The 72,089-nt window shown below is 41.7% G+C and overlaps 3 protein-coding genes across 5 annotated transcripts in view; all 3 read right to left on the bottom strand.

Moving 5' to 3' along the window:
• The window catches only part of LOC128620114 (dihydropyrimidinase-related protein 2), a 26,869-nt gene extending 24,825 nt beyond the window's left edge, over positions 1 to 2,044 (bottom strand). Inside the window, exon 1 of one of the 2 annotated variants that reach the window (XM_053644793.1) lies at positions 1,408 to 2,044. In XM_053644793.1, coding sequence (XP_053500768.1) covers positions 1,408 to 1,449 — 42 coding nt within the window. In that variant the 5' untranslated portion in view covers positions 1,450 to 2,044. The remainder of the gene's footprint in view (positions 1 to 1,407) is intronic. The other variant, XM_053644794.1, reaches the window with a different exon arrangement.
• A 10,262-nt stretch (positions 2,045 to 12,306) lies between these two features.
• On the bottom strand, positions 12,307 to 25,085 carry LOC128620116 (BCL2/adenovirus E1B 19 kDa protein-interacting protein 3-like). Its single transcript, XM_053644795.1, has 6 exons — positions 24,837 to 25,085; positions 18,537 to 18,756; positions 17,932 to 18,001; positions 16,551 to 16,645; positions 16,202 to 16,351; positions 12,307 to 16,012 (listed from the first exon to the last, which is right to left on the bottom strand). Exons 1-6 carry the CDS (start codon positions 24,886 to 24,888, stop codon positions 15,964 to 15,966), a joined length of 636 nt encoding a protein of 211 aa, XP_053500770.1. The 5' UTR covers positions 24,889 to 25,085; the 3' UTR covers positions 12,307 to 15,963.
• Positions 25,086 to 26,981: 1,896 nt separating this feature from the next.
• LOC128620588 (serine/threonine-protein phosphatase 2A 55 kDa regulatory subunit B alpha isoform-like) lies at positions 26,982 to 40,183 on the bottom strand. Of its 2 annotated transcripts, none has more exons than XM_053645764.1 (10): positions 39,982 to 40,183; positions 36,881 to 36,958; positions 34,422 to 34,519; positions 33,474 to 33,633; positions 32,830 to 32,942; positions 32,551 to 32,728; positions 31,393 to 31,557; positions 31,051 to 31,220; positions 29,661 to 29,752; positions 26,982 to 28,370 (listed from the first exon to the last, which is right to left on the bottom strand). In XM_053645764.1, the coding sequence occupies exons 1-10, from the start codon at positions 40,058 to 40,060 to the stop codon at positions 28,091 to 28,093; spliced, it is 1,413 nt and encodes a 470-aa protein (XP_053501739.1). In that variant the 5' UTR covers positions 40,061 to 40,183; the 3' UTR covers positions 26,982 to 28,090. The 2 variants fall into 2 exon arrangements, with proteins under 2 accessions (XP_053501739.1, XP_053501740.1); XM_053645765.1 differs by having other exon boundaries at positions 39,821 to 40,064.
• Between the last annotated feature and the right edge of the window lie 31,906 nt (positions 40,184 to 72,089).

The following is a 72,089-nucleotide window of genomic DNA, read 5'->3' as shown; positions in this document are numbered from 1 at the left end:
CTTTCCTTTCCTCCTCCTCTTCTTCTTCCTCTTCTTCTTCTTCGTCTTCTAAATCCCACCAAAAATGGCTTCCTTTGTAATGATGCAACCATGTCCCCCGACCACCGGCTGAGCCAGATTTGTGCGACCAGGGGTTGTGTAGATTATTGTGCATAAGTGCTCGTGAACACCTGTTTCGCTTCGTGGACCCGAACTGTAGAACACGGTTTCCAGAGCTCCTTCCAGTGTACTCACCTACATCACTGTACATGTTCATTAAGGTGGAGTCGGAAAAAAAAAACCCTCTGGAAGACGCGTACGAATGCTCGGGGTGGTACCGTGAAGACCGATAGACCTGGAAAAGGTGCGTGTGCTCCACTATTGATGTTAAATCGCACACATTTCCAAGTGAAGGTACTAAAGATTATTTGGGGTTCCACCCCAGACACACACACACACACACACACAAGCAAAGGTGCTTCCATAATAATACAGCTCTACATATCTCTCACTGCACTGCACTTTATCTCCACTAGTGCACTATTTTGATGACATTAGACCCTCTTTCCTGTCTCTCTCTCTCTCTCTCTTTTTGTTCCCCCCACAATCCTACCCTGCACCGCTCCCAGCTGGCCCTGGCTGCGGATGGGCGGATGCGACATTAAACACACACTGTAGCGCCGCGACAGCCGCAGGGTTGCCAGATTTCATCACCATTCATTCCATCATCTGCACACAAAACCCTTCCACGCTTCTCCTCAGATCATCCAAACCCTTTCATCACATCACATTCACCCGAAAGGCAATCTCACACTCCGAATCCTTTACATGATGCCAACGCTCCTAAAACACAGAGAGTACAAAATGTCAATCTGGCAACCCGGGGTCTGAAAAAACCCAGCCGCAGCAGCTCGAACAAAGAGCAGAAATGAAAGAGCTGGAGAGGAGATCGGACATGCTTCATCAGCTGCTCTGGGTCAAAGAAGCAAATAACAATGCACTAGTGTACACTCTGATCAATTATAGCATCCTGGATTAGATTTGAAGTTATTATTATTATTGCTATTATTATTTAAATGAACACTTGTGTTATTTTCATATGCAAAGCCGGTGCACGAGATCCTTTCAAGTGACAGCTCGACATTTGCATAAATTAATACATAATAAGTCAATATCAGAACACAGCTCTCGAACGAGTCATGTTTTTGCACATAACTGTCTAATCTGTTAAAGATTGCTGTATATATTTATAAACAAAACATCAGGATTGAAATGGTTCCAAAATATGAATGATGAAAAAAAAAATGATCTAGTGCATTAGGTCATTTTATTTTGTCATCTGTCCTGCAATGAAAAGCACCTTTTTTTTTTTTTTTTTTTTTTTTCCCCCTCCCTATAGAAATCAAATATTTTTCTCCATGAACTCACAGTGATGCGAGGGATGTTCTTCTTGCCCTGATATCCGGACATCTTCACCCTCTTTTGGATGAACCGTTATGGCTGAAATAGATGTCAAAAATTTAAAAAAAATTCTCCAACGCTTTTCAAGGAGAGGAAATCAGGCCGTGCTGTGCGACGGAAGTCGGAGACGATCGAGCCGAAGCGCAAAAAGAGAAAGAGAGAAATCACAGGGAAAGAAAGAAGAATGTCTATCTGCTCTCCTTTTCTCCGCTGATGCGCCAAGAAGGACAGAAAGAGCGCAGCGCGCATGCGCAAAGCCCCCGCCCTGTTCCATTCCGAATGGACAGACGTTTAGCCACGCCCATCTCCGAGTCCAAGAACTGGGTGGAGGAAAACATTGGATCCAGTGTGACCAAACGCTTCTGAATGCCAAGCGAGCCACGGATTTTTAATGAAACAGGGTTAAACAGGCCAGAACAAATTCGCACCGTGGTCACATGGGGGGCACAAGAGCACTGCTGCCACCCCGGAAGCACCCCAGCATGCCACCCCAGTCTAACCTCTGAGAGGTCTGTGCAGTTCATGCATTAAGCGTTAATGGATCATATCCAACTCATGTTGATTTATATGCAGTGTTGAAGGGCTTCTGACTCATTATTAAGAACCGCAGAGCAAAAATCTCCTGCTTTTATTCTTAAAAGTTATCAGATGTTCTACAAACAACCTTAACCTGTGCAAAGGTAGGTGGCGCTATCCCTCAATGACATCTCTGTGCAACTGAGGGAGATTTCCTTACTGAGATATAAAGAGAAATCAAGTACAATGATAATAATAATAATAATAATAATAATAATAATAATAATATACCATAAAATGGGTTAATTAAATGTTCAATCTAGGAATACGATTGAAAAACAGAATACATTTTCGTTGTTGTTTTTTTTCTTCACAGAACATTATATACACTCCTTACTGTACCGTACCCCACCCACAGTAAACACTACTATGAGACATGCTATCTTTAACGGAAGTGTGCATTAGTTACAGAAGGAGTGGCCGGTCGTTACGGATAGCGATCTGACCAAAGAAGATCCAGTCTGTCTCTCTGCTAAAAAAAAAAAAACAAAGGGGGAAAAAAGGGATTGATTCGGTCATATGTTGGAGCCTGGTTTCATCAACCTCACCGATTAATCTCTCCATTATTCACTCCTGGATTACGTTCCTGTCTCTGTGTATTAAATACAATAACTTTTCCTAAGAAAGAAAGAAAGATAGATAGATAGATAGATAGATAGATAGATAGATAGATAGATAGATGGATGGATGTAGACATAAATAACTAGACAAATAGATGGAGTAATGGCTGGATAACAGACAGAGATAAATATTACATGGTAGATAATTATATGGATGGATGAATGGACAGATAGACAGACAAAGAGAGAAAAAGAATTAGAGTGAATGGATGGATAGATTGATAACAGACAGAAGGAGATAAATAATTACAGGGATGGATGGATGGATGGACGGAGAACAGACAGACAAACATAAATAATTCAACAAATAGATAAATGCGTAAGAAAGACGGATAAATAATCACTGGGATGGGTGGATGGGTGGATGGATGGATGGATGGACTAAGAGAACAGACACAGAGATAAATGACCAGAACAATAGGCAGATGGATAGGCAGGCAGGCACAGAAATAAGGGTGGGTGGTTTTAAGATAGATAGATAGATAGATAGATAGATAGATAGATAGATAGAGTGCTCGGGTGTTACATTAGAGTGCATTAGTCCAGCTGCTTCACCACAGTTGTATATTGATCTGGTCGATGATTACAGGCTCTCGGTGAGGGAAAGAGCTGCAGCATCTCTCTCACATCCACACGGAATGAACGAGTGAAGCTCTGTGAGTGAGAGCAGCTCAGGGTCATGTTACTACGCCTTAAATCATGTGTTCCCCCCTTTTACTCTACTCTTCTTCTCGAGATCACATCAACTGCACTGATTTATGATTATTAAATGTGTTCTCCCCCCCCTCTCTCTCTCTCTCTCTCTCAAATGCAACAGGAAGAGAGAAGCAAATTCTCCTGAATCACTCCTCCGCCATTCCTCCGCTCCCGTTTTCCCTCCGTCGCTGTCGTTAGACGGGGCTGGGTAACTATGGTTACTGCATCCCAGATATCGAGAGCTCCCTGTAGTCTTAGCATGTCCTCAGAGGCAGCGGAACAGCACGCAAGCCAAGACTCAGAATTTATAAAGCTTTGTCTGATTTGTCTGAGAAACGGTTCATATAAATGCGCTCGTCCTAATATACTACTGTTTCTATAGTAACAGCTCAATCAAAGGGATTCGTATATCTGTTAATTGTTTTTTTTTTTTTTTTCTAAACGGATTAAAAACACTATTTAACAGAGGAAAATGTGTAATCGCTGATGTGCCGAGGTTTTCAGTAAGGACATGTTTATTTAACATTTATGGAAGGAGTCTCCAGTGTCAGTGCTTTGGAACAGTCAGAGGTAAAGCTGTGACTTTGCAGTTTCTTGGGGGTTTTTTTTGTCTACAAGAGAGAGAGAGAGAGAGAGAGAGAGAGAGAGGTTTGGTGAGGGAACGAATGTTTATAGCTGCAAAAGTTCGAAAGATCACCTACTGAAATCCCGCCCACTAAAATGCAATGATTTACATGCATTCGAATTTTCATTTCACATTGTCTTGCTTAGAGAACCACGTTTTATGCTGTTTAAACTATAAAAACATAATCTGTTGAATAATAAAGTGTTTCATGTCTTTTTAATACCCAGCAAACTACTACAACTGCTCTAGGAACGTGTGCTATACCTTTACTCTCATTAGAAATGTAAATGTCTATGAATATGCATTAATATGCAAATGATGAACACCACCCCCATTTCCTCCTGCCATTCCGACTCCTTCCTTTCCTTCCTCCATTAACCCTCCAACCCTCATTACGATATGCCAATACTTATGGCACAATATGGCTGTAATTATGGCTACAACATTTAGTCTAATCCAGAAAAAGATTTCACACAAAAAATATGTCATTTAACGTGAAATAATTTGTCCAATCCAGCATAATTTCTCTAATCTGGAACATTCTGTATGGCCGAGAATATTTTCGCTAATCTGGATTTTTTTTAAAATCTAATTCAGAATAATTTCTGTAATCCAGAGATATTTATCTAACCCAGAATATTTAGTCTAATCCAGAATAATTTCTCTTATCTGAAATATTTTGTCTAATCCAGAATATTTCATCTAATCTGGAATCTTTTGTCTAATCTGGATTTTTTTTATTTCAAAAAATCTAATTCCAAATCATTTCTCTAATCTGGAATATGTTGTGTAACCATGAATAATTTCTCTAATCCAGAATTATTTATCTAATCTGGAATATTTTGTCTAATCCAGAATATTTCATCTGACCTGGAATATTTTGTTTAATCTGGATTAAAAAAAAATCTCATTCTGAGTAATTTCAATAATCTGGAATCTTTTGTCTAACCCTGAATAATTTCTCTAATCCAGAATTATTTATCTAATCTGGAATATTTTGTCTAATCCAGAAAAACTTCTCTCATCTCAAATATTTTGTCTAATCCATGCTATTTTGACTAATCTGGAATATTATTTTTTTTAAATACACAATAATTTCTTCAAACCAGAATAGTTAATCTAATCTAGACTATTTCGCCTCTAATCCAGAATAGTTTCTCTAATCGGGAATAATTTGTCTAAGCCAGACTGATTTTTTCCAAACCTGAATATTTGATCTAATCGAGAATATTTCCTCTAATTTGGAATATTTTGTATAATCCAGGAAAACAAAATGTCTTTAATCTGGAATATTTGATCTAATCCTGAATATTTGGTCTGATTCTGTGAACAATTTGTCTAATCCACTTTGGCTAAAGAGTCTTAAGAGGAGACGTCTATTGTGCAAGATTGAAGGTCAGAATGATCTGGTCAGTAAAATGGTGAGTTTGAGCAGAATTTAGTACAGTGTAGGTAACAGCAGCAGACAGCTAGCCCATTAGCTGCTAGTAAACTAGCTTGCATCTGTCACAGGAGCTCAGTATTTGAATGTTGATTTGCTACATCAATTTCTCAGTGATGTCCAGAACAGTAGCCAAATCAGGGATGCTTAGAACACAGATTTAGAGAGACAGACAGTTGAATGGATGGATAATCACAGACAGACATAGACATGAATAATTATAGCAGTGGATGGATGGATGGATGGATAGATAGATAGATCGAGAGATAGATAGAGTTGCAATCAAAATGATTCGACCCCCACTGCAAATCAGGTTTATTGATTAAAATGTACAGACTTGCAGCGGTTTGCGATGAACAAATCAAATCAAAGCGATTGAAATAGTTCAACACGACGAATGATTCAAGTGGTTTCCCCAAATTCAACTGAAAATGCAACTTATAATGATTTCCCCAGTCTCAAAATTATTCACCCCCTTCATGACGAGCATCTTTAGTACTTAGTAGAGCACCTTTTGCTGTTATGACCTGCTGTAAACGAGATGCAGAGCTTCTGCAGCGTTCCTGAGGAATCTTAACCCGTTCCTCATGAGTCAATGATTCCCAAGCTTCAGCTTCCTCACAGATGGCATGAGGTTTTCTCCTAGGATTTCCTGATGCTTCAATGAATCCATCTCACCTTCCACACGCTGCAGGTTTCCAGTGCCAGAGGATGCAAAGCAGCCGCAGAGCATCACCGAGCCCCCACCATGCTCGACTGTGGACAGAGTGTTCTTTCTTCATTCTTCTTCCTCCAGACATACCGCTGATCCATCGTGCTGAAAAGGTCCAGTTTTGTTTCATCGCTCCACAGAACACAATCCCAAAACTTCTGTGGATTATTTATATGATTCTGAGCGACTTTTCTTGTGCTTTTGGGTCAGTAGTGCTGAACGTCTTGGAGTTCTGGCATGGAGACTTTCTGAGTTTAGTACGCGCCTTACTGTGCTCACTGAAACCTCAGTGTCTGTTACACCAGGTCTTGCTGCAGGTCTTTTACAGTCACTCGAGTGTCTTTCACAACCTGCCTTCTCACAAATCTGCTTGCAGCTGTTGATAGCTTCCTTTTTCTGCCCTGTCCAGGTATTTCATACATTTTCTGCCCCTAGCCAGTTCAGGTATTTCATGTGTTCCAGCTCAAGCACACCTGCTGCAGCTAATGAAGCCCTTGATTAGTTTAACATCAGGTGTGCTTGAGAAAACACCTGTTCTGCATATCTGTGCTGTTGTGAGGGATTCTATTCAGGGGGGTGAATAATTTTAAAACTGGAGAAATCATTATAAGTTGCATTTTCAGTTGAATTTGAGGAAACCATTTGAAGATGGAGGGATGGGTGGAGGGATGGACAGATGGAGGGATGGGTGGAGGGATGGACAGATGGCGGGATGGGTGGAGGGAGGGACAAATGGAGGGATGGGTGGAGGGATGGGTGGAGGGATGGGTGGATGGAGGGATGGACAGATGGAGGGATGGGTGGATGGATGGACAGAGGGAGTCTGGTACCTGGTCATTGAGGTTCTGCAGCAGCTCTTTGCCAGCGCTCCTGCGGATCTCCACCTTCCTGTTGTCCGTGTTCGTGCTCCTTTGCTGCCCCTCCATCTTCTTCCCGTCGGTCCACAGCGAGTCGAGCGGACACAGCACTCCACACAGCCTGGGGGTCGGGGAACTCCGGGACAAATCGGCTGTGTCTCTGTACATGGACATGGCTCAGACTGGAAGCTCAGGTGAAGTGAAGGCTCTGGTTCTCAGGACTGAAATGAAATGCACAGAGGAGTGGAGGAGTGGAGGAGTGACTCAGTGTTCAGGGTGGAATTAAACCGCACCACCACCACCACTGCTAACGCTACTGACAACCAGGATTAAACTTCTTTATTAAATAAATAAATAAATAAATAAAAACACTGCATGCGAATCTCATCCTCATATTCTGGTTATATGTTGCACGCGACTAAAGCCATATATATATATATATATATTTATATTCTCAGCTCGTGCACATGCACGGTTTAGTTTCGATCATAGGACAAGCACGCGCTTTAATGCAAACCCCGACGCAAATGTCACGCCTTAGGAGAAAATATAGGTGTGCGTTACCGTGCAGCAGATCTGATCAGGATGCGCCTGGGAGCTGCGGGAAGATGTCCACGCACAGCTTCTTATCCGGAAGTGCTGCGCTTTCACGCAGTCACGGACGCGTCCAAGCTTCTGATCTCTGATCCACTTCCTCCCGGATTGATTTATGGTGCAGCTCCTTTTGTTTTGCTCTGTCTGACCACCGTGGCCGTCCCCCCCGCACGCACGCACGCGCGCGCGATTGTGTGATTGCCTGACCGCGTGATCGATCTCCGGCGGATTACCGGCGCTCACACGCACCGCACATCTGGAGAGAATTATAACACACGGTGCAACTAAAATACAAGCATGAACGCGGGGAAAGTTTGCGTTAACTTGATGTCGGGGCTGCGTGTCCGCGGTGGCGCGCGCTGCCCCGCCCAGGGCGCTGTCCGTTCAGCACCGCGCGAGCCATTCCACACACCTACACCCACACCCACGCATTACTGCTTACATAGTCTACAAGCCATAACACACACACACACACACACACACACACACACACACACATTATTGCATACACAGTCTACAAGCCATAACACACACACACACACACACACACACACATTATTGCATACACAGTCTACAAGCCATAACACACACACACACACACACACACACACACACACACACATTATTGCATACACAGTCTACAAGCCATAACACACACACACACACACACACACACACACACACACACACATTATTGCATACACAGTCTACAAGCCATAACACACACACACACACACACACACACACACACACATTATTGCATACACAGTCTACAAGCCATAACACACACACACACACACACACACACACACACACACATTATTGCTTACATATTCTACAAGCCATAACACACACACACACACACACACACACACACACACACACACACACACACACACACAATCAGTTGGAATCATAAATGACCCGCAAATTAGTGGTCCCAGCACTAACTGCTGCACCCATGCTGTTTGTCCAGTGATCTTGTGATGGTGTGACGTGTTATTAGAAGCATGCTTTAAGTCTCCAGATAAACAAAACAAATGAATGAAGAAATCATTCTCTCTGCATCGTGCTGTGAAGGGAAAATAACCGACGACAGATTTCGCGTTGATTCCGAACCGTTTCATTCCACTCACACTACAACATTTGGCCATCCGTTCCATTATTCTATTACGTAATAACACTGCATACTTTCTCAAATCTTATTAATAATTACACTTAACATTGTGAAAGCGAGTTCCTGCATGTCCTCGCTTACGTTACGGCAGCTATAACACTCGCTCCTTCAGCAGCCTGTCTCGTTTCTCTTTTCCGAAGCTAACAAACTTGTCAAACATTTTCATTTATGTTTATACGTGTAGCGGACGCTTTTATTCGAAGCGTCTTCCAAATGCGGAAGTACAAGCGAAGCGATATATCAAGCGGAGAACGATACAAGTAGTGCTACCGTACAAGAGCTATAGAGTTCTAGAGAAGCAACGTGCACAGAGTAAGTTTATTTATTTATTTATTAAATAGTGTGGGGGTTGGCATTTTAGGGTTTGGTTAGGTGTTGACGGAAGAGCTGGGTCTTTAGTTGTTTTCTGAAGATGGTGAGAGATTCTGTGGTCCGGATTGAGGTTGGATTGAGGTTCATTCCACCACTGAGGGACAGTTAGTTTGAAGGTTCTTGAAAGGGACCTTGAGCCACGCTGAGTAGGTACTACTAAGCGTCGATCATGGATTGATCGCAGATTGCGTGAGGGAACGTAAACCTTCAGGAGAGAGTTGAGGTAGGGGGCGCTGTTCCAGACAAGGTCTTGTAGGTGAGCATCAAGGCCTTGAATTTGATACGAGCGGCTACAGGAAGCCAGTGGAGGGAGATGAAGAGGGGTGTGATGTGGGTTCTCTTGGGCTGGTTGAAGACGAGGCACGCTGCTGCATTCTGAATCATCTGAAGGGGTTTGATGGAGCTGGCTGGGAGACCCGAGAGTAGTGCGTTGCAGTAGTCCAGTATTGAGATGACAAGAGCTTGGACTAGTATCTGTGTAGCCTGTTCGGTGAGGTAGGGTCTGATTCTCTTGATGTTGTACAGGATGAACCTACAGAACCATGCAGTTGTTGAAATGTGGTCCGTGAAGGTCAAGCTGCCATCAAAAGGTTCCTGGCTGTCCTGGTTGGCTTAAACGCTTAAACTCCTCTGTCAGAAAAAAAGAAAGTTCTGTTATGTATGCAACCGTGGTTCTATGGACGTCAGGTAACCGCCAGGGTTCCTCAACGCTCCAAACTTTTAGGAACTTGTTTAGAAGTTTCCAGGGAATGATGTTAACGTTATATGACGGCCACACGAGTTTGTGCAAAGGTTCTTGTGTACGTGTGTTCACACGCACCACTGGTATGAGGTTATGAGAGGAGAAACTGAACTTACCTCTGACTGCGACAGAAGTGGCATTGGCACTGGAGACGTCTTCCGTAAACATGATAGAAAACGTCACCACGGCGACGAGTTTTTAATAAACCCGTTCACGTGGAGCGTCTGCCGTGCGGGTCCCTGAACACGAGCTGTTACTATAGAAACGATAACGTGTTCGAACGAGCGCATTAATACAAACCTGTAGAACTCTCAGAGCCGCTGTTACAGAGAATAAATCAACACCTTCTGAAGGAAACGCTAATTTATTTCCCACGTTCAAACTTATTACTGAAAACCAGGCAGAGCGCTGAGTTTCTTTATTAGAACGTGTATATTTTAACACACACCACATACCAATGAAGTATATCCTTACGACTGCAGTTATCATTACCAAGTAGCTCGGAAAAGCATACTGTGATGTCATACATCACAATTTCGATATTATCTCATCATACTGCCTCATAAATCCTGCTTATTACAACACGTCCCACACCGCCTTCCCTTAGAGAGCATCAGAACATGTGTTTCAGCCTATCAGGACGGAGCAACCCATGAGTTTAGCTCCTCCCACTCCTGCCGCTGATGTCATAGGTCACCGGGATCTGGCTGGATGATTGTATTAGTGTGTGATTAGATATTTCTGGGTGTGTCTCACTGGGCTTTCTTCCTAGATTATAAAATACATAATGGTGGTCAGTTTTTAAAAAAAATTTTATTTATGGAGGGAAACATCAGGAAATAATTCCAATGAAGAAGCAACGACTTATTGAGCTCTGAGAACATATCGTCGGTTTTATGCGGTTAGAACTCACTCCCGAGTAAGTGATCCGTGTTCCTGATGGATTCTTGCATGCGTGTTGTATTTCCAGCTCGGACAGAGCGTACTGACTCATCAGATTCATCAGCTTTTGTCTCTCTGCACTTCTCAGGTCTTAAAGCCAGACATGGACACACCTTTTACTTCTCATCTTACCCACTAGAGGGCAGAGTAGATCACTGAGAATGGAAAGCTAGTACTGATTGGGAATTCTGGTTTTATTGAAAAAAAAATTTGTCAGTGAGTCAAATCGTTTGACTCAGCTCAGCAATATGAGTCGACTCTTTCGGCTCCCAAACGACTCACTGGTTTTATTGGTTTCAGAACTAGACACACGATGATATTTGGGCTGAAATCATTTTACGAAGACCTCATATACTTTCTAAGAAACAGAATATCTTTACTTTACATTGCATTTCATATCAAATAATTTTCATCCATTTCAAATCGACTTCATTTCCATTTACCCTGAGAATAAAAATATATATATATATTCTAATTGCCTAATTTTATTTCAGGACTGTCAGGACTCGGTGGATTTAGATGTACATTCCTCTTCCTATTAACTCCATCCATTTTCCTTTTAGCTGTTACTTAAGAAGAAGGTTCTACCATACAATTTACACTCTACATTAAAATCATCTTGTAGACTGTAATACACTCTGTTAGTCCGCTAGGGGGCAAAATAGAGCAATAAACTCACAGCCATAAACTCAGCTACTGACCAAGTGTGTTGCATAAAGATGTGAACACAGGTGAAGTGTGAACACCTGACCGTGACACCCACACATGCTTCTTCAACAAAGCAGGAAGGTCAAAATTGTACAGAACACTGTAGCGTTAGAATTTACCTTCACGGGAACTAAGAAGCCCAGACACTGTTCCATCATGAAGGTGTCCCTGTGCAACAAAGCCAGCCCCATGATAGCTCCATGGTGTGTGACTGGAAGAACTCGAGGTGTCCTGAACTCAACCCTACTGAACACCTTCGGGATGAACTGGAACTGGAGCCTCCTCAAGTCAACATCAGCGCCTGACCTCGACCTCACTAACGCTCTTGTGGAACGTCTGAATGAACACAAATCCCCACGGCCACGCCCTCAAATCTAGCGTTAATCCTTCCTGGAAGAGTGGAGCGCATTATAACAGCAAAAGTGTGACTAAATCTGGAGGAAAAAAAAAAACACACATTAGTGTCTCAGTCAGGTGTCCAAAAACTTTTGCCTATACTGTGTAGTGTATATATTTTCAATTTCAATATTAGGGCTTGTTTTATATAGATTCATCGTATAAAATTCGGAATAAATCCATTTCAGTTCCAGGTACCGTATATGATAAAACCTTAACACTGAATTTTAATTTTATTTGACTTTTTTTTTTAAGGTAAGGAGTTGCAGACTTTTATTTATTTATTTATTTATTTATTTATTTATTAATTATTTTTAGAAAACAATGTGCATACTAAAGTAATAACTACCCCAACCCCACCCTCTCAAAATAAATAAATCAATCAATAAAAACAAACAAACAAACATGATTTCTTCTTTAAATTTAATGTCAAAACGATCCGAATTGTCCACGGACAGGGGTAATCTGTGAAAGAGGTTTCTCCACGCCCCAAAGCAACTCGCTGTAAGCTTTAGCTCGGCCACAATCTAAACAATCCGACAAATTCAACTCATTATCTCTAGCTACAAAAGCGGTAAAAAAGAAAGACAAAAAAAAAAAAAAAAAACAAGAAAAGAAAGAATCCCATCAACGGAAAGTAACAGGAACGTGGCGGTGCACACGGGGGCGTGAGCACTTACGCGAAATGGTGAAGGAGAGACCGAGTGATGAGGAGGTCTTATAGGAGGAATAAAACAAAACGGAGGACAATTGTGAAAAACGTCACAATGTTGCTTTAAGACACAATGTGTCGATCACGCAAACTATCTGAAAACGTGGCTACGTGCACTCAGAGGTTCTGAAAGGGTTTTTTTTTTAATCGAAGGAACATTATGGATCCTTAAAGAAGCTTTGAAGAACCCTAAACATGTACGAGGACTATGCTGAAATAAAAGTGAAATAGTTACAGAAATTACAGATGATAACGAGTCTTTATTGGTCACAGCAGAGTGAAATTCTTTTCTTCGTATACCCCAGCATGTCAGGAAGTTGGGGTCAGAGATGATACAGCGCCCCCCCTGGAGCAGAGAGGGTTAAGGGCCTTGCTTAAGGGCCCAACAGTGGCAGCTTGGCAGTGCTGGGGCTTGAACCCCCGACCTTCTGATCAGTAACCCCTGATACGAGTAAACTATCTACAGTACCTGAGAGCATGCTCCAAGACTTACTCGTTATTATGATCGACGACTGAAGGCTATGGAGGAAATACAGTCATCCTTGTACTGCTGCCCCATATCATGCCTGATATGGCATTTGATCGGATTGGAAGTGTAAATCTTGCCAAGCTGCGAGCTGAAGTGTGATCCGTACTCGCTTTAAACGTTCCGGTTTTTAGCTCACGTTTTGAATGAATCATTGTATATTCAGTAATCACGCTCCGCGAGACAGAGGAAGCGTTACTTACTAACTAACTGAATAGTTTCAGTCGAGAAATGCTGTTCGTCTGAGGAGAAATACGTTTCCGTTCCAGACCAAAAGACGGTCCATGATCAAACATTTCATTTTAACGTGGGACTGTATTATCATTCTAGTACAATTTCATCTCTAGTCTTTGGGGCGGAGCCTAGAGGGCGGAGTCGTATTAAATGCAGCTCAATTACAAGGCTGCTTTCACAAAAAGCGCTGACCAGAGTCTTCAGTTCTTATACGTTCAAATGCGTCACGCACGCCGTCGCCAGGACAACGCGCTTACCCGTCCTAGCTAGAATCAGCTAATTTTAGAATTTAGCTAACTAAAGCTATTCTCGGTAATGCGGATGAAATAGAAGACCGGTGTATCCTCTGGGGACGAGGAGCTTGTTTGTCGTCGTGCGGCGGAAAATGAAGAGAATTTGACCCGACTTGACTGTCTGCTACTACGGTTTCTCTCTGCCGTCTTTGTGATTGTCGTCATGATCTGCGTAAAACCCCTTATTGAACATCCAGAAATATTTACTAATCTAAAAAAAAAATCCTGAATCCTAGACTGGTACTCAAAATATCCCTTTGATATTTTTTTTTTAATTCAAACACTAACTGTAATAGGAAAACTCTTAGTACTGGATTATAACGGTCTGGATAAAGACACAAGCGTGCGATCTGGGACACGACGCTAGTTCGTTTATTCAGGTGCGGACCGCGTCACGTGGCGTTATACCTCAGGATACGTGCGGCAGCCGTCTCGCGTACACATACGCGTATTATACATCAGCCTTAACCGGACGTCGTGACATAAAGACAGTTAGTTCCAACCACGCGATCTGATTGGCTGAAACACATTCACGTTATATCTGATAAGGGCGTGGTTTACTCACTGGATTACTCCAGGGTTACTCCAAGATCATTCAAATTACTCACCATGGAAACAAAAATAATAATTTAATAAAAAAAACCCCCAATGGCTTATATCTTGAGCCCTGGTTCTAAAAGAGGGGTCTGAAGCGTAGACAGGGGGTCTGCACTTTTATTTTTTGTTTTATTATAAGTAGTGGACATGACAATCCACAAGTATGAAAGTTACTGCATCTGTAAATAACGTCGACTCTGATCTAATGACAATCTGATTAAAAATGGGTTCTATGGGTGGGAAGAAAAAAAATATATATATTAAAATAAATAAAAATAATAATCTGTACTCTGTATATGTATTTATTTTTAAATAACAAGGTCAAGAACCCTTGATTTAGACCCTTTTGTCTGCTTGATGTCAGGAACCCTGAAGGCCGAGTGTAAGGACTGGTCTGGAAAAGATATTTTTCCCCCTCACGATATCTTTAATCTTTAACGCTGAAGAACCGAATAACGAAACGTACGGATTAGCCGCTAATTTGCAGTCTCGACAAAATGTGTAGGGTTTTTTTCCCCACCCAAATAACACTACTTCACTGCTTCATTGCGACAAGCCACTTGCAAGTGGAGCTAGGTTTTGGAGCACAAGAAATGTCCGATAACGGAGAAGAGAAATGAAAACGGAAAGCGACAAAGAAAAAAAAAAAAAAAACAGTGAAGCGACACAAACACAACGGACACGACCGCAGACTTCGTCCCACTCCGATCTACTCGCACACAAATTTAAATACATCACGCGGTAACATTTACACACTTCACATGTAACAGGTCTCGCCCACGCCCAACATCTGGGTCTCACACACACGTACGGTCTTTTCCGGAAAAAAAAAATGCTCCGAATTGGAATAATAAAATTAAAAGGCCGCATCATAACGAATAAGTCGCATTCATTTCAATGTTTCATTTTGGACTGCATTTAAAAGCGGCACTTAGGTAGGCGCCCCCTACTGGTGCGGGGTCTAGTTTCGTTTCTGTCTCAGTAGTGTTGCTGGTTCGTGAGATTTTGTGCTGGTTTGATCAGGATAATTAAGGACATCGTTAATTACCAGAATTGCTGGATTAGCATGTGTGTGTGTGTGTGTGTATTATAATGAAAAATAAAAACGCAGAAGCGATAATGGTTTCACTCACTGCGCTGCGAAAGGAGTCCAGAGAATACACCGAGTTTAAAATGGTTTTTTTGTTTTTGTTTTTTTTTAAACGGCTAAATAAATCCAAAATACCTCAACGAGCTATAAAGCAATATCTACGAGACCTGCAAGCTGATGTACTTACTTTAATTGACCCCCGATTTAAAAATGATTATTATTAGTATTATTTTTTTACGGGTTTCGTGAGTGGAATATTTTAAGGTTCGGTGTTCGGTTTAAACTCTGCCCCCTCTGTATCCACGTCCACAACACTGAACACACGACACAACTGTAATCACAACTCCTGACAATACAGAATAGAGGGAAAGGAGGGGGAGGGGAGAGGATATAGAGCGTTTAACTTCCTCCTGGTCTCTTATGGCACTTTCCAGGCCGAGCGATGCAGAAATGGATTGTACCGATATAAAAGGAGAGAGGAGAACGGTGACTAAAAGTAAGTGATTATGGGGCGAGCGGGGGGGGGGGGGGGGGGGCTACGTTTCTTGTACAAAATGCGACATTCTCTCAAATCCACACGAGCCACGGCTGAGGAGCGTCTTCACGTCGACGCTTAAAATGAGCTGGCAGGGGGTGTCGTCAACCTCTTCCCGATGTACACCCTGTCAGAGAGAGAGAGAGAGAGCGAGAGAGAGAGCAACAAATGATCATCACAAACGACCGACATCTAGTTTTCCGAATTGCTCCAATATCCAGATGTTTCCCCTGTTACTGTTGTTGGTTGAACGTACAGGTGTACAGGTGTTCCTAATAAAGTGGACGGCGTGTCTGCGTATAATTTAAGTGCTCACCCGAGCCCCAGGACCAGTAAGTGTGAGAGCAGCAGCGAGGGGAGGAACACTCGGAGGAACTCGGCAGAGAAGATCCCTCCTTTCTTCATGGCTCCAGTTTTACGCATGCTGAGCGTGACGGCTCTCCGAGGGTGTCGGAAATGGAACTCCCTGCCACAGACACGCAACAAAACAAAACAAAAAAACAGTTTGTTTTTAGTCATTGTACGACATTAAAGCGATAAATCAACTGCACTTTTTAGATATAGATTTTTAGACATGTAATAAAAAAGGGAATTTTAATAATATTTTAATAAATAAATAAATAAATAAATAATTCTTTAAAAAAAAAAAAAGCAGAGTCACACACTTGGGAGGAACATTCTCAGGTCTGCTGGACCAGTCGGCCACCCAGTCCGAGTCCTTCATCAGAATTTCATCATCCCTCAGCTTCTCCAGTGCCTCCTACACACACACACACACACACACACACACACACACACAATTACAGATAATTCACACAAAACTAGATCACAGCTTTCTAAAATTATTCTATATGCTGTTTTTATTATAACTCTGGCGCATCTACAGATTTACAATGCACGTTATTCACTTTATATAAAATAATAATAATAATAATAATAATAATAATAATAATAATGTCTGTAATAATAATATCGGCTCCAATCCTGTCAGGTAACGATACCGAATAATGCCATAAATTGCATCATATCTGCAAATTGATATACACAACCGGTTAAAAGTTTGGAGAATGAAATGTTTCTCATGATCTTAAAAATCTTTTGACCTGAAGGTGTGTGATTAAATGTTCGAAATCGGTGTCGTAGAGAGCAATATCATCGTGCTGACGTATTCATTTCTTTCATTATTAAAAAATTTTTTTGTCTAATTTATTTACAAAAAAAAAAAAATTTTGTCTAATTTATTTACAAAAAAAATTTTTTGTCTAATTTATTTACAAAAAAAAAAAATTTGTCTAATTTATTTACAAAAAAAAAATTTTTGTCTAATTTATTTACAAAAAAAAAATTTTGTCTAATTTATTTACAAAAAAAAAGTTTTTTGGGTTTTTTTTTTTTTTTTTTTTTTTTTTTTTTTTTTTTTTTTTTATACGGACGACTCGGTGGGAAATATTTTCCGAAAAGCAGCTGATAAGAGTCCGGCGTCGGTGTGAACTCGTTTAATACTGTTTAAAAATCATCTCAGGGAAATTCCTCAAGAAATCTGTTGAGAAAATGCCAAGAATACATTTCTGGAAATTCTCGGCGAAGAGGGCGTCGACTTTGAAGATGCTAAAATATGAAATTATTCTGATTTATTTAGGATTTTACATAATTCCCATAGTTCCATTTGTGTTACTCCAGAGTTTTGATGACTTTATTATTATTATTCTAAAATGCGGAAAATAAAAATAAAGACCGAGTGTGTTTAAACCTTTGACCGGTAGCGTAGCAATTTTTTTACGAAAGCTTTTTTTTGCTACTCATTTTACACAACGTTCTCTCCGTCAGTGTTACTCTTACCATGTTCTGGACAATCTGCTAAATTTGTGCTGGTTGGGTTTTTTTGTGTGATTGTTGCAGCCAAAAACGCGAGTTTGAGTTTTTTGTGCGTATATTCGCAGAAAACAATACATTTTTATACCTGTTTGCTGGTAAACGAGACCTTTTTAGCTGTACTCATGGTCGACGCACGTGAATCGGAGAGAGGGAAATTCGGTCTAAGAGTACCTGGGTTTCTCCTCTGTCCACGTCGAAGCTGATCTGACCTTCATCCTGAGGACTGCGGGGACGTTGTGGACTGCGGGACGGAAACAACCGGGTTAATTTCGGAATTTCAGAGTACAAAAGGTGTCTGGCGTTCCACGTTTTCAGCACCTCATCCAAGTATTATTAATAATGCACTACATCTGTGAAAATGTGAACACATTGTTGTACCGGCTATCCCCAGTGGCTTGCTTTTCTCCCGTACACAGCTCTCTGGTCTTCATGTTGGTTTATCCTTTTTAACAACAAATACAGTCTTCACAGGTTAAACCCAGGGCTCAAACCAAGAGTAGATGTTCAGAGCTATTAATTATTTAAACTATCAGTCGAACAGGACACACCTGGGCAGCACGAAACCCCTATACACGTGTTCCAATATATTTGATCAAACGAAAGGCACCATTTAAGTTTTAAGTTGTTTAGCACGTCTATATTTAAATATGAGGAAATGAAAGCTAATGCGACTGCTTTTTCAGAGAGGGATATATGTGATGCTAATTCAAAATGGTCAATGCAGATAATCTGTTGTTGTTGTTGTTGTTTTCCCGAGCCCAGAACTGTTCCGCTACCTGTCGCAGGAGGAGTTGCTGCGGCTGGACTCGTGCTGTGCGTCCAGCAGGATCTTCTCCATGTCTCCGTTATGGATGGAGGATGAAGAAGGTACGTGTTCCAGCCCCCCGACTATCCCGTCATCCTCTTCAACAACCTGGGTCAAACCGGACGTGCCCAGGGAGGCGGACTGCGACGTCTCGGGGGAGTTCTTGTTCATCTCGAGCTCCACCCATGAGCCTGAGGACGGGAAAACGTGGAAAAACATCAGAACTGAAAGCAAAGAAACGTCGCGAACATCCTACACGGTACCGGGAAATAAACACGGACCAACGAAGGGCCATCGTTAGGATCTCAAAAGCGTGACAGAGTCCAGTTACTGAGTTTTATTTCTCCTTATTATTTAATAATGTCTGCAAAACAAGTTAGTTCCTGTTTTCCTGACACTGGAGACTCCTTCCTTAAACTTCACCATATCGACAATTATGCATCTTCACATCTCTTTGTTAAATAGCAACACGTTTTTACTCCGTGAATGAGCGGTTAATATACACGCTGGCTTGGAGAAGAAAAATCGAAACAAATATCTTTTGTTATGCATTTCACTTGTGCGACTTCCTTCCTCGTGAGTTCAGCAGAAGCTCGCACGCCAGCGCTGGGTTATTTTTAGACGTTGATTTCAACACTGTTTGCAAACCCGTGTTGTAACACTGATGTCAGTCCGCAGGCAGATATTTGTCTTCTTTTGTTCAGCTCCAGCTGTTAAAACTCACCTGCTGATTTAAGTGCTTAATCACTCCTGCACTAAAGGGATTGGGGCTGCACCAAGAAGGATTCTCGCTTACGATGCGTGGACCAGTACTTCTTTAAAGAAACGATCCGTATATACCCGAAAAGGGTACGGAGACAGACAGACACAAAGATGAACAGAGAGAGTTGGACAGAGACAGATGGAGATGGACAAACATAGCCGGAGACAAAGATGGACAGAGGCAAGGATGGACAGAGATAGAGGCAAAGATAGATGGAGACAGAGATGGACCGAGACAAAGACCAAGATGGACAGAGACAAAGACCAACATGGACAGAAACAGAGACAAAGATGGACAGAGAGAGACGGACAGAGACAAAGACCAACATGGACAGAGACCGAGATGGACAGAGATAAAGATGGTCAGAGACCGAGATGGACAGAGACAAAGACGAACATGGACAGAGACCGAGATGGACAGAGACAAAGACGAACATGGACAGAGACCGAGATGGACAGAGACAAAGATGGACAGACACCGAGATGGACAGAGACAAAGACCGAGATGGACAGACACCGAGATGGACAGAGACAAAGACCGAGATGGACAGAGAGAAAGATGGACAGAGAGAAAGACGAAGACGGATAGAGTCACAGATAGAGACAGATACGAACAGAGACAAAAATGGACGGAGACAGAAAGAGACGGACGGGGACAGGAGGATTTCCCATAAGCCCTGTGTTGGCTGAGCTGAACTCTATTTACAGCGTGGTGAAAGGAAGTTAAATGCCTCTCACTGCCTCCCTCTATAAACTCTCTGACATCTGAACCAAAGCCTTACGTGAGCCCAGTCAGGAACACACAACCCCCCTCTGGCTCCCCCACCCCTCCACCCCTCCACCCCTCCATCCCCCCCCCCCCCCCCCCCCCCCCCGGCTCCCTCCTCCACACACACACACTGTTGATTATCTGAGACACAACTGCAGCAATAAATCCAGTGTTCCTGGTGATTAAGAAATAAGCAGGAAAAACAATCACATGACTTCCTTTAACCAAGTAAACATGTGGGGGTCATGTGACTCCAGGGTGTGTTGACTTTGCTCTGGAACTGAGATCTGATGAGCTAAGCAGGAAGCTCGTATCCTCACACACTCTCACACACTCCGATTGGAAGGCTGAACACTCTGATATGGGATGTTACACTGATTTACATAGCGATGCAGCAGAACCTGATAGCGGCTGAGTCATAACATCCTGAAAAAAGACACAACAGTAATGTTGTGAATAATCAAACCTCTGTCCATCAAACCACAATCTGCATCAGGTTTCTGAAAGACAAAAATGCTCACCCACTACACACTGCTTACTTAATCATGGAACAACGTGTGGACGCAATTCCAGTGGCAGACACAAGCAACAGGGCAATAAGAGACAAATCAAACCAAGATTTTCCCAGACGAACGGAGACGGAGACAGAGACCCAGACGAACAGAGACAGAGACCCAGACGAACAGAGAGGAGACAGAGACCCAGACAAACAGAGACAGAGACCCAGACGAACAGAGACGGAGACAGAGACCCAGACGAACAGAGACAGAGACCCAGACGAACAGAGACAGAGACCCAGATGAACAGAGACGGAGACTCTCATAAACGGAGACTTTCGGAAACGCCGAAGACCCCGTTTTAGTTTGAAATCTCCGGGCTCATGTTTCAGGGTAAAACAGACCAGAACGTTTTGAAAACGAAGGCGTGGCTTCGCTCACATTCGCTCCCTGATTGGTTCTTCTGGATCACTGCGTATCCTTCCCTGATTCGTCAAGCCCCTACCACATGACCGTTACGCTACCTTAATCATATACACAACAACACGGAGACTGAACCGCGAGCTTTGCTGGCTTTCTCGTCATTCTTAGCCACCGTTGTGCGGTTCCACTCTGTATTATATAACACTGCAGCTGCTACACGCGCAAGAGGCGAGCTACGATTAGAGCGATCGCCAACAAATCTCATTTCGAGCGGCGTAAGCCCTACACGGAATCCCGGTTTGGACTAGCAACCGACTTCCTGTTTACACTCGTATGCGCATGCCCAGTCAGTTCACGACTGGTCACGTGACATGCTTTTACGGTCGTGTAGCATGGACGGAGATCGTTTCTGAAACGCGGCGGAAACGCCAGCGTGGGCGAGGAACGTTTTCATTTTAGAACGAAAAGGCACCAGTGTAAACAGGGCCTCGGGTTGCCTTGGTTTTATATTGTACTGCGTTTGAAGATATAAAACTATTTAGTATGAGAAGTACACAAAAACAGAAGAAATCAAGATGGCGCAAATACTTTTTCACAGCACGAAGTAATAATACTCGTGTATATTATTATTATTATTATTATTAACCATGTGCTACTGTGTGACGTAAGCCTTGTGTACGTTTTCCTGACATGAGAAAACATGATGATGATGATGACGATGATGAAGTGATGAATACACTGGCGCAGATGTTCGAACGCTTTGAGCAGAGAAAATGTCAGCCATGTGGACATCCGACAACCGATTACATCTAAAATGTGCTGTTTCAGGGGTTTGTGTTGTTTCTTACAGCACATTACTGTAAAAGCACCTCAAAACCCCACCATCTGCTCACCTAATAATAATAATACACCCCCTCCAATCTCCATCAACCTGAAATGGTGGAAATGCTCATTTCCCTTTTTGTTTGTTTGTTTGTACGCCATTGGTTCTGGACGATTACATCGTCTACCGCGATATCTTCAAAATCGCCAGCTTGGGAAAAGGAAATCAATATCAAGTCTGCTCGAAACAAAGCAGACTGCAAACTGTGCTCTGTGAAAATATCGACAGGAGGAACTCCGACGTCTTCTTTACAACACAAGTCACCTGATAAACCGCTTTTATGGTGTTTACGCGGGTTAAAAACGGCCGAACCTGAGGGCGTGGAGAACTGTCGGCCAGTGAGGTCGTTAAAAAACACAAACGCTGGCACTGAAGAGAAAAGAGGCTCTGAAGTGCTGGAAACTCGAGCGCGCGGTTAGGTAAGAGGGCTGAGCACTGGAGCGCAGCCTAATCCTCTTCCACAGGGCACGTAACGCATGTACACAGAGAGAGAGCGAGAGAGAGAGAGACAGACAGAAAGAGACAGACAGGATAATTCCAAAACTGTGAGTCCTGCATCCCGGGTCGTACGTGTGGCTCTATTTCTGGAAGCGAGTGGAATAAAACCGAATCTCGGTTAAACTAAACACTTCGGGGAAAGAAAATAAAAACACATGATTAACGTCTCACGGGAATGATGAAACTCTGCGCGCTTTTCCGAGCACAGCGGCGTCTTTATTCTGCACGAAGATGCGAATTTTACTGCGAAACTCTGATACCTTTTTCTCTCCTCTCAACTATCTCAATTATGGTGTTTAAAAAATCAAAAAAAAATCGTTGACATTTATGGTATTTTGGCAGACGCTCTAATCCAGAGCGATTTACGTACATCTCATTTATACATCTGAGCAGCTGAGGGTTAAGGGCCTCGCTCAGGGGCCCAGTGGTGGCAGCTCGCTGGTGCTGGGATTTGAACTCATGACCTTCTGATCAGACGTCTAATGTCTTAAGCACTGAGCTGCCAGTGCCACTGAGTAGGAGGGGCATACGCTCTCTCACCTGCCAATCACAGCGTCACTAGCCAACCACGGGTATCTGTGAGGTCGTGTATGCAGAAGAGGGCGGATAGCACGGATTATTATTATTATTATCATCTATTAAATATGACATGAAAAAATCCTGACAAACGTGTAAAGAGACAATAGTACAGTGTATGTTGGATGGAGGAAAGGCGTACGGTGATACGGTGATAATTTCAGCTTTATGATGGAAGATAATGTCAAAATCGAAATAGATTTAAATGATTACAATTTCAAAAATAGATGTACTTTTTTTTTTATGTCATCTTACATTTTTTATTAAAAGAATCTGAGGAAAAAAAACTGTCATGGCTTATTATTATTATTATTATTATTTAAGCACACAGCAAGGCCGAGGCGTGACAGATTTCCATTTCTCGGAGAACGTTCGGCACGTCCCGCACGTTTAAAGCTTTCCAGCTCTGGAGCCAGAGCGATCTACAAACCTCGCGTCTCTCCGACGCCAGGTTTGTGCTCAGCTAGCGGGAGCATGACGACTGGCTCTCCGCCTCGCGCTAAACGCTTCCAGGTCTTACTGTATACCAGCTGTATTAGGACTCGGACACAGAATTCATTCACGTCAACATAATAAAATAAGGATAATTACGTCTCTACGATTACAAACATACACCGGGATTTCATTACAACTTTATTATTATTATTGTGTTATACAGTACGTCTAAATATGAAGAGTGTTCAGTAGTTTTTGTTTTTTGCCCCCCCTTTAGACGTCTCTAAAGATTACAGACGGCGATGTTTCTGGTTTTCAGACAAAACAAGATCGTATGTGGACTATTCTGTCCTCGATTACGTGCAAACAAATACACACACGTGGTAAGGGCAAGACGACAATATGATATCAATATTGTGATGAATTATGCCACGATATAAATCGAAATATAGTGTATTATAGAAATATTTTCAGAACATCACGATGACATTTTTTTCCTCATATCATACACACACAACCGTGTATTTTTTCCCTCTCTCTTACTTCTTTACATTCTTTTTTTTTTTGGTCTTGTAATTTCATTTGCAATATTGTTGCACTATTTTTCCCCCCCCCCTTAAATGTAGCTCAAGTGACATTTTACAATTTACACTGCAAAAACATTTGAGAATTTGTTGCAGATCACTAATATACACATACTACAATGCCTACTACTGTATATTATGTAGTACACCTGTATGCTTACAGGCGAAATCTCGCGAGACAACACGAGATTTTGACTGAAAATCTAGATGTCGCGATATCAACACGTTTTAAATTAGAAAGATGAAACTACTGATGGAAGCAGCTGCTGTAAAGATTTTAAAAGCCTTTCAGACCTGAAAAGTAACTGTAATTTATATATATATTTAGAAATAATGCGAAAATAGAGCTGACATTATGTTTACTAAAGGAATATATCTCATTTTATATAAAGCTGGCTAAATTGGAAATTAGGCTTTTCTCAAGCACTGGGATTTTTATTTGTTTATTAATTATACTAATAAAAAAGGTTTCAAAACTATAAAGGTTTTTTTTTCATGTAGAGTATAAATCTTCATGTTTTCAGTCGTCTTGTTGACATGAAGCTCAGCAGAGCCACGTCACAGCGTTCACCGTCATGATTCGTTCGGAGACTGTCAATCTTTCCTATTGTCCCGCCTCGTTAACACTCCGCGCATTATTATTGGTCACGACAGGTGTCAATCATGTCGGGACCGCTATAGGGAATGCTTGGGTTAAGTTGTTTTGAACTCAGCAAACGTCGTTTTGTACATTAAGCGACGCTTGAAAAGTCCTAAAAAACACAAAGTGTGGTACGATAAAGTCTTATCTTTCGCACTACCTGGATGACGGGGTAATACGAGTCAAACAGGCGACGGTACATACCGTTTAATCCCGACTCTCCTGTGTTTCGTGTAGCAGCAGCGTCCGACATCATGTCTCTGAAAGGAAGGCTCGGGTAAAACTGCCAGCGAACACGCGCGCGCGCACGCACGCACGCTGTGTTCCTATTGGAGGATTTGTGTATATGATGATCCCTGCGAAAATAAGGATATAAACGTGTCTTTCTAAAAATAATAATAATAAATAAATGTGATGTATATACTTGGGTGATACTTAGTCTATAAGTATTTTTTTAAAACGTAATTTGTCAATTCACGACATGTCAACATTTCAATATGGGAAGTCCAAATAGTTGAATTCGTGAGCTCACTGTTGCTAGGCAACTGAAAATATATGGTCCGAGGTAGCACGTAGCTGTTCCAAGTCTTTATAATAAGAAAACAAACAAACATTGTAAAGACCGAATAACAATGGAAATTGGGCAAAACAATCAGAAAGATCAACTTTTACCTCAGACGTCTTAGCAAATTGCTAATAAAATACTCAGTATGAGTAAAATTGTGGTTTGATTCCATATGGAGTGAATTAAGTCGTTAATAGAAACACTGGCCTTACACCTATCAAGAGGTTTACCAGTCCATTGCCTTTTCTACAAATTAATCAATAAAAAAAAACCATATGAATCGATATGAAAGAAACTACTATTGTACAACTCATGAATATGTGCTTGTAGACCTGTGCTAAGCATGGACACCAATGTTATGCTAGCTAATGACTGAGGCAAACAATTCAGCTAGCTAGCATGACCTTATGACCTTATATAAAGTGACAACTAAGCTAGAAATAAGACAAAACTGTTGGTAATATCAATGTTTATCTATAATACCTTGGTGAATTGCTAAGAAAAGATCCAGTACGACTAAAATTACACTTCGCATCAAGTGTATCCAACTTCTATAGCCTATAGGTCGCCATATTGAGAAACTACTCAGCAACACGGACCTCCTGAATAAATAAAAAAATAAAATAATTGAAACACTCATAGAATTTGTAATGGTTTAATGTCTATAATTGAAACTGTATTGGATGTAATGGAAGTGTAACGGTCCTTGTGGGTCTCTTCTGGTAATTTGTTGCCTTCTAGTGGTGGTATGTGGATACCATTCAGGACCATAAATGATAATGGTTTAATTGTTCGCAGATGGTTTGTAGTGGAAACCATTTGAATTTCTGACTGTTTCTATTGTCTCCGCCAGCAGGTATTAAACTACCAGATTTGGAGCCGTTCGAAAATCTCGACTTTGGAAGTGAATAGCGCAAGACTGGGGCATTTCTCTCAAACACGATCCCATTTCAACTGGTGTTCTCGATCTCATTAAGCTTCTTCCTTTAGCGGATTCTTTGCCATACCATTCCACACACAAACTTTTCCATCTTTCCATCCATGTTTTGCTCATTGAGGGAGAGTACAAAAGGTCACACGGGACACTTACTGCACTTCTAACACCTGTAATTCCATCTAAGTAGTTGCTAGAGTTTAGTAAACACGAGCGCACATAATTGCAGGTTTAGAGTACAGTAATACGAAGCCATAAGACGGCAACACAAAGGTTTCATTAGGAAAATACCAGCCCAGTGCTCAACAACATTAACGCCGTCACACAGGTGGGCAGAACGACGGACTGCACCTTTTCGCTCTAGTTTTTCCAGCTGAAGAAAATGCTTACAGCATAATTCCCCAGAGACGAGGCCAAAAAAGCCTAGGGTCAGAAGGAGCGTCATGAAAACGAAAAGTGGTTTGTCAGGAGCGGAGAAGGATTTGAGGTGTGAATTTTGTGCTAAATTGATAGACCTATACATTCAAAAATTCGCCTCATAAACGTTAATTAAATAAAGCACGCGTGTCTTTCACACCCCGTGCCCTTTCCCCTTCGGTTAATTGTTTTATTTTATTTTATTTTTTTTTCTTTTCTTATTTTATTCGTGTTTGGTCGACTTTATCTGAAAAAGCAGAAAAGTGTCGTTTTCAGGTAACGTATCGCTGCAGCAATGGGTCAAAAATCGTTTTAAAAAAATAAAAAAACAACAACAAAAAAAAAAAAAACGCTAAAATAAAAATACGGTTAAATCAGTACTCCAGATTTCAGTTCAGTCTCAGGGGAAAAAAAAGAGACACGACTCTGAATGTAATGTTTGTTCAGTTTATAAATACCATTATTTCCATTGTCATAATATCTATAATCTTTCTCAGCTTGCAACGAGAGACAGACAGAGAGGTGGGAACAGAAAAAAAATAAAATAAAAATACAAACAAGAGTTCATCAGTCTGTTGGAGCATGTCGAGGTCAAACAAACGGTGGCAAACAAATCATACGACTACAATACTGCCACGGGCTCGTCTGCACCGAGACCGGCCTTCTTTGTTCTTTACTTGCGAGTATGTACGTGTGAATGCATATTAAAAAGTACTGTGGGTATTTTGGGAATGAATGGCTGAATGGAACCATGTGGTTTGAGTACAGTATTGAGGAGAATTTATTGAGCAAAAGAAAGACAAAATTCTTTAAACAGAATTAAAACAACCTAAACAACTTGGCAATTTCACTGAGAAGATTAAAAAAGAAAAAGAAAAAACTTTAATGGCACCAAAAAGAGCTGAGGTGTAAAGAATACAGGGACTCATTCGAATTAGGCATGTGCTTGATATTAAATATTTATATCACAATACAATATCGTATTGCGGAGGCAGCCGGAATCCTCGTCCGCTGCACGGAATTATGGACTTTCTCGTTTGTGTTTGAAAAGTACACGTTAAGAATATTAATATATGCAAATATTGCGATGTATTGCGTAATTGATTATCGGCACATTCCTAGTTCGAAGGTTTCGACAAGTACAAAAAAAAAAAAGACAATAACAAAATGACTGACATTTCAGAACCTGTGGCCAACGTGGCCCTGTAGCCAGGCCTGATGGGTAAGAGGAGAGGATTGTGGGTACACAGAGTGGACGGCGTGTGTCACGGCTGTCTCGGTACAGCGTCATGGCGGCAGTTTGCCCCGCCCCGTCCTGTTCGTGATGATAAAGATGACGACAGTAGTGGTGATGGTTGTCACAGAAACTATTTTCTCTAGTTCCTCTTTAACTTTTTCTCCACGTACGTGCACGCACACACACACACACACACACACACACACACACACACACACACACACACACACACACACACAGTCACACACTCGCACGCACGTACGCAGACGGAGGTGTGGGAGGTGTGTGAGGTTGGTCGTTCGCTCCTAGTTGCCCTTCTCCTGGAAGATGTAGAGGTTGTTGGTGGTCGCCACGGCGATGATGTTGGCGTGCGGGTGCCAGGCCGTGTGCAGGATCTTCTTGTTGAAGTCCAGGCTGTCCACGCTGATCTCGTCCTTCTTCCTCTTCCCGCCAGCGCACACGCGCCGCGGCTTCAGCACCTGCCGGGGCTTACAGCTCTCACGGCACGCCTCCAGGGTGACGTCTCGCCGCTGCGTGCGCTCCAGCATGCGGAAGAAGTTGTTGTATGAGCCCGTCATCACCACGCTGAGTGGGGGGAGAGAAAATAAATAAATAACAGAAAAATAAAAGAATAAATAAATAAATAAATAATTAAAAAAAAAAAACAATTATGCTGCTAGCTTGTCACTAAGCAACAACATGAACATAGTGGACAAAAGTTTTAATGAGACTTAATGCCGCATACAAAAAAGCGCGTGTGTGTGTGTGGAGATGTTCCAAGTTCTCTGTGTATCTAGAGTACAGTTTGAGCTGTGTGTGTGTGTGTGTGTGTGTGTGTGTATGCATGGGCATGCTGACATTTTTAAGGTCTCTGTTTGTATTTGCAGGTATTTTCAGGGGGTGTGTGTGTTTGTAAGTGAGTCAGAGAACGAATGTGTGCGTGTGTGTGTGTGTGTGTGTGTGGGCTTTTCGAGCACTCTGTGCGTGTGAACATTTCTATCTCTTTGTCTGTGTGTGTGAAGGTGTTTCAAACTTCCCCCTTTCTCCGACCAGCTGTGTTCTCATCACTAGTTACGTATGTAACATTTCCAGCTGTGTGTGTAGTCATCACTACTTATGTGTAAACTTTGCCAGCTGTGTGTGTGTAAAACATTACCAGCTGTGTGTAAAAGCTGTGTGTGTAAATGCTGCCAGCTGTGTATGTGTGTTGTGTGTAAACATTACCAGCTGTGTGTGTATTTAGTGAGCACCAGCAGAGTGAGTGAGTGCCTGAGTGAGTGTGTGTGTGTGTATAAGGAAAAATATAGAACAGGCGTTCCAACACCAAGAGTGAACTGTCTGAATAGAAGAGGTTTAAAGTGTCGCTTCTTGCTCCAGTTCGCTCCGGGCCGCATCACACCACCCTGTCGCTGGTTACGTTCCTTTAACAGCGAGCGCTCTCGCGGTTTCATATCGTTTAAATTAGTGCCGATTATGAGAACGCTGGTTATTTCATCAGAACTATATGAGCAAATCTGACTGAATATCCAGTGCAACAGTCAGTGATGCGTCGAGTCCTCTAAACCTGCAGCGTGTGAGAAGAGTGGCTCGTCTCGATAAGAGGACCCCACCCTCGCGCCGTCGACTCGCGCTGCACGAGTCCCTGCGAGTGAGCCGTTACCATAGAAACGAGGGTGTTAATATAAACCTGTGATTAGCCTTTTTTTTTTTTTTTTTTTTTTTAACCTGGAGAAAACATGTCAGGTAGAAATATATATATATATATATAGAAGAAATAACTAACAATTTGGCTAAATGATCTTCTCATCTGCTTGGTCGCTGGACGCGAACGTAACGCGTAAACATAACGGATCTCCGTTCCGATCTCCTCCTCACCTGTCGTTCCCGCTCCAGCAGCACTCGAACTTGTCGAAGATGCAGTCGTTTTCATAGAGCGAGCACAGCTTACTCCTGAGGTATTCGTGAACCTGTGGAGACCAGAAGGGTTGTGAGGTCAGAGTCGGCTAGCGCAGTGGTTCTCAACCTTGGGGTTAGGGTTAGATCGGAAGGGGGGCGCAAATTGTTTTCAAGAAATAATAATAATAAAAAAAAAAAAACAGGGCATCATTTGGGTCCTCGGTGTATTTCAATGCTTTTCAAATAGAATGTGCATAAATGGAAAAAGCCCACGTTCCCTCTCCCTCTGTATAAGGCAGAGCTTAGCCTGCCTTTTATAGCGGACAAATCGAGGGACTTGTCGGACCAACCGTAACAACTTTCCAAATGTGTCCAGTACTGTCCTGCGACCGCGAGGTCTCGCTTTCCTGCTACACTCACACCTCTCTCTACGTCTGCTACACCTTCAGATCAAAAGCTTTTTAAGATCATGAGAAACATTTCAGTCGAGTGTCCACAAACTTTTACCGGCAGTGTATACACACACACACGTCCCAAAAGTCTCAATTATACATACATACATACATACATACATACATACACATATATATATATATATGAATGAATGAGACTTTTGGGACACCCTGTAATATGAAATGTGCTGTGACGTCGCCCTCTAGTGGTTTACATGCTGCATAATCACCCTGTTGAAGCATTAAGAACATTACAATAGGATAAATATTATAATTCATTTTGTGTGCTAAAATTAACACATTTATTATTATTATTATTATTATTAAATATAATTTTTTAGTTATGGACATATTTTAGTCATGGACATATTTTAGTCATTTGATTACTGTCGTCTCGATTTACTCCATGATGACGCAGAACAGTTTTTTCAACAAAAAATTATTATTATTATTTTTTTTTCCATTCAAAAGTTTTACTTCCTCCCCCTGCACATTAGCTCATTAAAGCCTTTCTCTTTCTCCGATGTGCTTCGGTTAAATGAACATGGGTGAAATTCTAACATGGCCCTGACAGCAGCTGCTTCGTCCTAGCTCTAATCGAAAAGGTCGCTTAACGAGGATAATGAAGCTACCAAACCTGTTGAGGTACAATCTCCCGTCTCCTGTCAATCACAGTGACACCAGCGCTTTTAACTCTAGCCGTCGTGTGATGTGGGAGAGCTGACTGGTGGGAATTAGGGAGAAAAGGGGGAGCACGTACTGTAGGCGAAATCATGTGCTATTTCGTTTGGATTTACACTTTACACTGCGCGCCCTCAAATATCTAAAACAACAACAACGGACATGAATACGTTAAACCACAACCAATCAACCAACCAACCGGTCAATCTCCAGTAAAACACCGTACATGACCCCACCTGATACGTCTCCACTGGCCGGCTCTCCATGTTCAGGTCCCAGATCTTGATGGACAGATAATCTCGGGTCATCATGTAGCGGCCGCTGTGGCTGAACTTAACGTCCGAGATGGAAGAGATGATTTCTGAGAAGAAAGAGCGGTTGCTGGGGTCTTCTGGCTCCTCGAACACTGACCACACACACACACACACACACACACACACACACACACACACACACAAAATCGCTTTTAATGAAAAACATTTAAGCAATCAGGTTATATTAACTCCATCGTACGTTCCACGGTATTAAACGTAAGACCCTGTGAGTAATCCCGCCTTCGGCGCGGCGGTGAGACTCACGTTTGGAGTGTTTGTCGCAGAGGGCGGAGGCGCGCATGTCGCACATGCGGATGGTGCCTTTGCTGCTGCTGTAGACGAAGGTGTTGCACTGGTGCGGGTGGAACTCGGCCGCCGTGATCACCTCCGTCAGCTCCTCCATGTTGGCCGGCTTGATGTCCACGATGTCTGACAGCGAGTTAAGGAGTACGTGCAGCGCTCTGAGACAGTGCACTCTCTCTCTCGCACCCTCTCTCTCACGTGTGCACTCCTCCGTTTACTCAAATCTGAGCCAATATAGCTTTTAGCTAAATACGTGGATCTATTATCTCATTTATTATCCAAGTATCTTATTTATTTATTAAGACTGATCTAATTTTAAAACCTATCATCTCAAATAAGATTGTAGCGAGAGGATTTAGACACCGTTTAGAATTGTTGTGCCATCAAATCTATAATCAGTGTAAATTTTAAGAGTGTTTTTGTTTTAAAGAATTAAAACTATCATATATGTACCCAATAATTAAATCAAGTGTGTTCAGATCATGTTTAGAGACCACTGAGTAATTAATACATGACCAATAATTAAATGCTATTAATAAAATACTAAATAATGACTATTGAGGAACAAATAATAGTGACTATGATGGAAGTCATGATTTATATTATTATTATTATTATTATTATTATTATGCGCTATGCAGGATGTGAATTCGCTTGCGTTTTATTTACGTTTATTTCAGAAATATATTCATAGATCCCTCCTAATTAATTCTTTATTAGAATTATTTATTAATTATTATTAATTATTATTCTGTCTCACTACGTTTTAATTAGAAGGATTTGCTTTGGAGTTTTACGCTCCCATGTAAAGTTATGATAGAGGTTTAAAAAAAAAAAAAAAAAAAAAAATTACATATTCAAATACAAAGTCAAACGGGTATCTTTGTAAATCTGTAAATTCATATAGTCTTTTGGAATTTTCAGGGATTTTTATTTATTTAAAAAAAAAACAAAAAAACATTTACTCATTTATTTTTGAATGTGTAACACTTGTGCACCAATCATTCGTCACTTCAACTCTTGTGCTTGAGAGAAATTTACTTTAACTTACACACACACGCACGCACGCACGCGCGTGCACCCTCTGCCCGAGCCTGACCTTTGCCCTGTGCAGGATACTGAAGCTGCGGTCGGTGATCTCCAGGTGCCACAGGTTGATGCGCAGGTCGTCGGCGGACAGGTACGTCTCGTTGTCGCTGTTTACCGAGATGGAGTTGATGTGGTAAGTGTGAGCGTTTGCGAACACACGCCGAGGGCTCGCCTCCACCATCAGGTCCATGGGCCTGAACACGGGTACCTGACGCACCACACAGAGCACGCAGGTAAGACTCGGGAGGGATATGAGCGCGCGTACACGTGTACATGTGCGTGTGTGTGTGTGTGTGTGTGTGTACGTACCCGTAGAGTAGTAATGGTGGTCGAATCTCTGCAGCGGCCATCCTCCTCTTTCAGATTGTAACCCTCTGGTCTCTTATCGCGTTCACTTATCTTCCACAACTTTATAGTTTTATCTGTCGATCAAAAACAAAAAAACAAAACAACAGGAATGAAGCGCTTTATGAGACTTAAAGGTGGACTATAACGGATGAGCTCCACATTCAGAGAGATATATATATATAATATTCCTGTGTTGATTCTTTTGATTCGTTTGCCTGTTGGGTTTTCCATAACCGAGTCGATTCAGAATCGAATCATTTTCCTACTAGAGTTCAACTGGAAGCGGTTCGATACCACGTCGCGCAGACGCTCCCGGACCTTATTATACCGATCTGAACAAATGCGATTTTAACGTTGTACAAACGGCAGGACGTCATTCTGCTCATGTTTTACGCACGTCTTTACTGAGAAAAACATCTGTGATTAACTAGGCCAAAGTAAACAGTCGGTCAATACCCGGGTGCGAGATCATCGATCTCGGACACGCAGCCTCTCCTGCGGATATAGAGCGCGCTCGCTTCAGTAATGCGTGAAACGTGAGCTTCTACCTGTAAGTGTGTGAGGTTTCGCGTGCTTTCGCTGCATCCTGCCTCGGAAACACTCACCGTTTGTGGACAACAGGAACTGTGCGGCGTTTTTCTGTGGCAGCCAGCGGATCTTGTTGATCTTCTCCTCGATCTCCAGACTCTTCAGGTAGTCGAACTCGGGCTCGTGGCTCTGGAACGTGCTGTAAACGTTGTAGTCGCTGCGGCACTGTGCCTTGTTCTGGAGCGTTAAATAATAATAATAATAATGATAAAAAAAATAAATAAAGGACAGAGACCGATTTTGTTAGATGCAGGACAAAATATGGCTCACAAATCATTTTTCTTACGCATTATATTTCGCACCGTTTCCTCCGAGACCCTCTACGGATGAAAACGCGTTACTGTTCGCGTCACTATCGAACCGCTTCTTCATCAAGGAGACACGCCACCTCTCCATCTGCCGGTCTTGTAGGCTGCATGCGTTGCATATTAATGTTTATTTTCCCCTGTTATTATAACTACATCTGTCCTAATACATTGTAACGTCAACAATCGTCACAAAACAGCTTCGATCTCGGGGGCTTTTTTGTGTCTGTTTGTGTTGCAGGCAAAAAAAAAAAAAAGCTAGATTATTTTTTTTTTGCAGAATCGCAACTGCGCGAAATTGTTTTGCGCGCTCTTTCGCAGCGACGTTTGTTGGTAAATGAGACCTTTCAGCCGTACTCGCACGCGACTTGAAGACGGTTTCGGCTGAACGAGCGGCGTGACGACGTCACGTGATGCGTCTCGGCCGATAATTCTGAAAAATTTGCATGCGCCTTCAAAATATAATTATAATCACAAATAGTTCAAATCACCGAGGCAACTATCAATCACTTCGGAGTTCCACGTCCGTTTCCACGTGTGCTTTGGGCGTATTTCTGAGAGAGAACTCGTACCGGTGTTCGCCGATGTTAAAACGCGTGACTGATCGAATGGCGAATATGCAGCGTGGAGCGATGCATGATGGGAAACGTGTGCTGATACCTCAGTGTCTTGCTGGAAGATGACGACGCGTCCGCCTTTGTCTCCGGTGGCTAACAGCTCCCCTGAGTGGTTGAACTCCACGGTAGAGATGATATCAGCTGTCGGAAACACACACACACACACACACACACACTCAATAACCCGGTACACTATACAGCAGGATGTTGACGCACATTATGTCATCGTGAACATTTTAAAAGCACAGCTTGTTATCATGCACACATTTTGAGGACACGTCGCTGCTGTTAAAACCAGACGACCGACACGCCGGCGTTAAACCAGCAGTTACGGTGAAATGAGAGATGAATATCAGCACACGGCGAACACACTCCCACGCTGCTCTAAAATAGGTGTGTGGCCGTCTGAGTCTCGCTCGCCTGAGACTGATTCACGCTTTAACCCTCGGCTGTTCGCTGCTGCACAACAACAAAACGAGCGAGCGCGCGAGAGAGAGAGAGAGAGAGAGAGAGAAGAAGGAGGCTTTTGTGTGAGCTCGGGCTCCCTGAGGCCTCTCTCTAAGTGTGTGCGAGAGAGCGAGAGAGTTAGTTCATATAGTACAAAAGGACGTCCATCTTTTCAAAGCAGGAATAATACCCCCGGGACGAACCAAAGGGGTGCAGGGACGGGGGGATGGGGGGACGGCTTGGGTCTGCAGAATGAAATGAAGGACCGTGAAAATGAGAGCAAGCTTCTGGAAAGCTTAAATAAATAAATAAACAAACCATCTTTTTAAAAATTCCATGCTGTAAATACATACACGAATACAAAACGAAGTATACGCCGTTTATCTATTAGTTCCTGGCTTTTCAGACACTCGGTACAGTTCACTGAAGAATCCTGGGAGATTTCGAGGGCGTCCGCGTGAAGACCACGGATCCCGGCGACGAGTCCGAGCATGTGGGGCGGCGTTGGTGCCGTTAGTGAGAGTTACGCAAGACGGAGGACGTCATGAACAGCTGATTGTACGGAGTCTAAACGCCGCGTTTCGGACGACTGGGAATGTTTTCTAACCGGCTCGGACCCTCCTGCTTCAAAGCGTTCGAGTCGGAAATAAAGACGAACACACGCTTTAAACCGGCAACGCAAACCGGAAGGAACGAGTTGTTTGGTTAGCGCTTCAGGTTATTTTTTTAAAAAGCGGAGGTGATACATCGGTGTGAAACGAGCAGCATTAGAGAAGTGTAATCAGCTCGTTTGCATATTACATGAATATGCAAAACAACACATTTGTTTAAAAGTTTTACCGGAATACAATCCGGATACAAGGCGCGGTTTAAAGGGATTCGATTTAAATCGGACAAAAAGGAGAAGAAAAAAAAAACAAAAACACACACACGCGCATCCGAAAGCGTCTATGCCGTATTTCGGAGTGGAGTGGGCGGGGCCTCGGTTTGATCGGCGCCTCGTTCTAACCCGCGACCGATCATTTCCGACTCCTGCGACGACGTAGACCTAAAAAAAATCCTTCTGGTGCAAGAGGATAAACGTTTCCATGCAGCTGGGAATAGAGGCGATGACTCGAAAGTTTGTGCCCCCTCATGAAATAACGTCTAAGGTGTGCCGTGGTTGTTATTTAACAACCTCTCGGTCTCCGTCCCACACGACGAGGAAAAAACGCACTCGCCCGTCACGATCTATTTGTATCCTTCGGATCGCTTTAAAAAAAAAAAAAAATAAATAAAGTGAAGTCGTTGTGGTTAGAGTTAAAGTTATGTGGGACCATGACGAGGCAGGATTCACGTCTTCCTTCTTTCACAATCAGATTCCAGCGTTCTGTAAGCTGAACAGAATACACACACTTCCTTATTAGTGCAGAGCGAACATTGTGCATCGAATACCAGGTATTGTAGGAGCCACTTATCCAGAGCGACGTATACTATAGAAGAGTACCACCGAGAACATTATGTTATTAAAGAATAGAAAAAGTAAAAAGACAGAACGAAAGCGAGTCAAAACAAACCTATAAAAAACGAAGACAAATAAAACGGATCATTACAGAAACGTCGCCGGATGAAAACGCCGTAAACAAACGCCTCAGCTGACGGGAGATGTAGCGCTCGTTTATTATTAATACGTTTATAGATTATGAAGTCTTTTTAACGGCATAGAAGGGAGTGAAAATAACCCTGACTTCTGATTTTCCGTCTTTACTCCGATTGCTCATTTCTTGCTCCTAGCTGTCGGTGCTCTTATACCTTATATGGAGTTTTGTGGGCGTCACAAAATGCAAATGAGCCGTGTCGGGATTCGCATTTTACGTCTGATCGACGTACGCACGCGTGTAAGAAGAAAAATCTGCGAAACTGTCGTTTAATCCTGTGAAAAATGTTAGTGCGGCGTTTACGCACAACTTTACGAAAAGACTGTAAACATCGTGCTGAAATTTACTTTCTTTAAAAAAAAAAAAAAAAAAATTACTTCTACACATTTAAAGGTTAAAAAAGAAAGCAAGCACTTACCTTCGGCTACGTCATCATCGATTGCTCCTTTGACCTGCGAGAAGCACCACTGCACGTCGTTGCCCCCGCCTCCGGCACCTGCGGCGAACAAAACGCACGGCTTAAACTCCGCCCACAACCACAAACGGACCGATCTGATCGCAGAGGAGAGATCAAACCCCACGGACGTGTGGAGGGGTTCGTCCTAACATCCTGACTCCTCGGCTTAAAACGGACACGCCAGCTCGCATACAATCTGCGTCCACTTTATTAGGAACGTCTTCGCCTCGCCTCGCGGCCAATCGTGTCACGACGAGAAGCACGCCCTGGCTGAGCGACACACTTACAGCTCATAGGACTGTCCTAGGAAAATGTAAAGTCACGGACATAAGACGCAGTGGAAAAGCAGGATGTGCGGCCGTGCTATTAAAAGCCGCCTGGAGGGAAGCGACGCAGACGAGGACGAGGAGAGTGGCGTTCAAGTGTGTTTAGAAAAATGAGTAAAGACGCTTCATTACAGAAATAAAAGCGTTAAAAAAAAAAAGCACGAGTTAAAGAGAAGAAACAGGATGGGCTAGTCATCAAAACCGAACGTCAGATTACACAATAAACCGGTTCACCGTGATCACTGAGCATCCATCCAAAGCGTCGTTTTACTCGAGTGTGAGAAAAGAAAAAAAAATCACGACGATTAGCTCGTCACGCCAGTACGAAGGTGCGCCAACTGACCAGTAGCACGTCTCATCCGATTTATATCACTTTAGACGCCGCTATTTTACAAACTTAATCGCCTACAAAAAGCGTCACTGAGATTTCCGCACGCAGACGGTACTGTTATTTTTAATGAAACTGTTTAAAAAAAAGAATATTATAACGGATATTCACTAGAACAGAATAATATCTGCACGATCTGATCTCTTGTAACATTTTTAAACAGACATTCATCAAAACTTGATCAGCCATAGGGATATAAAGACGGCTGAGCCGTTATTCCTTCCTGAACGTGTTCCGCGTATAAGCAAATACATGCAAATTAAATTGAAATAAAACAACAATAGGAACGCTATAGTGGAAATATTACAAGACCGCTTCACTTTCCAAAGTAAAGAAAATCACAAGGAAGAAACATCATGACTTTATTACAAACCTTAACGATTAGGTTTTATTCACTTAAAGGAACATTTTTAATTAAACGTACAGTTACGGTGGATCGCAAAGGCATCCTATAGACAACTACACCATAACCATAATAATAATAATAAGAAGAAGAAGAAGAATTAAAAAAATAAAAAAATAAAAAAAAAATTCAAGATGCATGAAGAGAAACATTTCAATAATCACAATCAGGGCAGAATAAATCGTAAACAAAACAAAACTTAAGGTCGGTAGCGATTCCCACACGCCTATACAGTCGAGTGCAAAAGTTTGCGCACCCTTCCCAGGTGAAATGAAACCACGATTCGAGATTTTATTGGTCACGTACACGGTTATATACGTACAAATTTAAGGCACGTTAAATATTTAAGTCACCGGACACATCGGGGTGCTCGGGTCTTAATTACGTGGGTCTAATTTGAAGAAGAAAATAAATAAATAAATAAATAAATTGTGAATCGCGCCAGATAATTAACTTTTAAAAACTTAAGCTTGAATGAGTTTGTGAGTGGGGTGCGTAAATATAAATATGTTCAATTAAAATAATAATAATAATAAATAAATAAATAAATAAATAAAAGCTTAAATATGTTCTGGACTGGATGTAGAGTTTATTTGAGGAGCTTTTGGATCCAGCGGTCCCCCTTCAATCCCAATTCAGTAAACACGGGGGGTGCAAACTTTTGCACACAGAGTTACAGTGAGCAGATTTTCTCCCGAATGATTATGATGGAAATTGTGTGTGCATTGGTTGCTCCGGTCCTGAATGAATGAACTTTAGAAACCAGGAAATAAGTGACCTTGAACCTGAGGAAGGTGCTGGATATAACCTAAATATGAGATGTTATTACTACTATTATTATTATTATTATTATTATTATTAAGCACAATCTTTATCATCCCTGGGTGCACAAACGCAAGGACGAACACCTTCACAGATATTCCTCTGGAAGAATTTATGGGTTGAAAATGATTTTTTGCAGCTGAAAAATTATTATTTCCTCCCCACACATTCTCACTGCACATGACTCTGCAAATACTCATTAAAGTTCATCAGCTAGTTAGTTGAAATCCCTACAAACCTATTCCAGATGAGTAAGTGACAATATATTTAATATAAACTCACCAAAATACAGTGATCACTAAACATATATAAAGAAATAAAAGTCAATCAATCAATAATGCGCCTGCTTTACTGGCAGCAAGTTGAGCTAGCAAAGCCGCGCTATTCATCCCCACCCATTTTCCGAAACATCCCGCCTCCTCAGATATGATTGGCTAACACGTTCCATTCGCTAACAGCCATTCAATAACAACAAGCCAATCATACCACAGGAGGCGGGATGGGATTAACCAATCAAGTCCGCGTGTCTGATCATATCGGAAAACAGGTAGAGCGGGGGAAAAACACGCTAGCAAACCAAGTAAATTTGCTCCCTTCCCATCCCTTTGCGTACTCAACGTACAGAGGTTCAACGTAAAGAGCTAGACACAATAAATGCAATAAAATGGTTTAATTAACACACACAAGATTAAATTAAAAAAAAGTTTGGGCGGAGTTGCTGACGAACCGGGAGGGAGAAGCAGGATGCTAGCATGCTAAGATAAAATAAGCTAAGCTAAAGGCACGAGCACTGTTTCCGTTTCATGGGATCATTCCCATGTGATGATAGGAAACAGTCGCTGCAATACAGAGTTGTTAATAACGCGGTCAGATTTTAAGCACGCTGCAATCATACAGGAACCGATGCATTAACTAGCTATCATGACGTTCATGCAGGCTAGCAGTTAGCTTAGCAAAGTTACCTGCCATGGCGAGAGAGAGAGAGAGAGAGAGGGAGGGAGGGAATCTCAGCGGCTGATAACTTTCCCGAGGTTTGTGTTATTGCACCAACGAAATAATTAATTAAAATCTGTGCTGGATAATAAATCTCGGATGTGTTCTGGCCGCTTTATTTTCTCTCCACCTTTCGCAAGCTGAAGTCCCTCTGAACCAGTCCAACAATCCTCCTTCAGCCTTTTCCTCCCACACTCCACTATCCACATTCAAAATGGCGCAACCCCGCCCTGCCGTGACGCCATCAACACGCGCCGACATCTTTCGGGGAACCTTCCCTGACATGACGCCTTTCATGTGCGTCAATATGTGTGTGTCTTATATCGGCGCATATCTATCTCGTTTTAAATTTTTTACTCTTAATTAACTAAAAACAATACAATACAATACAATCCAGAGTGCTTGTTTTTTTTGCAAACAAGAGCAGGGGTATATATATATTACAAAATAAAAAAAACTTTTTATTTTTTTTTAAAAAAAAAGCGTAAATAAATAAAAAAAAAATAAAGTGTATTTTGAATTTTTACATTATGAAATAGTCTGCAATGTAGAAAGCCATTTATAGGCTATATTCATTTTAAAATTTCATTAGTTGATTATAACCATTTCATGACATGATTATAATAACATATTGCATCATAATTAAACAATATAACTGAAATCAATCTGTTTCTTCAAAGAAAATATTATTATTGACCATTGACCTCTTTTTTTAAATATATCTGCAAGTTGCTGTTGCCCCCCCCCCCCCCCCCCCTTTCCTGGAATATGACCAAAATAATTGCTAAATATTTTCAGGGCTAATTTTATTGAAAACACATTTATCATCAATATTAATTTGGAATGTTCATACAGCAAGGGTCTTTCATCCATCCATTTTCCATACCGCACAGGGTCATGGTGAGCCTGGAGCCTATCCCAGGAGACTCGGAGCACAAGGCAGGGGTCACCCTGGACGGGTTGCCAACCCATCGCAGGGCGCAATCACACACACATTCACACACTACAGACAATTTGGAAATGCCAATCAGCCTACAGCACATGTTGAACTGGGAGAGGAAACCGGAGTACCCGGAGGAAACCCCCGAAGCACAGGAAGAACATGCAAGCACTGTGCATACATGGGATTCGAACCCCCAACCCCAGAGGTGCAAGGCAAATGACTTAATCTCCTTAGCCTTATTAATGATACAATATTACTTGGGCATGAGCCACTTTTCTTTCCAATTAATCCATTTTCCAAATGAAGAATTCAACATCGTAACACCAAGGACATCGTCTTCTTGAAGCATCTGTGCATATCCCCATATAAACTTTTTCTTTCTTTTTTTTAATTGAAAAACCTGTTTGTGTGATCACAATTGTTGTGGTTAAGTGCTTTGAGGGAAGCAACCAAGAGTCCAAGGTTAATTCTGAAGGCGCAGGAGAGATTCTCAGCTCAGGTGGGAGAAACTGTTCACAGGAAAACCATGTGAATTTATGAAAGAGTAGCAAACAAGACGAAATCTTATTTGAAGTAAATATTGAGGGGAAAAAAAGCTTCTTTGGTTTGATTTCTTTGGGTCAAAATTGAATATTTGTGGCCTTGGAACAAAGCTCTACTTTTGGCAAAAACCCAACACTGCTCATCACCTTGAGAATAAAAATCACAATTAAGTCCATTTCAGTTCCAGGTTGTAGCACTTACAAAATGTGGGAGAAAAAAATGCAAGGGGGTGAATACTTATGCAAGGCTCAATGTATATTCCTTTCTTTACTCAACACGCGGCTGTGATGTGAAAGAATGACAATAAGGCTTGATTTGACTTGTCTTGAGAAACACCCTCATTCCACTGAGTGTGTGTGTGTGTGTGTGTGTGTGTGTTCAAATGTTGATGTTTTTCATGTTGTTACTTGTTTAAACTCGGATTTTAAAGGTTGACGAGCCCAGCTGTCACGTCGTTATGGTTTTATATATCGTTCTAACACCGATGTCATTGAAATGTGATTAAAATAACGATTCTAATCTAGCACAATGAGCACATGTTCCACGCACAGTAAAGCCATGTGTACATAATCGCACGATTCACATCCGAAACGTGCGCATGTCGTGTTTAACCTCTTCCCACGATTCGTTTCTTTTCACCTGTGCTTTTATTGCAGGGTGAATACTACATTACATATTGGGCCGAGTGTAACGTGGCACCCCGAATTTAAATAAAACCATCCAGCGTATGAATAAATGGAAAAGTAAATGATCATGTACCGTGACCATCTCCAGCTGAATAAGAAGTTAGGGGGGGAAAAACTTATGTCTTATGTTGCTGTATGAATATATTCCTGTCTTTTTCTTAGCAGGAAATCCATTTTGTGTCATTTAAAGAGAACAGCACACAGACTTCAGCGTAGGAGCTGAAGCCAACCTACAGTATCTCAGCTGCTGAATCAGAAAGTGCTGTAATTCTCTGTAGGAACACACACACACACACACACACACACACACACAAACACACACACTGCACCAGGGATCAGCAGTGGAGGTGATGCTAATAGGCGAGAGCAGAGCCTGAGTCATCACATAAGCATTGGGAGCTGAACAAGTGAGCGAGCTCTTACTGACTTTCGTGCCACCAAATGCAGCACCACACACACACACACACACACACACACACACACACACACACACACACACAGCACTGTGCTTGGAACATGAGATAAAAATAGCTACAGAGTATGCCCATTGTTACAGAAGGAGGACATGCTAGGAAACCAACTCCATTTGCTCCGTATGTGACATTTCAGATAAGCATTTCTGATGTTTGTAAAATTGTCCGTTTGTAAAAAGTTAAACTTTTTTAAGAGTACGCCTACACTCTCTAGAACATCTTAACGCTAGAGGAAAATGCTATACGAAACACTTCTCGAGGCAAGGATTTGATATTTGACCACGGGTACTCCGGCACTATGTGTCAATCAACATGATTGACAGGTAAGAAATAGTACCTCCATTTTCTAATTGGTTGGAGGTTGGTGGCCCTGTTTCTTTTTCTTTTTTTTTTTCTTCATTACACAGAGACTAGAGTTTTCCTTGATCGATAACTGACAAGATGAAGCTATGAGTCGTCAGGACAGAGGAGTTTACACTCCACGACGTCAAATGTAACTATAAACGGATAAAAAGTCATACACAACACGGCGCAGAGTGTTTTTTTTTCATTTTTAAATTCCTTTCATAATGCTTGGCGTACTGTAAGTCTGTATTTATAGTCATGAGTAACACTTCGTAAAGTATGAATTTATGACTTGAGGTATAAGGATCATTATACACTCCTCACTGAGCACTTTATTAGGAACACTATACTAGTATTGGGTAGGGCCTCCCTTTGCTTTGCTCTCAATTCTTCATGGCATGGATTATGCTTTGCACCGCTGCAACACGATTGGCTGATTAGATAATTGCATGAATGACTAGGTGTACAGGTGTTTTAATAATAATAATCGTAATAATAAAGTGTTTGTTCGGTGTGTCTGTACATAAAGAGATTGCAGACTCGCAGATGTTTCCGAGCGACCGCCTAGAAAAATTCTAGGCGGTCGCTTTACCTCTGACCGTTCCAAAGCGCTGACACTGGAGACTCCTTCCGTAAACGTTAAATAAACATCTCCTTCAAACAATACACATAGTTACACATTTTTCAGTCCATTTATGTAGCACATCTGCCACACAAGTCCCTGTGAACGAACTGTTAGTACTGTACAGAAATGATGGAATGTGATTTGCGGCTGCATTACCGTCTGAGCCGCTGTTATAGAAAACGAATCAACGCCTTCTGACCAATCAGAATCGAGCATCCGAGAGCACTTCACGGACATTATAAGGTATTATGTGTTAGACGCAGTACAACATGATATGATTGATAGCATGTGTTATCGTCTCTTTCATTTCTTTCTTTTCCTCCCCTCTCTCAGGTTACGGCGTGTGCACACAAAACAAATTGAGTCTTCTATTTCCGCAAGCGTTCTTTTTCTTTCTCCCCACGTCTGAAACGTAACTAGGAATAAGGCGGCAGATGGTTGTGTTTCCATTCTAGACTGCACGGCTCTCGGGAGCTCCTAATGTGAGCACTTTATCACGAAGAGAGCTGGGATTGAAACCGACACCAACAGGTGGCAGTGTTGCATCATGGGAACGTGGACGGCCGCTCCGATCGGAGCAGGCCGATCCTGAAATCGATCGGCAAAGCGTTACGTTTAAGTAAACGGTTTATCGAGTTTGTGCCATTTCCATAAAATGTGGGTTCGGGTTAAAGTCCGGGTGACGGTTTGGGAAATTTCGTTTCGTCCTCTGTGTTTGAATGGAAATGAATGAGAACGAGGGAGAGGAAAAGGGAAGGAAAGCTTCTAGTCGGCACATGATGGCAGCCTTTCTACATCCAACATCTCTCTCTATGGACAGGTGAGTAAAGAGAGAGAGAGAGAGAGAGAGGGATGAGAAGAAACAGAGGGATAAGAGGGAGGTGGAGGTTCTTGAAACATATCAATTGGTGTGAAAGGGTCACTGTGGAGAGCCGAATCTCTGGCTCGAGTTTTTTTTTTTCCTCTCTCCCTCTATCGATCGCTTTGAGCGACAGCCATTTAATTAGCCTATGAAAGTCATGCTAATGTGTGCCAGCTCTCCAGGCCGTATCGTTCCTCACGATCACTCCATCCTCTCCTCTCACAATCGCTGTATCCATCCTGGCAGGGGAGGACAAAGAGCCGTGCCAGTTCTGTGCTCACGGCCCGACAGCGTATTACAGTAGAACTCGGAAGCAAAATAAATAAATAAATAAATAAATAAATAAATAAATCACGTTTTTTTTGTGTGTGTGTGTGTGTGTGTGTGTGTGTGTGTTTTCTTTACCGATCGCTGCAGATGAATCATTTATGAATCATTGATTTCGATCTGAACCCCTAAACCGGTGATTCGTTTGTAAAACGTGAGGAAAAAGTCCCGGAACGGCAGCGCTCGGAGCGGTCGTGTGCTGTCGTATCGAGCTAGGGATAATAGCGTGTTTATAATGACTTCGGTACGACGGGGGATTTCGCGATGCCGTGGGAGGACTGGCGGAGTCGACTACGCGTTTCCTTCACGAGACGTGCTCAAGCTCGCGACAAACACTTTGAGTCATATCTCTACGGGTCTTACAAAAGTACACTTAGCGCTTTAAACGACGTGAACACCGATATAACAACTTGAATGACGATATCAATGGAAATACAAGACTATCTGAGCAGGCCTAATTATGCAAATTGCTCCGCGCTTACAGTACGGTCGTGATCGGCTCTGCTCATCCGTGGCGCTCTGGCTTTGTTATGAACGCATAATGTGACCCTTTGGATAACGGTGTCTGGAAAATGCCATAAATATAAACGTGAATGTAAATAAAACGTGCAATTTAAAAGCAGCGCAGACTGACTATTATAACAGCACGACCTGAAGAGTTTTATTCGTCTCACAGCACTGCGACGTCCCAGCGATAACGTTACAAAAAATCTCAGCCATTTTTATTGGTTCCTGGTGATTTTCTAATAGTTTTAAACCCCAATGTTGGGTTCTTATGTGCATTCGTATTACACGTGGTTCAGGTGACCTGTGCTACGCACGTTTGACGCTTTTCTAATAGCACTTAGAAGTCCTACAGGAGTCTGATGGTCTCTAACGGTCAACTTTTCTCTTGTGATTATAACTCACCAGGCAGGAGTTCGTGTGCCATCCGGGTCACGGCACCGAGTTGTTAGAAATTCAGCAGGCAGAAGACTGCTTTGATCTCCAGATTCACGCGACGGAGCCAGACAGTGCGTCACGTCCGACTGTGGTGTGTTCTGAGATGATAGCGAGACACAAGGAATGAGAAACACAACATAACGAGCATATTTAACACAGAGAGTCAGAGAAAGGTTAGCAAATGGTCATGGAGCCAAAGGAAAATAATTAGAAGCAAATAGGTCGGATATTTCCTTCGCTACTCACTGTAGAGCATCGATCCAGGACGTAAACCTCTAAGCATAACATCTCTCGGATAATGTGTATTGTGCATAGCATTTCTTTGAAAACACAAATAAAATCTGATCTTTAATGGCGTTCTGAAAGATAACACTTACAGATTCACTTAGATGAGTTTGTTTCTGTGTGTGTGTGTGTGTGTGTGTGTAACCACCATGTGAGTTTGTGTATGTAGGGGTGTTTATAATAGCCTTCATTAATTCTCATTAAGCACTGTCATTAAGGGCCATTAAGCACACAATGGGATAATCACCTCTCTGGAGCTCTGACCTGTATACGCTGCTGTTTGGGGTTAAGCAGCAACACAAAACCTCACATGTAGAGCCTGAGCGCTGCACACGTTCCCCTCGCTTTATCACTCACACCTCTGAACCGTCATTAATCTTATCAGATCTCCGAGCAGTACGGAGAACGCTCTCGCCGTCTGCTGACAGTCAGATACATTACAGCGTATTTATCAAACGTCAGACGAACTACCGGTCCAGGATCGGGCTCTTATACACTCTTACACGCCAAGCATTTGTTGAGAAACGATAAATAGAATCATGCAGACAGAATACCTGGACAAGATTAGAGATTTTTAAGCGATGTAAGGAATAAAATAAAGCCGTACGTAACTGTGATAAAGTTTCTCTTATAAATTAGGCGCAATAAGACATTAAGAACGATAACTACTAATAACATAGAACAATTATCATAGGAAAAGTTACGTGAATGTGGTCACTCTCTCTCTCTCTCTCTCTCGTGTCTCTTTCTCTCGATCTCTAAAATATTAATTGTACTGTACTCATCCTTGTTCGTCTTCATTCTTCTTCTCTGCTGGACAAAGGATGATTAACGTCCCAGGTGGAACCGCAGAAGATTTCATCACGTTATTCAGAACAGCGTGCAATTTAAATGATGAATGATGAATTATTTCGGGACCTTTCTATTTAAAGGGGTCATATGATGCTTTGTAATGTTTTCCTTTTCTTTTAGTGTGGAATGTATCTGTTTGTGCAAAGCTACAAAGCTCATAGACTGATGGATTCTGGGAGGCTGCGGTTCAGGTGGTAGAGCGGGTCGTCCACCGATCGTAGGGTTGGAGGTTCGATTCCCGGCCCACGTGACTCCACATACCGAAGTGTCCTCGGGCAAGACACTGAACACCAAGTTGCTCCCGATGGCAAGTTAGTGCCTTGCTACCATTGGTGTGTGAGAGTGTGTGTGTGAGAGAACGGGTGAATCAGAACCAGTGTAAAGCGCTTTGCAGAACCGCTAAGGTTAAAAAAAATGTAGCATTTATCTAACAGAGAGCACTCCTCCAGAAAACGCCTCAACGCCTCGATCGAATGTCTACGTCACAATTTGACTAACATACAGTGAGGGAAAAAAGTATTTGATCCCCTGCTGATTTTGTACGTTTGCCCACTGACAAAGAAATGATCAGTCTATAATTTTAATGGTAGTTGTATTTGAACAGTGAGAGACAGAATAACAACAAAAAAATCCAGAAAAACGCATGTCAAAAATTTTATAAATTAATTTGCATTTTAATGAGGGGAAAAAAGTATTTGACCCCCTCTCAATCAGAAAGATTTCTGGCTCCCAGGTGTCTTTTATACAGGTAACGAGCTGAGATTAGGAGCACACTCTTACAGGGAGTGCTCCTAATATCAGTTTGTTACCTGTATAAAAGACACCTGTCCACAGAAGCAATCAATCAGTCATATTCCAAACTCTCCACCATGGCCAAGACCAAAGAGCTCTCCAAGGATGTCAGGGACAAGATTGTAGACCTACACAAGTCTGGAATGGGCTACAAGACCATTGCCAAGCAGCTTGGTGAGAAGGGGACAACAGTTGGTGCGATTATTCGGAAATGGAAGAAGCACAAAAGAACTGTCAATCTCCCTCGGCCTGGGGCTCCATGCAAGATCTCACCTCGTGGAGTTGCATTGATCATGAGAACAGTGAGGAATCAGCCCAGAACTACACGGGAGGATCTTGTCAATGATCTCAAGGCAGCTGGGACCATAGTCACCAAGAAAACAATTGGTAACACACTACGCCGTGAAGGACTGAAATCCTGCAGCGCGCGCAAGGTCCGCTGCTCAAGAAAACACATATACATGCCCGTCTGAAGTTTGCCAGTGAACATCTGAATGATTCAGAGGACAACTGGGTGAAAGCGTTGAGGTCAGATGAGACCAAAATGGAGCTCTTTGGCATCAACTCAACTCGCCGTGTTTGGAGGAGGAGGAATGCTGCCTATGACCCCTGGAACACCATCCCCACCATCAAACATGGAGGTGGAAACATTATGCTTTGGGGTTTTTTTTCTGCTAAGGGGACAGGACAACTTCACCGCATCAAAGGGACGATGGACGGGGCCATGTACCGTCAAATCTTGGGTGAAAACCTCCTTCCCTCAGACAGGGCATTGAAAATGGGTCGTGGATGGATATTCCAGCATGACAATGACCCAAAACACATGGCCAAGGCAACAAAGGAGTGGCTCAAGAAGAAGCACATTAAGGTCCTGGAGTGACCTAGGCAGTCTCCAGACCTTAATCCCATAGAAAATCTGTGGAGAGAGCTGAAGGTTCGAGTTGCCAAACGTCAGCCTCGAAACCTTAATGATTTGGAGAAGATCTGCAAAGAGGAGTGGGAAAAAATCCCACCTGAGATGTGTGCAAACCTGGTGGCCAACTACAAGAAACGTCTGACCTCTGTGATTGCCAACAAGGGTTTATAAACCAAGTACTAAGTCATTTTTTGCAGAGGGGTCAAATACTTATTTCCCTCATTAAAATGCAAATCAATTTATAACATTTTTGATGTGCGTTTTTCTGGATTTTTTTGTTGTTATTCTGTCTCTCACTGTTCAAATAAATCTACCATTAAAATTATAGACTGATCATTTCTTTGTCAGTGGGTAAACATACAAAATCAGCAGGGGATCAAATACTTTTTTCCCTCACTGTAGATGCGCTACGTGCCTTCGAACCAGAACCATCTGAAAGGTAAGAGAGTTACAAAATGATGATAATGATAATGAGTCTTTATTGGTCACATATACATATGCACAGTGAAATTCTTTTCTTCACATACCCCAGCATGTTATGAAGTTAGGGTTAGAGAGCAGGGTCAGCCATGATAGAGCGCCCCCTGGAGCCGAGAGGGTTAAGGGCCTTGCTGAAGGGCCCAACAGTGGCAGCTTGGCACTGCTGGGGCTTGAACCCCCGACCTTCCGAAATAAATGTCCAGCTCAAGTTGTGCTCGCAAAGTTGGTGCCGATTGAGCTGCTCGATCATCCGCAGTTTCATATATCTGACTCAGGCTCGAACTGATACGGTAAAACCGACGACATTATTAACAGTGTTGTTTAGGAATTGCTTTGGAAGCCATGGAAGCTGACGCTCGCCATTATGCTAAGCCGCGTTACATTTCCGACACACGCTTGAGGTTTTTGGCCAATCATAACGCAGTGGGTCAGCTGGCCAATCAGAGCACTCTGGGCTTTTGCACACGTATATTTAACGAAGATATATATATATATTTTTTGTTGCCAATTGTTTGATATCCATGAGAGCAGAGTATTGTTGTGAACGAAAGATCAAAAGGTTAACCTTTGCTCATATTTACCAAGGGTGCCAATATTAGTGGAGTGCACTGTAGCGGCCATAAACAGTTGTTCCCTCTTGTAACAGAGAAAGGAAATAGGTTATGAATCTCCCCAAAATGGTTGATCATATGTTAGGTTTGTTCATCCTATGGCGTACGAGTAATTGGAAAAAGGGGGCGGGACACCTACATGTTAGAATTGAGCAAAATGTATGGAATTTCTCAAGTTTGAAGTTTAAATATCTCGTGGTTTGCTTGTGTAACTCGCACATGGCGGGAGAACTTGGCGGACACCGCGCTTTAAGTGCAAATGTTTTATGTATTTTCTTTTAACCGACTTCTGTCTTGGTTTATAAATAATCATTAGAACTCATCAGAGATGTATCAGCGAGCCACCCGGGTCACGGCACCAAGTTTCAGCCAAGATGAGTCAGCACACAAAGACGGGTTTGAGCTTCAGATTCCTTGACGTTTATTCTTTCAGTTGAAGAATCTTTAGATCGGTCTTTTCACCAGCAGAAGCATAACTTTGGAAAGGTTTCATCGGCTCACGCTCGAAGCCGACGTACGTACAGAGCCGAGAAACAAGGGCGGACGGATAAAAGGACAGATAACCTCGGTATATTTAAGATACAATTCCAGACATGAACATAAACCCTTAGCAAACGGTCTTCGAAGACGTTTTCCATAAACGTTACATAGACACGTTCTTTTCGATCCGTTTATACGGAGCGTCCAGCGTACAAGTCTTTATTACTGAAGAAAGGATAACAAGCACGTTTATAGAAATGGTATAATGACCCCCATGTGTCTTTCGAACCACCTCAATGAGACGACATTCGAGATTTCTTTTGTTTTCTAAGACTGTGTGTACTGTTTATGAAATCCTTTTTAATTTCTCTAGGGAAGTTCAGATAGGAGCATTACGGTGAATGTGGAGTGCTTTGTATGGAAACTGCGTTATTCGTGAATGATTGAGTAGTATAACTTGATTTCGGGGATCGTCTCTGCTTTCTAACGCGATTTGTCATCACGAAGGCCCTTGTAGCTGACTCGGAGAAGGAAAACAGGACGATATGCAGTACAGAAGTATTTAAGAATCCGGATTATAGAAGTTGTAGATGCCGTTCTCGGCGAACTAATTTGCTCTTTATTTGTTCATCTGTTTATTATGTAATGAGCATGGATGATCAATCAGGGAAGCAATCAGAGCAGCTCTTCTCCATCATCTCTAATCTGCTTCTGGAGTGTGAATTAAAAGCAGCAGGTGTTTAATTAGGACTGAACAGCATGACACATATCGCTACTACTTTATGATGGTAATATGAAAGTATTGGTATTGTCATTGCATTGTTGGTTTGTTTGTTTAAAAAAAAAAAAAAAAAAAAATCCACAAAGCTGAACACTTAGATCGGAGAACATTTTCGAACGCTACATCATCAGCAGCGGTGTGGAAATGATTAAGGAACAAAGACACACTGGGTTTGCATATTTATATCGTCATAGGCCAATTCTTGATGAAGATTTAAAAAAACAAAACAAAACAAAACGAAAAAAAAAAAACAGGACCAAGTTGTTTTTTTTATTTTTAGATTGGACATGAAAGAGAGTTAAAATATGCCCAGTGATTAGTTCCCATCCGATTCCTTCCATCTCTTGCGTGTACCTGGGGCTTCAATTCGAGGTCCTGATTGTTCAGAAGGTGGTTGATTCATTTTTTCTAACAGCAGTTCTGACAATAATGCAGGTTTATATTCATACGCTCGTTCTTATACTGTACGTCATCGTTTATAAACGTGCCTAATTTTGTTTTAAAGCTCCCATACGATAGATTTACACGCATCCGAGGTCAAAAAACACGTTAACGTGCTCATCATTTAAACTGCAGCGTTACCTTTTTTCCCCCAGTGTCACAAACGACTCGTTAAATGATTCGTTCTAAACTCTGCTCTGATTGGTCAGATGTCCCAGTCTGTTTTGATTGCACTAACGCTGTCAGCGAGCAGGTGATGAAGACGAGAGGCGGGGCTTTTTGTTACGAACCTACGTAGGTTTGTACAGGAAGTAAAGTCTGGATTCACTGACGAGTCGTTTCAGCTGTTCAGAATCGATTCCTTCTTTTGGGAGTCGATAACTCCGTTTGTCGTGCGCTTTGATTTTTGAAGCTTTGCAGACTTTTTACATTCACGAACAGCTCTCTATATAAAACACACTACATGAGGAAAAAAACATAATAGGTGCACTTTAATATCACTGTCATCAAACGTGTATGATATGATATCGAAAACAGATGATAAAATAAACGCATAAATAAAAAGGCACTAGATCGAGAATGTTTGTAGCCTAAATGAGACTTTAAGAATTTTAAGGATTTTCATTTGTCCAGTGTAAATTCAGACTTTTTAATTCAAGCCTCGCAGATGTTGTAATTGTACGAGCGTAAACTTTATGTGATTGGATTAATTACAGTTTCTGTCATTTATTCGTCACGTTTCTTAAAACGAATTGTACTGTCTTAAAACCTAAAATGATGCTTTGGGTAAATTTAGTTTCGTGAATGATTACCGCTGTATAATGGATCAACATTTTTTAATTAGAGGACAGAAATATTCAGCGTGCTGTGTAAATGCTTCTCTCATTGGGACTCAGTTTGTCTCTGGGGAATTACAGCAGAGAGGCTCATGGGAATAACTCATGATTTGCGCCTGGCTGTCTGATGCATGAACGCTTCAGAGCTTTGGAGTGTGTGTTTATGAATACTACATCACCTGTCATGACTACATTGACAAGGCCACCAAGTCCATTAGTCGTAACACAGTTCAGAAAAGAATCAGAGGCATTATAACAGTCCCAAAGTGATTCCTGGGATTATTACACACATTATACCACGGCAATTTGCCAATGATTTGAGTTTTATTTATTTATTTATTAAAGAACAATGCATCATACTCAGTCATTTGAAGAACCTTCTCCTGGCTTGTAAATAACGATATAACTCACCGGAGAGGTATTACTGTACCATCCGGGTCATGGCGGTTAAGGCTCTGGGTTACTGATCGGAAGGTTTCGAGTTCAAGCCCCAGCACTGCCAAGCTGCCACTGTTGGGCCCTTGAGCAAGGCCCTTAACCCTCTCTGCTCCAGGGGGCGCTGTATCATGGCTGACCCTGCACTCTGACCCCAACTTCCTGACAATCACAAGAAAAGGAACGAAATAACCGGAAACGTAACTGCAACACGAATACCATCACACTGTTGTGTCACGATTGATGGATTCGTTCACCTCAGGCATTCAAATGAAAAGAAGATGGATGTTAAGACAGATGAAGTATCTGAACGGGTTCAAATTGAAACGCAAAACCGAGTCAAATTCCAGCCCTGCACTGAGGCGGTCTGAATCACGAGTTTTGCTCAAGAATCCATCCTTCACAAGAACGACCTGAAATAACCTCACTTATTCAAAAACACGTAAACTCGCTAACACAGTCCTTGAGAATGGACAATGCAAAAACATTAGCATGGAGGAAAAATAGCTTTTTAATTACAGCACCTCCATGTTCCAGGCTGCTGCCTTCATTAGACTGAACAACTTTTTCCCCTGGTTTATTTAAATTGCAACATCATCAATCAACATATGTGCACATTTACGTAATTAATCCAAACCATTCGAGCAGTCTGGCTTTCCCAAACCACAGTGCTCAAAGCTTGAGCTGAGGAAAAACACGAGCCAAATTGAACACTGACCATGACCATGACCTTTTTACCGCATACATTGATCTCTTCTACAACACTGCTGAATTCTGGATTCTGATTGGTCAGATGTTGATGTTTAATTGATTAATTCTCTATAAAAACAGCTCTTTTTTTTTTTTTTTTTACATTTCTATAGTAACAGCTCCTTCACTGAGACTTGTATTAAATACACTCCACATGAACGGATTAAAAATACGTGCAATCGATGTAATATGGTTCAGTTTTCTGTGAGGAGACGTTGTGTTTAACATTTATGGAAAGAGTCTCCAGTAGAGATCGACCGATAATCGGTTTTACTGATATTTTTCCTGATATTTAAGCATTTTTCCATTATCGGATATCGGTTTTGTAATATCGGATCCACCGATAAATGGTGCCATCTTATGGGCGTTTTAAGAATTGCGGGAAGGACCGCCATTGCAGCACTGCATCTGTTTTTTTTAATTTTTACATTTTTTTATATGCTTTATTTGTTTTACCTGCTTGTTTACCTCATCAAAGCTTTTATTTAAAAAAAAAGACATGCTAGTAACAGTGCACTTGTTTTTAAACTTTTTTGCACTCTTCAGACTCCTCTATTTATTGGTGTATAAATAAGAGTTGTTTTGTTTTGTATACAAGGGAGAAGTGAAATTGACAAAATTGTTAGAAATAAAACGGTTTGTTCAGCTCAGTGGTGTCGTTATCATTGTGTCAAAAACAGAAGTAAAACAACGAATAAATATCAGTTCTGCATATCGGTTACCGGGCACATACATGCAAATGCAAACATGCAAATAATCGGTATCAGTATCGGTATCGGTTGCAAAAAAAAAAAATCAATATCGGTCTCTAGTCTCCAGTGTCAGTGGTAAAGCGACTATAACTGTAAGTTACATGACATAGGAAAGCCTTCCTCTTACAGAAAATTCACGTGAGATTTACACACGTGGTTCTTAGCGTCTCCGACATTTTTACGTTTTTTCACATGGGAATCGTATTTTCCCATAAGGATCAGCTTTCCACAAGTCAATGCATTGGAAGTTAAAGTTAAATTTGCAAAGATACACAGTACTTATGCTAGCAAAGTACAAGCTAGTAAAGTAGGGATGTATTATCATAGCTAGGATCGACAATGTCCACATTAGGTCTCTTGCAGAAGTGTTTTATACGTTCGAGGCTTCAATTAAGTCCACGTTTGCAGAATCGGTGCGTCCTCTCCATTGAAAATGAATATGAATGTTTGTCATTTGTTAGAACCAGTCAAATGGAGGTGTTAGTCCTTCACTGCATATTTCAGTGTCTTCCTGCCGCACATCTTAGTCAATAACTCGCTAATTAACGAGGATAAAATGGGTATTAAAGCAAAGCACTGAAATCAGCTCACATTCCTCCAGTGAAGAAAGGATCAGCATTGGAGAGCCACATGGAAAACTTGCATCAATCATTCCGAATAGAAAAAAACACAAACAAACATCCCCTCCCCCCAAAAAAACCCCCAAACAAACCCATCCCATATGGCAAGACATCTTTAGTCATTATATTCAAGGAGCTTTTGTTTCGTCTCCAGAATAGCAGGACGTTTTGAACAAAAGTGCTTCATCAGCTGTGCAAGCAAAGGGCTTTTAAATCTGTAGGCCATACTGTATGTACGTTTACATTTAAATGAAGTCATCGCACAGATGCTCTTACAAAAGAGAGCAACGTACCAAACAGCTAAAAGTACACAGATATAAAAAGTACTTAAAGAATCTGTAACCTGAACGATTAAAGACTAGTGCTGGTTTGTGTATAGAGGGGTTTAATCGGGAACAGAAAACATCATTTCAAATAAGGTGTACTCACAAATGAATATACAGTGTCATGCATAAGTATTCACCATTCCAACCTTGAACTACATTTTGTAATGGAGCTGAAATGGACTGGGATTAAAATTTTATGCTATACACAAAATAGCCCATAAAATTAAAACAGGAGGAAAACTCAATACAGTGTGCAAAATCATGTACAAACAAAAAGTAATCATCCCTGTTGCTGTGAAACCCCTAAATTATTTCTAGTGCGGCTAGTTAAACCCAAACACACAGCATTATAAACAAGTCCAGGACAGGTCTGGAAAGGTATGATGGTTTAGTTATGAAAAAAAAAAAAAATCCCCATTACTTAAAAATGGAAAGCATATGAATCATTTGGGACCCTGTCTAGACAATGCTGTCTCCCAAATTTGAATGAGCTGGTAAAGAAGGGGATTAGTCATAGAAGCAACCAAGAGGCTAGACAAGGCTGGGAATAGATATTCGCCAGACGACCTCGGTATTTCGCAAAGCCGTGCTTTACGGAGTTGCAAGCGTGTTTGGAGATTGGACAAAATACATACTTGAGACTCAAACATGTAGAAAAATGTTCTGATGAGACCAAACGTGAACTTTTTGGCCTCGGCACAAAGCATTATGTTTGGTGGGAAGCTCAACATCACCCTGAGAACACCATCCTCTCTGTGAAGCACGGTGGTGGTAGCATCACGTTAAGAGACACGTTTTGCCCCTTCGTTGCTTCCGATACAAAGACATTCGGAATATACTGTAAGGACGACACAAAAGGAAGTGTACAGGAAAAGAGCTGGATCTTTAAAGCGTATTTGTTCGGTTCCAAATAGTACCAAATGTATACAGTGAGGGAAAAAAGTATCTGATCCCCTGCTGATTTTGTACGTTTGCCCACTGATAAAGAAATGATCATTCTATAATTTTAATGGTAGATTTATTTGAACAGTGAGAGACAGAATAACAACAAAAAAAAAATCCAGAAAAACGCATGTCAAAAATGTTATAAATTGATTTGCATTTTAATGAGGGAAATAAGTATTTGACCCCCCTGCAAAACATGACTTAGTACTTGGTGGCAAAATTCTTGTTGGCAATCACAGAGGTCAGACGTTTCTTGTAGTTGGCCACCAGGTTTGCACACATCTCAGGAGGGATTTTGTCCCACTCCTCTTTGCAGATCTTCTCCAAGTCATTAAGGTTTCGAGGCTGACGTTTGGCAACTCGAACCTTCAGCTCCCTCCACAGATTTTCTATGGGATTAAGGTCTTGAGACTGGCTAGGCCACTCCAGGACCTTAATGTGCTTCTTCTTGAACCACTCCTTTGTTGCCTTGGCCGTGTGTTTTGGGTCATTGTCATGCTGGAATACCCATCCACGACCCATTTTCAATGCCCTGGCTGAGGGAAGGAGGTTCTCACCCAAGATTTGACGGTACATGGCCCCGTCCATCGTCCCTTTGATGCGGTGAAGTTGTCCTGTCCCCTTAGCAGAAAAACACCCCCAAAGCATAATGTTTCCACCTCCATGTTTGACGGTGGGGATGGTGTTCTTGGGGTCATAGGCAGCATCCCTCCTCCTCCAAACACGGCGAGTTGAGTTGATGCCAAAGAGCTCCATTTTGGTCTCATCTGACCACAACACTTTCACCCAGTTGTCCTCTGAATCATTCAGATGTTCATTGGCAGTCTTCAGACGGGCATGTATATGTGTTTTCTTGAGCAGCGGACCTTGCGGGCGCTGCAGGATTTCAGTCCTTCACGGCGTAGTGTGTTACCAATTGTTTTCTTGGTGACTATGGTCCCAGCTGCCTTGAGATCATTGACAAGATCCTCCCGTGTAGTTCTGGGCTGATTCCTCACTGTTCTCATGATCATTGCAACTCCACGAGGTGAGATCTTGCATGTAGCCCCAGGCCGAGGGAGATTGACAGTTCTTTTGTGTTTCTTCCATTTGCGAATAATCGCACCAACTGTTGTCACCTTCTCACCAAGCTGCTTGGCAATGGTCTTGTAGCCCATTCCAGACTTGTGTAGGTCTACAATCTTGTCCCTGACATCCTTGGAGAGCTCTTTGGTCTTTGGAATCTGATTGATTGATTGCTTCTGTGGACAGGTGTCTTTTATACAGGTAACAAGCTGAGATTAGGAGCACTCCCTTTAAGAGTGTGCTCCTAATCTCAGCTCGTTACCTGTATAAAAGACACCTGGGAGCCAGAAATCTTTCTGATTGAGAGGGGGTCAAATACTTATTTCCCTCATTAAAATGCAAATCAATTTATAACATTTTTGACATGCGTTTTTCTGATGTTCTTGTCGTTATTCTGTCTCTCACTGTTCAAATAAATCTACCATTAAAATTATAGACTGATCATTTCTTTGTCAGTGGGCAAACGTACAAAATCAGCAGGGGATCAAATACTTCTTTCCCTCACTGTAGACGTCTGATATTGACTGGATACAGTATGTCTTTGCAATCTGAATGTATATTTGTGACGCATGATTAAATATAAAGAATTTTATATACAGAGTTTTCAGAACTCATGAAGTAAAAACATGTTTTCGTAGTTGCTCTGTTTTTTGGACGCACACACATACACTTTTTAAACCGTTAAACCGGTGCTGTTAGCTGCTAGCTATGTTATAATCATTAATTGTGGCTTCAGGCCCTTGGTGTGTGCCCTGAGGGTTCACAGGTGATCCCCCGAAAACACCTAAAGCTCCCAGCCTTGTTCCAGAGCTCTGGCCAGAGGGAAACATTTAAAGCCAATACTCAACATTCTGATCTTCTGTGATCTTCCATGGTGCATCAAAATGGATGGGCTCTGATCAGTAGCATGTGATCAGTTACTGCATCTAAAGATTTATTCTGTAATGAAATTCAGGGTTTCATTTGGTTTGTTAGTTACAGTTACATTTATAAAGCGCTTTACAATGTATGGGGAAATCTCCTCAACCACCACCAGTGTGTAGCATCTATCTGGATGATGCGACGGCAGCCATAGCGCGCCAGAACGCCCACCACACACCAGCTATTACTGGAGAGGAGAGGAGGATGATGTAGCCAATTCAGGGATGAGGATTATTAGGGGGCCATGATAGATAAGGACCAATGTGGGAATTTGGTCATACCCCTCCTCTTTACCAGAAGTGTCCCGGGGTTTTTAATGACCACAGAGAATCAGGACCTCGGTTTAATGTCTCATTAAACAGTGCTGTTTTTACATTATAGTGTCACTATACTGGGGCATTAGGCTCCACATAGACTACAGAGTGAGCGCCCCCTGCTGGCCTCGCTAATAATACTACTTCCAGCAACAACCTTAGTTTTCCCCAGAAGGTCTCCCATCCAGTACTGTCCAGGCACTACCCTACTTAGCATCAGTGGGACACCAGGACACCAGAACTGCAGGCTGATATGGATTTGGCAATTTGCTGATAATGTTGCAGTGGGATTTATCCATCACGTCATCTCAACCTAAAGAGAGTGATGCAGCGGTGTTTTGTTCCTTTAGTCTGTCCAGATCTCTGTCCAGCTTTCATGCTAACACCAATATTAACCCCATCGCACTCGTCATCTCGTAGATCGGTATCCAGTCGAGACGAGTCTCTTAACCACGTCGTATAGCCGCATTGCATTCTGCGGATTGGAGTCCAGCATTTGCAGCAACGTCTCCACTACTTCTACGCTCCATTTCTCATTAATAGCATGTTGAACATCACTGGAAAATGTTTATGTTTAGTGAAAAATGTTTTTGAGCTAACATCGAAACCTGACTATTATCACTTATGTCTGAGGTCGTTGATTTTTAAAAATATTAAACATCAGTGCAACTGCTCTAGCAAGAATAATGTCCCCCTGCGACATCAGAGTGAGATGCAACCGCACAAGAATGACGAAAATACAAAAACAACCAACAAATTAACACTCAAACATAAAGCCAGACACTGCTTTCATTCTCCCTGTTCGGCTGTTTCTATTTCCTCAGCACTCAGAGGAGACTGTGGTGATTCACAATGCATGCTGATGGCCATCACACTCCTCAAGGAGCCCAAACACTTCATCTGGACTAGAACAGGAGGACACACACACACACACACATGCAGAAGGAATCTGGATGGAGACCAGCAGCACTTTATCAGGAGATTATATGATTGCACACACTAGAACTCTGGAATAGCCGTTAGAGTGATGCTGTAATATTTACAACACTATTATATTTTACAGAACGGTCTATTTTAATTCTATGTATCGGAATTTTCTTTAAGTCTCTATTTTTTTTTTCTCCTTCGCTCACAAAGAGGCAGTCTAATCTTCCCTTTTGGGGTTCAATAAAATATTACAATAACCATAACCATAATCATATTCACAGCCATTACCATAAGCGCGACGTGTCTGAGGGTTAAACGAGTGTGTGATTGATTTAAAAGCAGATGGAGGCATCTGGAGGAAATGCAGATATACAGATTCCTCTTATTAATACGTCCATCACGCGTGAATTTATGCAGATACGCTCGCCGGCCACTTTAATAGGAACACCCTGGGCATTCATGCAATTCAAAATCAATCAGCGATCATGCGGCATAAAATCGTACGTATGCGAGAGTCTCGAGCGTTTCAGGTAACGTCCCATCACCTGCTCTTTTTCCGAACTTCAGAACGTTCTGAAATACTCAAACCAGCAACAACCACGCCATGGTCAAAGTCACTGAGTCATGTCACTGTTGTTTAATGGCAGAGGAAACAAAACAAAAAAAGATTAGAAGTGCAAATCCATTCAGAGCTTCACAGTTTATTAGTAAAACGTTGCATACGTTTGCGACGTTGCGCGTCTCCTGGCAACCTCCCTGGTACGTTTTTGTCTTGTCTTGTTTTGGAGGGACATCCTGTTTGTAAGCTCTTTGCGGACCATGGCTTCAGCTGTCAGATGAAACCAAGAAGATGTGAAGAAAATCCAACAGAAACGGCTGGTCTTTATTTGGGGTTAATCAGAATCATTTCCTTGATTGACAGCTGTATAATGATTACTTTTAAACACGAGATTGAATGTGATCGGTTCGTTCTGAACAGGGCCACGTCCCCAATTATAAAAGGATGTGCATGCTTATTCAACAAGGGTATTGTAACGCCTCCACCCAACTCCCCCCCACCGCCCCCACCCCCACACCCACCTATTTGTCCTAATATTTTTTTGATTGTTTTTTCACGTCATTTTTTTTTTTTTTTTATACGTTGTAATTTCACACTGAGGGCGGGAAAAGTCCTGACATGGTGCCATTTTAACAGGGGTGTGTAGACTTTTTCTATCCACTGTACCTGTCCACATCAAACGCATTCATCAGCAGCTTTTATTAGCTTGGATGACAAATGCATCACCCGTCCAGACGAACGTAATATTATCAAGTATCTACAACTTATCGGTGTTGATAAATCAGAGAATATGAACATCACGTGTGCTCCGTGTGCGTTACATCGACAGTAACATTTTCCTTTATGCTTCAGATGAACTTGGAGTAAAGGGTTCGAGAGGAGAGCTCGGATTCATCTCTGTCACACACAAAGCTATTGTTAGGAATATCGATGAGACACAGCGAGAGAGCGGGGAAGCAGCCTGATCTCCAAGCTAATAGAAAAATGTCCAAGGCTCTGATATGGAAAGGTCAGACACTGTGGGAGTGAAGGAGCATGTTTCGTGTAATCATCCATGGTTCAGAAGGTCCTATGAAACGATAGATTCTTGATTCTGTAGACGAGTCATGTCGAAGTAGTAGTTCTTTAAGAAAGCAGATTTATAACTATATAAGTATGTTTTGGAGGTTTATTTTGAAAGCAGTTGCTTAAAAAAAAGCAGACCGAGGGCTTTAAATATCGTTGTTTTTTATTTATTATTTTTTTTTAACGTTCAAATATGAATTATCGAGCCTGCGTTCATTTCCATAACAAGGTCGGACTTTTAAAGTGATCTCATCAGTCAAGATCATTGAAAATAAAAATAAATAAATAAATAAATAAATAAATAAATAAAAAGAACGAGAGACTTTTCTTCGCTTGAGATGATACGAGTGGGTCTTGAGCACGTGACTTGTGGGATATTTCGTACGGGCGAATGTGCTTTTTATAGATTCGATTAAAGAGGTCACGTGATGCGTTTGAAACGTTTTTTGTAAAAAGTTCGTTATTTTGTTTACTGGGTGAAATAGGATGCGTTCACGTGCTTTGATGCTTATAGAACACATTATTATTCACATACTTTACTTTATTATTGCAGTACCTCTATTCCCAGTCTGCCTGAAATGCTCCGATTGAGTTCCGGTTTCTCCGAAGCCCCTCCTTACACACGGTTATCACCACGACATCGAACAATTCACTGAAGCCACGCCTTCTTTCTTCGTGCCTGCCTGTGGGCGGGATTATGCTAATAGTTCAAATAGTGACGTAGACGTTTCTTGAAGTAATATCCGGACTTGGATCGAGGTGTTTTAGGCAGGTCTGGTGCAGTGTTCTCTGTTAGATTGGATAAATTCCCTTTGTGGGAGTCTATGAGCTTTGTAACTTTGCAGATCTTATACATGCACAAACAGATACATCACATGCTAAGAAAAAACAAGGGAAGAAAACATTACAAAGCATCACACAACAACTTATTTATTTGATATTTGTAAATGTAATATCAGTGGATACAGTTTAGCAACATAAGAGCACCTCAGAGATGATTATTTTGAACCTAGCAGCTGCATTGTAATTATACTACACCTGCATTTCAGGCTCTGAGTGATATTATATTCACGAAACGTTTCAGAGTGAGAGGATCCGCTCCTCCTTGGTGCTATAATTACATTCATTACCGTGTACAAAGCCAAAGAATCCAGTCTGTGCGTTTTCATTTTAGAATAATTATCCAAAGGTTTCGCCTGGTCAGTGCTGAACCTGCTATTGACTGTTTAAACACAATGCCTTATATTCTATACTTATATATACTAAAAGTTTACTTCTCAAAAATAAAGGAGATGGCGGTATTCTGGATTGCACTCAGATTGGTCCGTTTTTGTTCAGTGATTTTTGTTTGGAATGGAAAGATACCAGTGTTTTGGATTAATTAATTCATTTAAAAAAAAAAAAAAAAAAGGAAAGCGACAAGTTGTCCATAGACGTCTCCTGTTTACGTCCATACAGTTGCTACTTCCTGTTTTACAGGAAGTCTTGATATGTCGTTCCGGTTCCTAGTTTTCCCAGCTGTCTAGTTCTCCAGTATTCTATGCATCTGGTTAACGGCTAAATCTTAGGTTTTCTTTCTTTCTGGTTTCCCAACACCCTCCTGGTTCTAGCCTGAGCCATTCGTTTATGTGCTGTCGAACAGTCTAGTTTTCAGGTTCCTAAAGTGGTATAGTTGCAGAAAATACAATCTTAGCAAATGAAAGAATCTTAAGTACAGGTAACTTTGTGTCCATGTTTTATTTTTTTATTTTTTTACCGTTTTGAAATCATCCTAAAAACACATTAGTGAGTGTATTTATAGATATTTTTACTCATTTCAAGCTGGAAAAGCTTAGAGAAGCCTTAAAAGTTCTCTCTAGGACAACGTGTGTCCCCATTAAACATCCATCGGAAACTCGAACACTCGGGATTGTTGGAAATTCGGTTCGCGTCAGTTATCGGCTCTATGAAAACGCCAGTCAGTCAACCAGCACACACAGCACACTGGATTTTTAACAACAAAGTTGTGAGGGATCTTGTATTTTATGAACAATTCGGGGAATTTGCCGAGCTTAACTTTCCCAAACTCCATGTGTGAACAATCAAATAAAATGTGGATTTTAGTTACAGGACGTTTCACACATCGTCACATGTCGTATATACCGTATGTCTTCATTTACACGTGGGATTTTTTTTTCTTTAATCTCATATCTACTTTTTTTTTGTCGAACGCTACTTAAACAAAATTTAAGGTGACACATCTATGCTAATGTTTAAGCGAATGCTAACTGAAACGTTAGTCAGAATTACCACAATCACATGGTCAAACTTTTCAAATCATTATTATTTTTTAAATTATAAAATTCACATTTCGCTGTCATTCATCTCTGACAGAACTGGAATACTACTAGTGTTATTTTTTTTAATATAGCAAAAGGTTATATATTACATACATAAACATACAGTATATATATATATATATATATATATATATATATATATATATATATATATATATATATATATATATATAATCATTGGTATAATTGAAGTTTTAAATTTTTTTTAAATAAAAAAGTTAAAAAAGATTATAATTTGAAATAATTATTAATACATAACATAAAGTCTCATTTATACGAAATATATTTAGTGGTAGTGTGTTCCAAAGTTTGACATCTTGTGTAACATACTTATTTGGCCAAAACATATTTTTCTGGGTAAATAATCAGTTTTCCGAATAAGTTTTTAGATTTTATGATTGTCTCGGACTGATTCGTTACATATGTGACCCGCTGCTGCAATCTTTCTATTCCTTTGATTACAAAGAAATGTCAGCGTGTAACATTTTCCCCTGCTGTAGCAATGTGTGTGTGTGTGTGTGTGTGTGTGTGTGTGTGTGGCCTTACAGCTGTGTGTGTGTGTCACTCGGGTCAGATTCTTTATCAGTGTCCAAAAGCCTCTTGAAGTGAGTGTCCCTCTCTCTCTCCATCCTGTCATTCCTTCACTCTTTCACCTGAGGCAGCAGGAAGTCGCGTCTGGAGGCAGAACACAGATAAAGGCAGTGTGTACGAGTGTGAGCGAGCGCTGAACACCGAGTGTGTTACTAAAAGTACATATCTTTAGACAGATTTACGTGGACTGCTCTGCTGAAGAGGATTTGTGTAGCACATGTAGGGCAGAGATCCAAAGGGAATTTTAATATAAATATCTCCTGACAGAAAACCTTCCTTAAATAGGTCTTCGGAGAATAAAGAACGGGAAATAGGAATGAATCTTTTTCACAGAGAAATGGACTGTCACTGCGTAAAGACCTGATATATCTGTATATGAAAGAAATTAAATGCTCAGAGTGCACATGTTCTCTTCATAAGTTCTCCTCCAGGAGTGTGAAATCTTCTTCAGAGATATATGGAATCAGCATCCTAATGTATCAAATATATTTATATTAACCTATGAGTGAAAACAAGACAAATATAAAACAGTGCATTATTCTGTGATTTAGTTTTGTGCAAAATTAATTTTGAACAAAGTATTAATTTTAAGTAATGGGAGGCCACACCTCTTTCACTGAGACTGACATACACAGAGGCCACACCTCCTTCACTGAGACTAACAGGCACAGAGGCCACACCTCCTTCACTGAGATTAACAGACAGAGGCCACACCTCCTTCACTGAGATTAACAGACAGAGAGGCCACACCTCCTTCACTGAGACTGACATACAGAGAGGCCACACCTCTTTCACTGAGACTGACATACACAGAGACCACACCTCCTTCCCTGAGACTAACAGACACAAAGGCCACACCTCTTTCACTGAGACTAACAGACACAAAGGCCACACCTCTTTCACTGAGACTAACAGACACAGAGGCCACACGTCTTTCACGGAGACTAACAGACACAGAAGCCACACCTCCTTCACTGAGACTAACAGACAGAGAGGCCACACCTCCTTCACTGAGACTAACAGACACAGAGGCCACACCTCCTTCACTGAGACTAACAGACACAGAGGCCACACCTCCTTCACTAAGACTAACAGACAGAGAGGCCACACCTCCTTCACTGAGACCAACAGACAGAGAGGCCACGCCTCCTTCGATGAGACCAACAGACAGAGAGGCCACGCCTCCTTCTCTAGAACCGAGTCACAAACCCAACACAATAAGTACTGAAGGACTAAAAATGAAATGGTTGCAGAGTGCAGCTGAATTCTGAGAGAGGGAGAGAGAGAACGCCAGGAACGATCTGCTTTGACAGAAATCCTTTGTGTCGAGTTCTCACAGCCGTGTGGAGTTGATTTAACAGGATCAAAAGAGTCGTCAATAGCCATGCAAATCAGACTGACAGAAGAATTAAGTTTTTATTGCTTTAATTACGGACTTTGAAACCTGTAAGAGAATTTTAAGCATGCTGCGGATTGGGACGCTGCATTTCGGTACCTTTTTTTTTTTTTAAATTTCAATTTGTCTTAAAAAGCCAAAGCTGTGCTCTTCGTGAGAATATGTTTCATTTGGCAAAACAGTTCTCATTCAGGCTTAATGGAAGTCCGGTGTCTGTAAACTGCAGGGGTGCAAACCTCAGGCTTCCACACCATGTCATACAACGTCGTTTCTTAGGCAGCGATTAGCTTTTTGACGCTACCGCTGATTCTGCTACTGTCACGTAAATCACGTAACGTAGGTTAGGACGGTGCAGATAAGAGCTTTATTAGACGAGAGCTAGGCAGACCTATCCACAGGGTTAGTCAGAAATCTATAACCATTGGCCAGCAAGGGTCAAACGATCGTGCAAACTTGGCGAGGCAGAGAACAAAAAACCAAACGTTAGCATCGGGAAATCTGCGAGGAGCACAATGCTAACACGATCTCGCTTTGGCACCAACGACCTCATTTTTGCTAACGGTATTAATCTACGATCGCTAGAGATAGCTTGGCTCGGAGTTCAAAACGTTGTTTGTTTGGGAAGATCTTTCAAAAAAAAAAAAAAATCGCAATTTAGATCGACAGTCAACACGACTAGCCGGGTCAGAGGATCAGCTGAATTCTGCTATACGCCGTGCGTTTAAATGAAATCTGACCGAATGGATTTACGCTCATTATTTTTAAAAAAATGCGAACATAACGGCCCCATGCAGCACGAAGCGTAGCTACTAGACGTGTGTAGCGCAGATCCGACAGGAACCCACTCGACTTCAGAGACGAGTGTGCCAAATTGCACGTCCTCTCCACGGCTGATTGAGTGTTACGTGTTTTCCATTAAAAGCCGTTCCGTGTGCAGTGCTTCACATTAATGATTTTAATGGCGCCAATTACCGCCGTGTGGAAGTTCAAGGTCTTGAAAGGATGCACAGATATAAGATGTCGAATTGTTTAATTCTGAGAGGTTGCACACAAATACACTGCCTTATTATCCCTGAATGCTATCAAATCGTAGCATTTCACAACCGCGACGTCATTTAGTCCAGTGGTTTTCTAAGTGGGGGCTGCGGCCCCCTTTAGGGGCCGCCAGGGGGCGCCCGAGGGGCCTCGACAATTTGGTGTGAAAAATAAATAAATACATGATTTTCTCTTTCTCACTGTCAGACAACCACACACACACACACACACACACACACACAATCAATTCCTAATGTAATGTAATATAAAGATGTAAGATGTAATTATTAATTAAAAAAAAAGGGGGATATATTCAGAAGTCTGTGTTTTTAATGTGTTTTAAAGACACCTTGCAAAAGGGGGGCCTCGGTCAAATGTTAATGCCATTTGGGGGGCCTCGCCCTGGAAAAGTTTGGGAACCCCTGATTTAGTCTCGTCAAATAACCCTGGTGCTGCTGCGAGGAGAACGAGATGCTGTTTGTCGTCTCTCACACCGAGCTCCATTTTTGGTCTGTTACAGATAGTGATACACACACGCATACGCACACAGGAAATGGATAGAGAGGGAGAAAGAGAGAGTGAGAGAGAGAGAGAGAGAGAGTGAGAGAGAGCTCATATCTACGCTCTGTTTACTCGCTTTTCAATGTGTACACTGACCTAAAAGGTTTGTTTCCTTTGAATTGTTTACCCATGTTTCCCCCTGTGCCCTTCTTTTGATTTTTTTTTTCTTGTTTTTAAAAAAAATTTATTTGTGTGGGTCCTTTTGTAGATCCTCCCAGGCAGGAACTCGCCATCTGCTCGGTTATTTATTTATTTTTTTTATTTATTTTTTTAGTTTTAGATCCTTTCACTTCATCTCTTAAATGCAACAACGCCCAGATTCACAGCAACAGGTATCACGTCATTATTATCATCAATTCGGATATCATATAATATAATAACAGATATCATAAACTCGTCCGAAGCGGTCGAGTCGAACCCGTGAGGCGAGATTTCGGAGTGAAACGGTCGAAAAGAACTGAGCGGTCACGTGTCAGTTTAAACGCGACACCTGAATAAAGTCTTATTTCAATGCTCACGTTGAGCGATTTGTTCGCTTTTACACCTAAAGGCCGATTCATAAACTTAATAGAAATCCATTGAAAACGAAGAAGCACACTTTCTATACACTGTGCACTTTAGTTCATAATCTACAGCCTTTTATTTAAGGATGAAAATGTATGTCAGGGGTGCCAATAATTTTACATCCATCCATCTTCTATACCGCTTATCCTTTTCAGGGTCACGGGGAACCTGGAGCCTATCCCAGGGAGCATCGGGCACAAGGCGGGGTACACCCTGGACCGGGTGCCATATTTTACATATACAAGTTTATTGTTTGTGTGTAATGTTTACTCGTTGCATTCAAGGGTGCCAATAATTCTGCATTTTGTATTTTGATGAAAACACACTTTCGTCTGCCTGTCACACCCTCTGCCCGGGGTCTGCAGTTCGTCACGTGCACACAGCCGAACGTTTCCTCTCTCTCTGTAAACCGCCGCAGTCGGGGATGTGAAATTTGCCCGCTGTGCAGTAAGCAACGCTGCTTAATATTTCACATCTCCACCTAATTTACAGCAGTGCAGCAGGCCAGCACTGACAGGAAGAGAGAATTTGTCAGTAGTACAGTGTGTTCCATGATCGTCCGTCTCACACTGAGACAGGCAGATGGATGTGAGATATCAGAAGGGGAGAGAACGAGGTCAGAACCGAACTCACAAACAACCTCAATAAAACATCAATCATCCATCACGGGCTGCAAGTCGGATACGCGCTTAAAAACGCCGCGCATCAGCACCGAACACGCAGGACGCGATGATCTCTGCAAACGGTTCCTTAAACAGGAGAATGGAAAAATATAGGCTACGTTTCACGTGCGATCAGGGGTCCTTCACGTGGTTGTGCGAGTCATATGTGATGAATTCATGTCAAAAATGAACACAACTCATCGTATGAACAAAATCAGACATAAACATAGACGGACTGTGTCAAAAAAAAATAAAAAATCACGAGTGAAATAAATGAATCGTATGTAAAATAAATAAATAAATAAAATAATAAATCACGTGAAATAAATTAAACGTGTAAAAAAATCACTTAGTAAAAATATATTAACGGTTTACCAAAAAAAATCCACGGGTGAAAATAAACGAATCAGGTCCAAAAATAATTACATGAACGTATATGAGTCATATATAAACAAAAATTATACGTGCAAATAAATGAATCGCGTTTAAAAAAAAAAAAAAAATCACGTCAAAATGATTGATCCGTATGAAAAAAATCACATGGGGAAATAAAAGAATCGTGTCTAAAAAATCTTTGTAAAAAATGACTCATTTGGAAAAGAAACAAATCCCAAATAAAAATAAATAAAATTACGTTTAAAAAAAAAAAAAAAAAATTGTGGAAAATGAATTGTAAAAAAAAAAAAAAAAAATCACATAGTAAAATATATTAATTGTGTACAAAATAAAAATCACGGGTGAAAATAAACGAATCATGTCGAAAAATAATTACATGAAAGTATATGAGTCATATATAAACAAAAATTATACGTGTAAATAAATGAATCGTATAAAAAAAATGTGAAAACTGACTCATTTGGAAAACAAACAAAAATATTAAAAATATTATGTAATATTACGTGTGAAAAAAATCACACCATATATCAATATCAAGATGGCTTGAGGGTTAGCACGTTTGCCTCGCACCTCCGGAGTTGGGGGTTCGATTCCCGTCTCCGCCCTGTGTGTGTGGAGTTCGGGGGTTTCCTCCGTCAGTCCGAAGACATGCGCTGTAGGATGACTGGCGTTTCCGAATTGTCCGTAGTGTATGAGTGTGTGTGTGATTGTGCCCTGTGACGGGTCGGTACCCTATCCTGGGTGTCCCCCGCCTCGTATCCCGAGTCCCCGGGGATAGGCTCCAGTCTCCCTGTGACCCTGTTTAGGATAAGCGGTACGGAAGATGGATGGATGATGGATGGAAGAACATATCATATCATATCACGTTTGAAGCAGGTATGAAGACGGACAGATATAGATCGATAAATGCGCAGAGTGTGTCCCTCCTCTCCTACTTCACTCAGAGTGTGTGCTAGATTTCTATAAGCGATTTGAGACACAGCCGTATCTCCCTTAACTAGAGAGACACAGGCGTCTGCTGTCCTCATACTGAATGGCAGTTTGTCTCCTCTGTTTGTCTCATTTTCCCACTTTACCTCCATTGATTTTCCCCCATGGGTCCCTGAGCATCTCTCTCTCGCATCTCTCTCTCTCTGTTTGACACACACACCACCATGAAGCCCTGTAGACCCTTTTAGCGCTACACACTCGCTCCAGATGCAGAAAAACCCCTGCTGCTATGTTCATGAACCAGACGAGGCTGAAACAAGGTTTGGAAGATGTTCATGCCAGAGTGTGAGGTCTACAATAAGTGTGTGTTGAAATTTTTTTTTTTTTTTTTTAAAATCCCATTTTGTGTTGGAAAAATATTCAAGCATGAGATATTAGCGCCAATTTTTCCTGAACAAGCATAAATAAAACAATCACACACCATTGTGTTCATGGCTGCGCATTAAGATAGCAACAAGGGACCGCCATTTTGGACGTACATGTGTGACAGCGATAGCAGCATGTGACAACGTGACAGCATCCATCCATCCATCTTCTACTCCTTTTCAGGGTCACGCCGAACGTGGAGCCTATCCCAGGGAGCATCGGGCACAAGGCGGGGTACACCCTGGACAGGGTGCCAGTCCAAGGTGACAGCATTTGTATGCAAATCAGCCATGACACGCTAAAGCGACAAATCCAAACAGTTCGCTAGAATGATTATCCGGATCAGTTTGGTGTGTGCGCGGTCCGACATTTCTTAAAATTCCCCACTCACGACTTTAGTTCCTACCAGCAATCAGTTCCTATTTACTGCGTGACGCATCACGATGTAACCAAGCACATTTTAAACAAAAGTAGCGTGTATAAATTACATATGTATGTATATTTTAGCTGCTAATGCTTTTCATCAGACCTAAAATGAAAACAACAACAACAACAAAAATGCTTTGGGCAGACCACGCCCACAAGTGACAAGGTTAGCAGTCACTACATGCTAAGAAACAAGACCGCTGTTGTTTGCTAGTAATACGATACATGCTAATTTCTACGGTGGCCAAGTAGTGCAAAACAAATCCCCGCCCAAAAAAAACAACAACAAATTATAAACACAATGTAACGTAGGACAAAATGGAAAAAATTTTTGCGAATGGATTACTTACCGCTGATTGGACGACACATCTGTCAATCAAGATATTGTTATTTTGTTTTCAGATTTATTTATTTATTTATTTATTTTTCATATTTCTGATTTGTTTCGCACTTCTCGGCATGTTAAAGCAAGCCGATTATTTTTTTAACACAACATAACTTGATCACTTCATCGGAGAGAAATGACGCCGGTTCACGAAAAGGCATTGGATTACATGATAATTATTAACGACGGCGGCCATTTTGTGTCAGCGTGTTAACACGGCGGCAGCTTTAACGAGCTGTGACGGAAACTGCAAAATAACGAGAGAAAAACAAGAAGAGGAAAGATGAGGGTAATCAGTAAGTGATTACAGTTTTGTCACTTAATCAGACGTTTCCATGAACGACGCGGTGTCACGAATTAAAGAGGGGGAGAAAAGGAGAGAGAAAGAAACGGAGAGAGGGTGCTGAACGGGTTCAAAGTGTTGAACGGATGCGTCTGATTTCACTCTTCTATAGAGCGAACGCCACACTCGTCTGCACGCCTATGCGTCTGGAATGTCGAGCGGAACAACGCCTTGGAGAAAAATGCAGGAGCTACGCTTTACCGCGGCTCGGACCGAACAAATCATGTTTACTGCCTCTAAATCCAGACGACACATTTAGGAGGAGGGGGCTGACATAAAAATAAAAAAGCTCTCGCAAGCTTCTGGGCCGCTTTTGCTTTATTAATTCCTCTTCCCTCAACTGACCTGAAACATATCTGTGGTTCCTGCACTGCTGGAATAAAGCTGAAGTCCATCAGCTTTATTAAACGGGTAGCACTTCACGGCTCCTGGCTGAAGCTTCGTGTTTGTCGGCGTGTGTCTGCGCACTGGTATGAAACCGAATGTTTTAATACAGAATGTGACGTATAATCAGAAGCTGTGGGCTGAAATTGCTTCCTCGATCTGAGTGGTAATACAGGAAGAACTAAACATCTGGTCCCGTCGCATACGAGGGTTTATGTATAATTTGCATTCAGTACAGGTTTACTTTCGCTGCCTGGGATCAAAACGTAATCAGATGTTCTTCAAGCAGAATTGTCCATTATAGAGACTCATTGCTGTGAGACTGTGAGAGCGAGAACAGCAGCACGACTACGTGCGTTTAAAAAAGATTGATTAGTGGCTGAATGGGTGGATTGAACAATGAACATATGGATGGATGCACGGGCGGACGGATATACAAATGATGGACGAGTGCATTGATATATAGATGGATGGATGCATGGGTGGATTGAGGAATAGATCACTGGACGCATGAACAGATGGATCGGTGGACTCCAAACTCTTTAGAGATGGTTTTGTAACCGTTTCCAGCCTGATGAACATCAACAACTCGTGCCATGAGACACTCCCACAAACATTCTATAAATAAACGTTCTATAAATAAAACAGGACTCTCACTCACTCACTCACACCTGATCGTCATTCCATCGATTGAAAACCCCGGATTCTGATATCACCTTCAAATGAACTGCTAAGCCTAGATGTTCAAATACTTTTGCCACTCACAGATATGTAATATCGGGTCATTTTCCTTAATAAATAAATGACCAAGTATAATATTTTTGCCTCGTTTGTTTCATTGGGTTCTCTTCGTCTGCTTTTAGAAAGTCAGATTATGTTTTAGGTCGTATTCACGTCGAGC

Source organism: Ictalurus furcatus, chromosome 16, assembly GCF_023375685.1.
Source record: "Ictalurus furcatus strain D&B chromosome 16, Billie_1.0, whole genome shotgun sequence".
In the NCBI taxonomy this organism is placed as follows: Eukaryota; Metazoa; Chordata; class Actinopteri; order Siluriformes; family Ictaluridae; genus Ictalurus; species Ictalurus furcatus.
Note: the sequence above shows the minus strand (reverse complement) of the source record. Positions and strands in the feature narration are given on the sequence as shown.

Excerpts from the sequence above, each read along its gene's own strand:
- LOC128620116 (XM_053644795.1), bottom strand. The coding sequence starts at position 24,888 with ATGATGTCGGACGCTGCTGCTACACGAAACACAGGAGAGTCGGGATTA. Across the intron at positions 16,646-17,931 it reads TGGACAGAGGAGAAACCCAG|GAGGCACTGGAGAAGCTGAG; the intron begins GTACTCTTAGAC and ends GTGTGTGTGTAG. Across the intron at positions 16,013-16,201 it reads TTACTGGTCCTGGGGCTCGG|GGTGTACATCGGGAAGAGGT; the intron begins GTGAGCACTTAA and ends TCTCTCTGACAG.
- LOC128620588 (XM_053645764.1), bottom strand. The coding sequence starts at position 40,060 with ATGTGGATAGTGGAGTGTGGGAGGAAAAGGCTGAAGGAGGATTGTTGG. Across the intron at positions 34,520-36,880 it reads CGATGATGACGTAGCCGAAG|CTGATATCATCTCTACCGTG; the intron begins GTAAGTGCTTGC and ends TGTTTCCGACAG. Across the intron at positions 33,634-34,421 it reads TCTTCCAGCAAGACACTGAG|AACAAGGCACAGTGCCGCAG; the intron begins GTATCAGCACAC and ends TTAACGCTCCAG.